The 72,089-nt window shown below is 36.2% G+C and overlaps 1 long non-coding RNA gene and 1 other non-coding gene across 2 annotated transcripts; one reads left to right on the forward strand and one right to left on the reverse strand.

The window, feature by feature from the left end:
- Positions 1-12,035: 12,035 nt before the first annotated feature.
- On the forward strand, positions 12,036-38,791 carry LOC129143211 (uncharacterized). The gene is made up of 2 exons (XR_008546363.1): positions 12,036-12,263; positions 38,554-38,791. It is a non-coding gene; the product is annotated as an uncharacterized LOC129143211 (long non-coding RNA).
- Positions 38,560-38,774, reverse strand: LOC112206923 (small nucleolar RNA U3). Its single transcript, XR_002941407.2, has one exon. It is a non-coding gene; the product is annotated as a small nucleolar RNA U3 (small nucleolar RNA).
- Positions 38,792-72,089: the final 33,298 nt, after the last annotated feature.

The raw sequence follows: 72,089 nt of genomic DNA on the forward strand, positions 1-72,089 counted from the left end.
ATATGGGGATTTCAAATTTCCTAGATACTTTAGGTATCTGAGGAAAAACATTGTAGGAACAAAGCAGGAACCTTAGAGATGTGATGACTATCCCCCGAGTATTACAATGATTCATAATTCACAGGAGAGCAAGGCTCAAGTGGATCATACTTTTTATGGTACAAATGGGATTAATATTGTGCTTCACAGATACTACATGTTTATCACAAAGAAGACTACGTTTCAACTTTCTTTTACTGTGTTAAGGCTTAGGAGAAACAACATTAAAATATATTTTAAACTTGTAGATTAAAAAAAGAGCACTGTTTATTATTGTCCAGAGGTGGAGATAATTTTAGAATTATTTTGGATCTTTTCTCAGAGATCTGAAATCTATTCACACTGTATAGCAATGCTATGATTCATATTTATTGTTTGTGAAACTTTGAAATGTGCTCTCATCTTTTCAACTTAGAAATCGTGTTGCTGGCATATAAACTTTAAGACTATCTGTCTCTTTTCTAAGTTATCATAACTCCAGCAATGAAGCAGATCCTGAAACATTTATTTACATGGACATCCTGGAGAGGTATTTATTTCTTAAAACCTTGTGAAATTGTTGATTGTGGATAGCGAGAGTGTGGCTAGATAGATTACTGCATAAATACACCAAGTGACACTTGAGCCAGGTTTTTGGGCCATTCTATCACTTTTCATCCTGTTTGTCAGTGACTTTTCTTTTTTTTTCTTTAATTTTCTCCCTCTCTCTTCCTCCTACTTCTTCTCTCTTCTTTTATCTGTTATACGTCTGTTTAGTACTGTTGCCATTCTTCTGTGTGTGATGTTTGATTACCTATTTTTCTCCTTAGACTATATGCTTTTTGAGGACATATACTACACGTTAAAAAATTCCTATAATTCCTATCAGAGATGCTCGATAAACATTTATGGAGCTCCCACAAGCCAATATTCTTATTTTGCAGATTACACACTGTCAGAATCATTAAACTCTGGGATACGGATTTTTTTCATTATTAGTACTGTATGTGCTTATATATAAATTTAAATGTGTAATTAATTTAGTTTAGAAATAGTGTTTAAGGATGATTGGTTTGGATTATCAATACAGTGTTTATGCATAACATTAAATGTGTGGCAGGCTGGGGTCTCCTGTATAGCTTCTTATTTACCAAAGGAGCCTGTGGTTCGTGATGATTTTCTCCAAAACATATGGTTAGTGATTAATCCTTGATATAATTTCTAAAACAGTCAAGAACAGTGAATATACAGCCTTAGAGAGGGAAATTGGAGCTGTGAAATTTTATGAGCCAGATCTTTTCCAAAAGAGAGAGAGAAGGATGTTCTCCTGCTCCTAGGCTTTGGGAAAGTTTAATTAAACTCATTGGTGAAATGTCAAAGAAATGTAATTCACCAACTATTTTGACTATTTTTTCTATTATGAAGTCATTTTAGTATTTATTAGAATGTTCTCTTGGTTCCGAGTTTACTGTTGGCTCATCTAATTTGAAAGGATAATTGAAGAGCTTTGATAAATGAATATTAAAATGTGTCTTGTTTCCTTATAGCTTCTTCTAGGGTTCTGTCCAGCGTATCTCTGCAGTGCCAAATGACCCAGGAGTCCTGGCAAAGACAGTCTTCAGGCTTTGGCAATGGAGGGTTGGCCTACGTTTTCTCAACTGCCCAAATATTTTGACTTTCAATCTCAGCAGGCATCTCCTTCTCTTCCATAGCAACAGTACATTTGGGGGATTATTGTGTTTTTTTTTCCCTTCTACCTCCTGTGGGAGAATAACACTAATTCTAAGCTGGGATAAATGGCTAGAATTCAGTATGGCTCTGTTAGACTCTATTTCTAGAGTAGAGTTAGACACAATACTCAAAGACAGGCCTTCTTTTGGAGTCCTAGGGAAAAACATAACCAAATTAAATAAAATGTCAATTTCTGGCTTGTATTTTCTTTTCCAGTTGTGATGTATGTTAAAATGATATTTTCCCTTTAAGAAATGAACAGATATAAATAATATGTCAAGAACTCATCCTCAATCTTAAGGCCATTTCCATAGAGGACTCTTTTATTAAACCAAAAATTTACTATGGATAATGATTAGATACGTAAATGATACATAACTACTTTTTTAGAGGACTTCACTAAAAGCATTTTATACTACATGGATTGTTTTACTGTGAACATTCCCAGTGATTGGTACAAACCTTTGCCAATGAATGACAAATTTACATACACATCATGTCAGCCAGCAATATTTTGCAGCTTTAATTGCTTTAGCTTCAGGCATTCTATGTCAAAATAGAGTGTTTAATGTCCTGCAAGTTACTCTGTTTCTTTGCAATGTTAAATTATTCTGTAATTTGCCTGTTTTCTTTCTAGCACATTGTCCATTAAGTCCTTTAATAATTTATAATATAAAATGCATAATGCAACTTTAAATAGCATGGACAGCTTCATTTTTAGAAGGTTCTGGGTGGGGTGTATCAAGAAGAACAGAAAATCTGAAGTGCATTTGCATAAAATGTTTACTGTTACCTTATACATGTTGAAAATCTTCCATTTATGTTGCTAAACTTTTGTCTTAATGTTAACTGTATTGGGGTGTGTATTGTGTGTATATTTTTAAAATTTTAGATAAAACAGCATTAAAAAACTGTGTAGACAATACAGAATCTATTAAAAGGAAAATGATGGTATTTTGTGCAGCCAGCTACATTTTCATAGTAAAAAGATGATTTTATTCAGTAAAATCTAAGAGAATGAATGTGATAAAAAATTTACTTGTAGGTGTTTAGTCAAGCCAATTTCAACAAAGATGTATGAATACAGAAACACAGTCTTTCATATGTCTTTGCTTGTTGTAGGTTTAAAGTACATTGAAAAAAACCCTTTACCTAGCTGTTATTAGTATTTTATTATTTTTAATTGTTAGGATTTTACCTTGTGTTCATTTATAAAGAGTGATCCTTGTTCAGTAACTGTTTCTGATGTGGTGCTGTTATGCACATGTATATTGTGTCTTGGGTGTTAAGATAAAATAAATTAGCAAAATTCACATAAATGTGTAAAAGCCAAAGAATGTCAAACAGCTGCTCTTCTCTATTGAAAATGCCATGTTCAAAAATAACCTATTCCTTAACTATATAATATAAAATTACTTAAAATAAAATTCTAGTGAATAATGATAATAACATATTCCTCAGTATACAGTAAATATCTCTCTTTTGAAAGTGGCAGGAGAACAAAATAGGTTTATCTTTTATGTCTTTGAATACTCATACTTGCAAAAGATAGAAAGTCTTATTTAAAACATTAAATATATAATTCATAATTCATTATAAATTTACCTTTACTATTTACCCCCTCTTCTGCCTTTCTCTGGTCTTGAGGATGCTTCTTTACTTATTATGTTTTTCTATTGAGTTCCCAGAGTGCCTTTGGAGAAGTTTGGCTATAATTCGGTCTTTGAGTCTTTGTGATCCTTAAAATAGGATCAGACAATTGTATAATTGGTTTCCTAAGGGTTTTGGAGCATTGGAGCTCTTTCTTTCTTTCTTTCTTTCTTTCTTTCTTTCTTTCTTTCTTTCTTTCTTTCTTTCTTCTTTCTTTCTTTCTTTCTTTCTTTCTTTCTTTCTTTCTTTCTTTCTTTCTTTCTTTCTTTCTTTCTTCTTTCTCTCTCTCTTTCTTTCTTTCTTTTCTTTCTTTCTTTCTTTCTTTCTTTCTTTTTTTTTTGAGACGGAGTCTCGCTCTGTCGCCCAGGCTGGAGTGCAGTGGCGCGATCTCGGCTCACTGCAAGCTCCGCCTCCCGGGTTCACGTCATTCTGCACTGGAGCACTTTCTAGTTCAAGCTGTTACCTAACATATATCCAAGACTCATAGAGAAAATTGCATTGTCTGATCAAGTAATCTCTAGAGACATTTAATCCAAGGTTGATATCATCTTTTGATATAGAGATATCAAAAGTATAGGGATATACTTAGGGACTGTATAGGGATACCATATGGAAGAACACTTCACACTTCAACAGTATTTGTGAATCAACCCTAATACTTACTTTGACGTTTTAAAAACCATGTGCATTGACACTGTAGTTAAAGTATTTGAGCACCACGAAAAAGCTTGCCTTGATTGGTTTTAACTTTAATATTTCACTTTTTGGAGGAGGTATCTAATGGGAAGCGTTGATGAGGGTGGATATTTTAAGACGGTAGATTTTTTTCTCCCACCATAAGCTTAGTTGACCACTTATAAATGAAGCACATATATTTTTTAAAATGACAAGGATTAGAAGGGAATCACATGTGTAGAAAACTAAAGCTCTATTATATTTGGCTTTGGCAGCTTCCAATTCTATTCTGACTTAGAATGTGAAGTGAGGAACCTGTACTTACTTTGAAAGCCTGAAATAAGTGGCAGTTGCTAGCATTTCCAGCTTCGTGTTTTCCTAAATGCCTGGAATAAACTCAGTAGAGATAAAAGAATATACATTAGTGAGCAAGTAAGAACTCTTTCAGTGCATTAAAAAAGGGCCTATTTGGATTATCAAGTTTATTGATAATAACATATATATTCTTTCATTTCTCTGTTTATACTATTTCTGATGGGAACTATGGCCAGAAGATGTTATGGTACAATGTTAAGATAAGCTTGGCTTAACAATTATTAGAGAAAACGCCTTATAGTTTGCTAATTTCCAGAACTTTTATGGTAATTAGAATAGTCCTCCACCAAGAAAGGAGAAAGGTATACAAGTAAAAATCTATTCTGCTTCTCCCCCAGGTGTGGGCCTTTTTTTTCTCTGCTATCTCTTTGGAATCCTAAGGAATGACTTGATACTTCATCACATGCCTGGGGGTGGTGAGGGCTCAGAAAGGGTGAGGTGAGTGGTGCTTGTGGCTACATTTCTGTATTGAATTTAATTTTTCATTGATAATTAGACTCTTGAAGCCACCTGATATTTTTGACCAGCAGGAAACAAAAGCCCACTGATTGACTCAGGGGATACACAGGAGTGGCCCCCACTGTGCTCACACAGCAGCTCCACAAAGACTAAAAACAAGAGCTGTGGCAAATTGGATCACCATACAAGTTTCAACTGGCCCATTGTGTACAAGTAGTAAATTGGGAGCTGATATTTCTGAGAACTATTTATTAGCAAAGCTTGGTGGTTACTCCCTCCCTACCTTGTCTCTCCCCACCACCCCAGCTTAGTTTACTTGAGTAAACAGCTTTTCCCAAGTTAGATGAGCAACCTAAAGTGCTTATAAAAATTCAGTTAATTATCCAAAGAATTGTCTAGACTAGAAATGTACTGATGATATGTGACAAATAGAATACATTTTTTTTTTACTAAACAGGGATTTATGTGTGTATAATTGTACAAAAGGCAAATAGGTGACATTTGCAAGAGTTTACTGAAATGCAAAAAATGGAATAATATTTTAAAAATTCAACCCCATTGCTGCATGTCTTATTTAGATTTTTAAATGAAGATTTCTCCATGACAGCTTCGGGTGGAGTGATCATTTCTAACCATTTAGTATAAAAAAAGTGTGAAAATACTAGGCTGTGGCCAGTTAGCAGAAATCATAGTTATACAAGCCTAGACCTGTATGTCTTACAGAAGATTTAATAACTCTGGATGTTTTTTCAATTTGAGTAATGCAGAGGGAGAAAAATAGAGTTTGTTTCATTAGTTTCTTATATATGTACCATCTCTGAGAGTTTTAGCTTTTGGTGAGTTGGGAATATGATATTATCGCTACTACAATATCATAGGGGAAAATGTATACAGAAACTTGTATAACTGCAAAAAGTAAAGTTTATATGAATCTTTCACAGTAAGGCTTTGAGATGATGCCAATTCATTTTATGGATATTTATTCATTTAATCTTTTATGGGTACTACTACATACGGTATATTTTTATTTCTGTGCTCTTCCATTTTCATCTGGTGTCTAAATTAATCCCATGGGCAATGAAATGATTTGGTGGGAGAAGCCCAAGAGTAAGAGGAATAATATTGGTGCTGCAGCTAGGGAACACCATGGAGACCATGCTAGAGAGGGTGCAAGCATGCTTTGGTCATTAGTTTGATTCTGAGTATGAAGACTAAGCCATCAAATATTCATTAATGCTTATGATGTTCAATAATCTGTTAGATGTTGTAGAGGATGAGAAAAGTATGATGCTTGGCTTCTGACATCTAGAGGTTTATCATCTAATAGGTAAACAAAAATTATTATCATAAAACAATTAGCAAACTATTGAAATACAAAGGTTGCAAGAATAATACTGCAGAACTATGAATACTTGCATGCCTGTTTAGGCATTCTTTTAGAAAAATTGAAGTGTAGACTTTCTTAACTTGGTAGCTAGCACGAGATAGGTGGGATTATTGTACCTCAGAAAATTATAAAAGAATTCAAAAGTATCTTATAAATTAGGAAAAAATTTCATTTAATTCTTGGGAATCAAAGCAGACACTAAAGACTCAGGATCCAGAGATACTGAACAGTTTCCAAGACTAAGGAGATATTATTGGAGGAATATGGCATGTTTAAGAAAACTTTAGTTTTTGTCATTACAGATTTTTTTAAAATGTAGGGAAATTGAAGGGAAACAAAATGAGGAATATTTATAAAAGTTCCTCATTGTGTTGCTATGAGGATTAAATGAGATAAAGCATACAAGGTGCCTGGCACAGACTAGGTGTTCAACATATGCCAGTTTTAAAAAAAATAAAGCTACTAGCTTTATTTTTTATATTTCATGTATATGAAATATATATGTGAAATATATATTTCATATATTTATATATGGTTTCACCAGACATGGTGAAACCCCATCTCTACTAAAAATACAAAAATTAGCCAGGTGTAGTGGCAGGCACCTGTAATCCCAGCTACTTGGGAGGCTGAGACAGGAGAATCACTTGAACCCAGGAGGCGGAGGTTGCAGTGAGCTGAGATTGCGCCATTGCACTCCAGCCTGGGTGACAAGAGTAAAACTCCATCAAAACAAAAACAAAAAGAGAGGAAAAGAAAAGAAAAAGAAAAGAAAAGAAGTCAGGAAAGGTTGAATAATGTCTCAGTGCCTGAGACTAGAGAGTAAGTTGGAAGTGATGATTCATTTTCTTTCTCCCTCGGCTCTCAGAGGGTCAGGTAAGCATGTATCTGCTAGATGGGATCCTCTTTAAGTTAGCTGGGGCTGGGCCCCATGCTCTCCTTACTCTTGTAGCGCTTAGTCCTAATACCACCCCTTTTCCATCACTACAGGAAATAAGCCTAATTCCAGGTCCAGCGGCTTTTGACACTTTTGTCCTCACCACCCGCCTTCTGAAAATTCCCCCTCTCTTTGGCTTCTGGGATAATCACTGTTTCTAATTTCTCCCACTTCTGAACCTCTTCTCTGTCTCCCTTGATGGGTTTCTTTTTCCATGAGAAAGTACCCTCCCCCTGCTTTTTTTTTTTTAAACTGAATTCTATTCTCAGCCCCCCTTTTCTTCCCACTCTGTGAATCATTCCTAGGAGAGTCTCATCTTGCATGGCATTGTTTCTCATATAATGACTGACAATTCTCCATATCCAGCCCCAGCCTCTCCACTGGGCTCTGAAAATGCATTTCCAACTTGTTACTTACATCTTCTGTAGTTTTCTTAAATTCAACTTGCCCATAACAGAATTTGTTTTCCACAGCAAAAACGTTCCTTCTCCTGTATTTCCTATATAAATTAATGTTATTTCTATCATAGGGTGTCCAAATGTGCAACTTGCCTGGGATTGAGGGGTTTCCCATAACACAAGACTTTCAGTGCTGAACCTGAGAAAGTCCTGGGCAACCTGGGACCAGCTGGGCCCCCTATGTATCTATCAAATCTCCCAAACCAGCACCTCCGAGTTTCTTTCCACACTTCCCCCTCTCTCATCTCCCACCTCTAATTAGTCACCAAATTCTCGGTATCATACCTCAGAAATCTCTCTAGAAACTTTCCCTACTTTTCTCTTCTCCATACTACTGCCTGTATTCAGGCCTTTATTATTTCTTGCCTGAGATACTGTAATAGAATCCCACCTTGTGACTTTGAGCTCAGTCCACTTTATATTCTGCCTAAGAAATCTGCATGAATACAGATATAATCATCATGACACTATTAAACAATAAACCTAGAAGGAATGAATTCATACAGAAAATTGAATCCTGCCGTAGATTAGAGGTTTTTGGCTTTTCACCTTGACCACAAACCCAGGAACTGATTGTAACCTCAGTATAATAGATATCTGTTAGGGATCAACACAATTTTCTTCTCAGCATCTGGATCAATTTTTCCCTCTGTCTGGACAGGAGTGCTTGCTTTTCAAAAAATTGCTATGGGAACATCATCTTGCATTATAGTCTAATCAAAATAAAGCCATAAAATTTCTGCAATTATGTACAAAGAACTAGATAATGGTGATAGGATAAGGATCAAGAAAGGGCAAAAATATAAATTTTAACAGGAAACCAAATACTAGTACACTTCATTTTATTGTCCTTCCCTTTATTGTGCTTCACAGATACTACATTTTTTTTTTTTTTAAAGAAATTGAAGTTTTGTGGCAATTCTGCACCAGGAAGTCTTGCACCAGAAAGTGTATCAGCACCATTTTTCCAACAGCATGTGCTCACTTTGTGTCTCTGTGTCCCATTTTAGTAATTCTCATAATATTTCAGACTTTTTCATTATTATTATATCTTTTATTGTGATCTGTGGTTAGTGATCTTTGATGTTACTGTTGTAATTGTTTTATGTCGCCATAAACAGCACCTGTATATGATGGTGAACTTAACCAATAAATGTGTGTGTTCTGACTGCTATACTGACTGGCTGCTCCCCCATCTCTATTTCTTTTCTTGGGCCGCCCTATTCCCTGAGACACAATAATATTGACATTAGGCCAGTTAACAATCCTACAAAGACCTCTAAGTGTTCCAGTGAAAGGAAGCATTGCAAGTCTCTCACTTTAAATGAAAGGCTAGCAATGATTAATCTCAATGCGGAAGTCATATTGAAAGCTGAGATAGGCTGAAAGCTAGGCCTCTTGCACCAAACAGTTAGCCAAGTTGTGAATGCAAAGGAAGAGTTCTTGAAGAAAATGAAAAGTGCTAGTCCAGTGAACACAGAATGATAAGAAAGCAAAAGCAGCCTTATCACTAATATGAGGAAAGCTTTAGTGGTCTGAATAGGTTTTACTGGTCTGAATAGAAGATCAGACCAACCACAACATTCCCCTAAGCCAGAGCCTAATCTGGAGCAAGACCCTAATTCTCTGTGAAAGTTCTATGAAGGCTGAGAGAGGTAAGAAAGCTGTAGAACAAAAGTTAGAAGCTAGCAGACGTTTGTTCATGAGGTTTAAGGAAAGAAGTTGCCTTTATAATGTAAAACTGCAAGGTGAAGCACCGAGTGCTGCTGTAGAAGCTGCAGCAAGTTATCCAGAAGATGATGGATGAAGGTGGATACACTAAACATCAGATTTTCAATGTAGAGAAAACAACATTGTATTAGAAGATGCCATCTAGAACTTTCATAACTAGAGAGGAGAAGTCAATGCCTGGCTTCAAAACTTCAAAGGACAGGCTGACTTTCTTGTTAGGGGCTAAGGTAGCTGGTGACTTTAAGTTGAAGCCAATGCTCACTTACCATTTCAAAAATCCCAGGGCCTTTAAGAATTATGCTAAATCTACTCTGCCTGTGCTGTATAAGTGGAACAACAAAGCCTGTATAACAGCACATCTATTTACATCATGGTTTACTGAATACTTTAAGTCCACTGTTGAGACTTACTTCTCAAAAAAAGATTCCTTTCAAAATATTCCTGCTCATGGACAATGCACCTAGTCACCCAAGAGCTCTGATGGAGATGTCTAAGGAAATGAATGTTGTTTTCATGCCTGCCAACACAATACCCATTCTGCAGCCCATGAATCAAACAGTAATTTTGACCTTTAAGTCTTTTATTTTTGTTTTTTTTTGAGACAGAGTCTCGCTCTGTCACCCAGGCTGGAGTACAATGGCACGATCTCGGCTCACTGCAACCTCCACCTCCCGGGTTCAACCTTCTGAGTAGCTGAGATTACAGGCACACGCAACCACGCCCGGGTAATTTTTGTATTTTTAGTAGAGATGGGGTTTCACTATGTTGGCCAGACTGGTCTCAAACTCCTGACCTTGTGATCCACCTGCGTCGACTTCCCAAAGTGCTGGGATTACAGGGGTGAGCCACCGCGCCCAGCCCTACTTTTAAGTCTTTTTATTTAAGAAATATATCTGATAAGGCTTTAGCTGTCATAAGTCAGGATTCCCCTGACGGATCTGGGCAAAATAAATTGAAAATCTTCTGGGAAGAATTCACCATTCTCTCTCTCTCTAATATATATATTATATATAGAAAGGATACATAATATACAATATATATTATATATAGAAAGTATATATAATATACAAAATATATATTATATTTCTATAATATAAAATATTTTTTATATATTATAGAAAATATATAAATATATAAAAATATATTTTCTATAATATATATTATAGAAAATATATAAATATTATATATAAAATATATTTTCTATAATATATATTATAGAAAATATATAAATATTATATATAAAAATATATTTTCTATTATATAAACAGAAAAATATATTTTACTCCTGACTTATGACAGCTAAAGCCTTATAAAATATATTTCTTAAATAAAAGACTTAAAAGTTATATATACATATATGTATTTGTTGTTGTTGTTGTTTTTAGAGTTTTGCCATGTTGCCCAGGCTGGTCTTGAACTCCTGGACTCAAGCAATCCACCCACCTTGGCTTCCCAAAGTGCTGCTGTGATTACAGGCATGAGCCATCATGCCCAGCCGGATTCCAGTTTTAAAAGAAGTTCTGCGATAAATAGAGTGCTGTCAAACAGCATCACATGCTACGGGGAGATTTTTCATAACAGGAAAAGTCAATTGATGCAACAAACTTCACTGTTGTCTTATTTTAAAATATTCTTACAGCCAGCTGGTGTAGTGGCTCATGCCTGTAATCCCAGCACTTTGGGAGGCTGAGATGGGTGGATTGCTTGAACTCAGGAGCTGGAGACCAGCCTGGATAACAAGGTGAAATCCCATCTCTACAAAAAAAGTATAAAAATTAGCCAGGCATGGTGGTGTGTGCCTGCATTCCCAGCTACTTGGGAGACTGAGGTAGGAAGATGGCTTAAGCCTGGGAGGTGAAGGCTTCAATAAGCCCAGATCATAACACTACACTCAAGCCTGGGTGACAAAGTGAGACCCTATCTCAACATATATATATTTTCAACAGCTACCCACCTGATCAGTCAGTAGCCATCAACATTGAGTCAAGATCCTGAGCAAGAAGATTATGACTCGCTGACAGCTTAGATGATCATTAGCATTTTTAGCAATAAAATATTTTAAAATTAATGTATATACATTGTTTTTTAGACACAATGCTATTACACACTGAATAGACTACAGTATATAAATGTAACTTTCATATGCACCAGGAAACCAAAATATTTGTGTGACTTGCTTTATTGTGATATTCTCTTTATTGCAGTGGTCTGGAACCAAACCCCTAGGTTTGAGGTATGCCTATACAGAAATTTTGCAACTTGGGTATATTATGTCATCTCTTCTCACTCTACTCTTGCACCTGTCTCTTGTTTTAACTACAGTCTCACTAATAGTGATAGCACTTTTTGCTCATCAATAATATTCTCCATCATCATGCCAGATGCTTCAACTTGGACTGTGTAGTGGTTTTAAAATATATCCACAAAGTCTTTGATATTCCATCCTTCAATATGTGAAGGTTAATTTCCCTTCTTTTGAGTGTGAGCTCGACTTAGTGACTTGCTTCTAATGAATAAAATATGGCAGGAGTGAGAGGAAGTTTTCTGAGACTAGATCATAAAAGGCATTGTGACTTCTTCTTTGATCTCTCTTGTTGGATCGTTTGCTCTGTGGGAAGCCAGCTTGCATGTCGTGCGGACTCTCACACAGCCCTATTCAGAGGTCTACGTGGTCAACAACTGAAGCTTCCTGACAACACCCAGCACCACCTTGCCAGGCCTGTGAATGAATGATCAGCTTAAAAGTGAATCTGCTAGTCCCAGTCAAGCCTTCAGGTAACTGTAATCCCAGCCAACATCTAGACTGTAACCTCATGAGAGAACCTGAACCAGAACTACCCAGGTAAGCTGCTCTCAGATTCCTGACCCGTGAAACTATGTGAGAAAATAAATTTTTATTGTTTTAAACCACTAAGCTTTGGGGGTAATTTTATTATGCAGCAACAAATAACTAATTCAGAGTAGTTTTGCTTGATGTTTTCTCACCTATTTACGCTATACTATTTTCCCCTCATTTACTTCATTTACTGCCCTGTGATATTCCTTCATCTCTTAATTATTGTTTTCACATGCACTCATTCTGTAGGCCTTTCTATCCTCCACTTGTTTGGAGAAAATTCTCCATAGGTCTCTTGCATTTTTTTCTGTCTGGTGAGCAGAAACAACTGTCTTTTTGTTCTGGATCATCTTTTCAAGGATGCAGGTTTGCTTACTGTCCAGTATAATAAAATAATGTCTTCTCTGGAGCAAGGTCAGACAGGTTTGCTTACTGCCCATTATAAAAGATTCAGGTTTTGTAAGTTCAGCATTTCTCAGCTGTGATGCAAACCTACTGCATGTGCAGTATACACGGGGCCCCTTCTGCATCACCCCCATGGCACTTGGGTGGGAAGTGTAGCTAAAGCAAAAATGATGTTCATGTGGCCTGCTGGGTCCTGAGTAATTAAACCCTTTATCTCTGCTATAGGATCTCATGACTTTTGCAGGCTAACTCGTCAGCTTGCAAGTAAGGTAAAATCTCAGACTCTTCATGGTTCTTGATAGTTTTAACTCATTCACCTGAATTCCACCTAACGCTGCCCCTTTTCAATTAATTCTTTAATTCATTTATCAAATGAAAACTGCTAAACTTCTCACTGACTCCCATTTTAACTGCACTTTTTTTTGCTTTGATACATCTTAGGAAATGTGTTAGCAATGCAAATTTCAAGCACACTCTCCTTATTTCTACCTTGGAACTCTAGAAGGTAGCAATATATATACATATTTTTGAGACAGGGTCTTGCTCTGTCATCCAGGCTGCAGTACAGTGGCACTATCTCGGCTCACTACAACCTCTGCCTCCTGGGCTCAAGTGAGCCTCCCACTTCCGTCTCTGAGTAGCTGAGACTACAGATGTGCAACACCATGCCAGGCTAAGTGACAATTTTTTTGTGTGTGTTATATCTTCCTCCTATTCTTTTCCATAGAACCACAGTATCCTTCCACCTGTCTCTGAATAGCTGAGACTACAGGTGTTTGCCATCATGTCTGGCTAAGTGACAATTTTTTGTGTTATATCTTCCTCTTATTCTTTTCCATACAACCATGACACCTACCACTTTCAAGACAAATGTGTACAACTTATGTCTCCTGGGAAATATTTACCCATTGTTCTTAAACCTGATTCTGTTCATAGTCTGATTGGAATAACTCTGTTCCATCCTTGCTTTCTCTTATCTCCCTCAAGTACTTAGCTTTTACATCTTATACAACAACAGTTAATTGTAGACATACATTTATGCCTTTTGAAAATCATATGTTAACACATATAGATGTTTTTTTTTCCTCCTCTATAGGGTAGCAAACTCCTTGAAAGCAAGAGATGTGGCTTTTGTTTCCTTAGCAAGACAAGCAGATCTGGACAGAGTATGCTTTATTTACATGGTAGTAATTTACCAGTGCTGGCAGACCCAAATGTTCTGGTTTCCTGGGATAATCCAAATCTCATTGGTGACATTGCCTTGGTTTTTGAACATAGGCTTAGAAACAATTGCTGAAGTAGCTCCAATCCTAGGAAGCAGATGGCAGTCCTTGAAACTGCCTCTGGCTGCCACTGCAGAGCAATTCCTCTTTTCTGGCCCAAGATTTCTTAGCAGTCTTAGACTTTATCCAAGACTTTTTACTCTTTCCCTCAGGCTGCTGTAGTTTAAGTCATCCTCTAGAAAACAAAACAAAACAAAACAAAACACAAAACCCACCAAAGCTCTTCAATCTTTTGTCCATTGAATAAATCTTCAATTCTCTTTCTTATGCCCTTTAATGTTCTCTCTCTCAGTTAAGATTGGGCTTCTTGGTTTCATATTCTATTCTCTGTGGGAAAGCATTAAAAATAAGAACTAAACAAAAAGTCTTACTGTAAAGAGAATTTTTTTGGGGTCTCTGCTTTTCTTTTTGATGTTTAATCTATTCTGCAAACACAGAATTTTAGCTAATCTGTCCCTCACTGTATCTGCACTCCTGGAAGTTTAGTCCTTGTGGGCAGTTTCTTTCTTTCTTTCTTTCTTTTTTTTTTTTTTTTGACAACTTTTATATATAGCCTTTTAGAGATCATCTCTTTTCTCCAGGCCCATTCTGCTGCAGGCTTGTGAACTTGAAGCAAAGTGAGTGTGTCTGTATGTGTGCACGTGCACACATAAGAAGGAGAAAAAGAACTTTCTCACCAAGCAGACTTTTTCAAGTGTCCTCAGCTAGTTTAGAATCTGTGAGTCAGGCACAGAGGCAGGGGGTGAATTTGTCCCTTGATGATTCCCATGGCTAACAGCTTCTTCAAATTCTGTAAGGTTGTGATATAGCAGTTTTTTTCCACCAGTTTCTTGGCTTGCCGTCCTAATTTGGATGGTCTGAAGTTGTGATATTTAAAGTAGCCAAAAGAGTAAAATTAAGGCTCATTTTTATGTTGTGGCCATGCAACATGGGGATTCATAACCAAAAACATTTAATTAATAACATGAGATAATATATGGGAAATACAATGTACACTTCTTTTTGATACTATTATTCTTTCAAATTGCTGTAAAAGCCCCAATGAAAAGAAAGTCTTATGTTAGAAAAATCTTTATCCTTTTGGTCTTGTGAAAATATTCTTTTTTTACTATTTGTTTTTGTTCCAGAACTAAAGTTTTTTTCCTAAACCATATATATATCTATAGTGTATGTATGTATGTATGTATGTATGTATGTATGTATGTATGTATGTTTTGAGACAAGGTCTTGCTCTGTTGCCCAGGCTGGAGTGCAGTGGTGTGATCACAACTCACTGCAGCCTCAACCACCTGGGCTCAAGAGGTGCGCCCCCCTCAGCCTCCTGAGTGGCTGGGACTACAGGCATGCACCACCATGTCTGGCTTATTTATTTTATTTTATTTTTTGTAAAGGTAGGAGTCTCACTATGTTGGCCAGGCTGATCTTGAACTCCTGGGCTCAAGTGATCCTCCTGCCACGACCTCCCAAAGTGTTGGGATTACAGGTGTGAACCACTAAGTCTGGCCTAAACTTTAAATATATATATATATATACATATATATATATATATAATTTTTTTTTTTTTACAAGTGACTTTCAGAGAAAAAAATAGCTGAGTACAATCGACTGTTTCACCTGGTGTTTCAATATTTAGTTTCCCGCCTTTCCTCTAGGCCAGATTATTACCTACATATTTTATGAATTTTTTGGAATTACTACATAACTGTCAGAGATGTATGGCTTGAATTACTATAACATATATCAGAGTGTCTGCTGAAGACATGCATACATTTAAAACAGTTATAAAAATAACACCAATATTAGCTTAACTTTTTCTTATTCTTGTCCCAAATCGTATTCTCATCTTTCCCTTACTTGAGGTAAACTTAATTTTACCATGTCACAAATTGGGTTCCTCATGAAACAGTCTCTGAGACTCTGAGATTTGTGTGTGGAAGTTTTTTTGGTGGGTGTTTTGGGAGACATACCTGTGAATGGTGAGGGAAGAATAATAGGGTTAAAGGAAAAGTTGAACTATGATTCAGTCACGATAGACATTTCAACTGATCTTACAGAGAGTCCTGAAACTGGGATGCCTGTGAAAAATTGTCTGTCTTAAAGCAAGGAGGCCAAGGCTATACCCCCACATTGGTTAGTCACTGGATGCAGACCTTCCCCATGGAGGAGAGAGAGCCCTAGGCAGGACAGCTTTCTTTGGCAGGTTTCTACTTGTGGCAAACATACTGCTCTAAACATCCATGTACAGGTTTTTGTGTGAACATAAGTTTTCATTTCTCTAGGATGAATACCCTAAAAATAGCTGAGTACAACAGATGGATGTGGGATTGTTGGATCATATGGTAAGTGTAGGTTTAATTTGATAAGAAACTGCCAGGCTGTTTTCCAAAGTGGCTGTACCATATTGCATTCCTATCAGGAATGTATGAGAGTGCCAGTTGCTCTGTGTCCTTGTCAGCACTTGGTATTGTTTTTTGTTTTTTTTTAGCCATTCTAATAAGTGCATAATGGTATATCATTGTGGTTTTTAATTGTGTTTCCATAATGCCTAATGATGTCATATTTCTTTTCATGTGTTTATTAGACATTCATTTTTTTCTTCATATCTTTTTCCCATTTTAAAAATGAAGTTGATTGTTTTCTTATTGCTGAGTTTTGTGAGTTTTTAAAGTATATTCTGGAAACAAATCCTTTATCAGGTATGTGATTTACAAATATTTTTTCTTCAATCTATGATTTGTCTTCTCATTCTCTTTATGATTTTCTTCATAGAACAATATATTTTCATTTTGATGAAGTCCAATTTATTAATTCTTCTTTTATAATGGATTGATCACTTGGTGTCTTATCAAAAGACTCTTTGATTAACCCAAGGTCATGAAGATGTTTATCTACATTTCTTTTCTGAGTTTCATATTTTTCTATTTTACACTTAAGTCTCTGACACATTTTGAGCTAACATTTGTGTGTGGTATTAGGTTAAGGCTGAAGTTCAGTTTTTTGCATATGATATGCAGTTGTTCTAAGTATCATTTGTCGAAAAGATCACCCTTTCTCCATTGAATTTCCTTTGCACCTTTATTAAAAATCAACCAACCATAATTATGTGGATGTATTTGTGAACTTTTTGTAATGTTGCATTGATCTATGTGTCTGTCCTTTCATCTTTTACCAGTCTTGATTGATGTAGTTTTATCATACATTTTATGTTGGGTAATGTTGAGTTATCCAACTTGGTTCATTCTTTTTCAAAATTGTTTTAACTGTTGTAGTTCCTTTACTTTTCCATACAAATTTTAGAACAGGCTTATCTATATCTGCAAAATATCTCTCTGGGATTTTAATTGCTATTGTGTTAAATCTAGATTACTTTGGGGAAAATTGACATCTTATTTATATTAAATATTCTAATCTATGAAAATGGAGTGCCTTTCTATTTACTTAGGCCTTCTTTCTGAGTATTTCATAGTTTTCAGCATATAGATCTGTGTATGTTTTATTTTTTAGGGGGCGATTGTAAATGGTACTTTTTAAAAATTTCAGTTTTCAGTTGTTCATTGCTAGTATATAGGAAAATGATTGATTTTTGTATGTTGACCTTGTATTCTGTGACTTTGTGAAATGTACTTGTTGCTTTAAGAGCATTTGGTAGATTCCTTAGTAGCAGTCCCCAACTGTTTTGGTACCAGGGAGTGGTTTCGTGGAAGACAATTTTTTCATGGATGGGGGTCAGGGGATGGTTTCTGGATGAAACTGTTCTATCTCAGATCATTAGGCATTAGTTAGATTTTCATAAGGAGCTTGCAACCCAGATCCCTGGTGTGCGCAGTTCACAATAGGGTTCCTGCTCCTATGAGAATCTAATGCCACCGTTGATCTGACAGGAGGCAGAGCTCAGGCAGTAATTTTCCCTTGCAGATGCTCACCTCCTGCTATAGAGCCCAGTTCTTAACAGGCCATGGATGGTACCAGTTAGTGGCCCTGGGGGTTGGGGTCCCTTGTTCCTTGTGATTTTCCATGTAGATACACGTTATCTTGAATAGGGATAGTTTTATTTCTTGTTTTCTAATTTAAAAGTCTTTTATTTCTTTATCTTATCTTATTGTGCCTGTTAAGACTTCCAGAACAATATTGAATAGAAGTGGTGAGACTGGATATTCTTGCTTATTTCTCAGTCATAGGAGGAAAGCTTTTGGTCATTCACCATTAGGCATAGTGTTAGGTTTTTTGTATATGCTCCCTATCAGATTGAAGAATATCCATTCTCTTCTTAGTTTGCTGAGGGTTTTTTTATTTAATAATTAAAATATCATGAATGAATGTTGAATTTTCTCACATGCTTTTTCTGTATCTGCTGATATGATCATGTGCCTTTTTTTTTGTTTTGTCTGTAATATGGTGATTTACACTGAATATTTCTTAAATATAAATTAGCCTTTCATTTCTGGGATAAACCCCACTAAGTTGTGATGTGTTTTTAAAAATATATTGATAAAATTTGATTTGTTAAAATTTTGTTGAATAATTTTTACATCTATATTAATGAGGGATATTGATCTGTAGCTTTCTTTTCTTGTATTGTCTTTGGTTTAGGGGTCAGGGTAGTGATGTCTTCATAAAATGAGCTGGAAAACATTCTTTTTTCTGGAAAAGATTGTGTGGAACTAGTATTAATTTTTTCTTAAATATTTGGTAGACTTCACATGTGAAACCCTCTGGTTCTAGAGTTTGTTTTATTAGAAATATTTTAGCTATGGATTTAATTTATTTAATAAATATAGGACCCCTCAGTTATCTATTTATATTTTGAGTGAGTTTTGATAGTTGATGTCTTTGAAAGAATTGGTCCATTTCATCTAGGCTGTCAAATTTATTATATGAATAGAGTTTTTTTTTGTAGCATTCCTTCATTATTATTTAATGTCTGTGGGTTTTGAAGCGTTTTCCCCTGCTTCATTCCTGGTGTTTGTAATTTGCACCTTCTGTCTTTCTTAATCAACCTGGCCAGTTTTATGTATGTTTTAATGTTTCTGAAGAAACAGCTTTTGGTTTCATTGATTTTTCTCTTTTGTTATTCTCTTCTCAATGTAATTGATCTTTCTCTCTTTGTTATTTCTTTCCTTTTTTTGAGTTCATTTACTCTTCATTTCTAGTTTCTTATGATGGAAGCTTAAAGCATTAATTTGAGACCTTTCTTATTTTCTGATCTACACATTTAATACCATAAATTTCCCTTTAAGCACTGTTTTAACTATATCCCACAAATTTTGATATGTCGTATTTTTATTTTTCATTCAGTTCAAAGTATTTTTGAATTTCCCTTGAGTCTTTTTCTTGGATTATTTAATTGTGCATTATTTCATTTCCAAGTATCTGGAGGAAATGATTTATTTCTCTAATTGTCTTCTAGTTTAATTCTATTATGGCCACGGCAGATAGTTTGGATAAGTTTAATTCTTTAAAATTTAAGAATGTGGTCCAACTTACTGAATATTCCAAAGGCATTTGAAATGAATGTGTATTCTATTTTGTTGGATGGAGTAGTCTATAGATGTCAATTAGGTCAAGTTAGTTGATAATATTCAAACTTCCTATATTTTTGCTGCATTTCTGCCTGCTTATTCTATTAATTACTGATAGAGGTATGTTGAAGTCACCAACTATAATTGTGGGTTTTTCTGTATGTCTTTTTCATTTTATTAAGCTTTTACTTCATGTGCTTTACAGCTGTATTGTTAGGTGCATGGATATTTAAAATTGTTACACCTTCTTAGTGAATTGAGTCTTTTATAATTATGTAAATTCCCTCCTTGTCAGTGGTGATTTTCCTTATTCTGAATTTGTCCAATATTAATACATCTACTCCAGCATTTCTTTTATTAGCATTTTCCTAGTATATGCTATTTCATTCTGTTGTTTTTAGCCTTTTTTTATTTTTGTTTTTTTTTTTTTACCATTATGTGAAATGGATTTCTTTTAGACAGCTCATAGTTGAATTTTTCTTTTTCAAATCTTATCTGATAATCACTCTTTTATTTAATTGGTATGTTCAGACCACAGACATTTAATGTACTTATTTGTGTGGTTGGATTTAAGGCTACTATTTTATTTGTTTTCTGTCCATTCATTTTGTTTTTCATACCTTTGTTTTTCATTTCTTGCCTTCTTTTGATTGGTTTGAACATTTAGAATTCCATTCTCATTTATCTGCAGTGTTTGTTTTAGTATATCTCTTAGTGTAGTTTTTCTTCTAGTGGTTATCCTAGGGCTTACAATATACATATCAAACTTTACACAAGCTACTTAGAATTAATATTTTACCACTTTAGGTAAAGTGAAGAGACCTTAGGACAGTTTATACTTCCCCATTTTTGATGTAGTTGTTATATGTATCACATCAACCTATTTTGAAATAGCATTATAATTTTTGATTTCAGCAGTCATACATATTATAACAAACTTAAGAGGCAAATAATACTCTAATTTTATTTACCTGGATATTTACAATTTCTATTGCTCTTTCCTTGTTAGTGACCTTCCAAGTTTCCTTCTATTATTGCTTTCCTTCTCCTTGTAAACCTTTATTTAGCATTTCTTTGAAAGCACATCTCCTGGTGACATATTTCCCTTATCTGAGAATGTCCTTATTTTGCCTTCATTCTGATGGATATTTTTGATACAGGATTAGGCTGACAATTCTTTCTTTCAGTACTTGAAAATAATGTTATGCCGCTGTCTTCTGGACTCCATAGTTTCCAATAAGAAAGCTGCAGTAATTGAAATTCTTCCTCCCCCATATGTAATGTAATTTTTCCCTGTTAATTTCAAGATTTTAAAACTTTATCTTTGATTTCTAGAAGTTTCACTATGATATATCTAGGTGTGGTTTTCTTTACATTTATCCGGTTTGTGGTTGCTGAGATTCTTCGGATCTGTAAATTTATGTCTTTCACCAAATTTGGGGAATTTTCAGCCATTATTTATTCAAATACTTTTCTGCACTGTTCCTTTTTTTTCCTCCCCTTCAATAACTCCAGTGTGATAAATGTTAGACCTTTGATATTATCTCACTAGTCTCTGAGGCTCTGTTTATTTTTTGACCATTTTTTCCCTTTCATTGTTCAGACTGAATAATTTCTACTAATCTGTCTTCATGTTCATTGACTTTCTTCTTTCATTGGCCATTGAGTCAAGTCCCTCTGGTGAATTAAAAATTTTTTTTATTGTATATTTCTAAGTTTTTATTCTGTAGCTTCTATTTCTTTGCTGAGACTGTAATTCCATTTGTTTCTAGATTATTTGCCCTTACTTCTTGTGGCATGGTTATACTAGCTGTCATAACTTTTTTTGTTTGATAATTCCACATTTGGATCATCTTAATGTTGATGTCTATTGATTGCCCTTTCCTTTCAGTTGTTTAGATTTCTTAGTGATTCTTTATGTCAAGTAATTTTGAATTGTGTGTTAGATATTTTGAATATTGTGTTATGAGTTTTGGGCTCTATTAAATCCTTTTGGAGATGGGCTTTATTTTTTTAAAAGCAAGAAATCAACCTTGGATTTACATTGTAAATTCTGACCTGGTCTAGTTGGGCTTGGTTCCAATGTCAGTTCAGTTTTCACAGACTTTGCTGTGTTATTCTGGTTTTCATAGCTTATGTGCTCATGTGCTTCCATATGTGGTGTATACTATAGTTCGGGTCTCAGAGCTTTTGCTGTCTGAGTCTAATAGACTTTACACATATTCAGGTTGAGGATAGCTCAGGGCTTCATACAGAGATTTAAAGAATCTCTTTCAGCTTCCTCCTTTCCAGATCTTTCCTCACTCATTGGTTGCCAGTTAATTTATTCACATTTCTATATGGCTATAGTGTGAATGTGTGTGGGGGAGTCCATGTTAACTCAGACTGCCATGTTACTAAAACCAGAAGTTTGCATATTTATTAAATAATTAATTACATTTATATATATATATATTTTACAACAAAATGATGTAACTTTCATTGTGATATTTACACACTTTTACAAAAAGTTCATGTAGCGGATAATGTCAATGCCCCACTATGATTTTCTTAAATCCCTTAATCATTTTTGTTTATTTTGCTCCCAGAAGTTTTCATTCCTGACAGCTAGCATCTGCATTGCTCTGTGAGAAAGTTGAGTGTAGGCTATGGCTGTGAGTTTGTTTCTGGATGCCTGAAGTTGGAATTTATATGCTCTGGAGATAGCCCTGATACCAATACCTGATAGGGACAGGAGTGTAATATTCAAGCTTCCTTACCCCTCATCTTTGCAACCCTTAGACATAACCCAAACTGTTGAATTTCACTGTAGAATTGAGCTAAATTTAGCTCCCTTGAGAACTTGCCAGATATTGGCATCCTTGCTTCTTTTTTTTTTTTCTTACTGCCCACTTCTCCATTCCTTTACTGGTTTTTCCTTGGAAAACTTCTTAATAAATAACTTTCACATCGATTCTTGTCCCAGGATCTGCTTCTGGAAACCCCACAGTGATGGGTAGAATTCTAAGATGGCCTTCAACATTCCCTGGCATATGCACCTATAGAATTCCCTCCTCTCGAGCATTGGTGAGGACCTGTTAATATGATGAGCCAGTCACTCCCTTCATTAGGTTATATTAGACAGCAAACGTGATGGGATAATCACTCCCTTGATTATATAGGACTCAGTTTTAGCAGATTATTCTACTGGCCTTAAAGAAGTAAACTGTCATGTGTGAGGGGGCCACAGGGCAAGGAACTGCAGGGCCTCTAGGAGCTAAGATTGGCTTTCAGTTGATAGCCAGAAAGAAACTGGGGACCTCAGCCCTATGACAGCAAGGAACTAAATTCTGCCAATAACGATCTGAACTCCAGAAAGGCACACAGCCTGGGTGACACCTAGATTGTACCAGCCTTGTGAGATTTGAGCAGAGGACCTAGTTAAGCCACGCCTGGGCTCCTGCCCATAGAAACTGGAGATTAATAAATGTAGATGGTTTTAAGAAGCTAATTGTGTGGTATTTTGTTATGCAGTAATACAAATTAATATAACAATCTAAGGCAGTTACTTATTCCAATATTTTCTATTTTCTCACTAATTTTATCAGTTATAATATTGAGTGTATTTATGATGATGATTCTGAAACAGCTCCCGAATTATCCAAGACCATTATGGGTTTATTTATTCAGTCATAATTTGTTGAATGGTTGGCATATATAAGGCACTTTTTTAGGTTCTGAGGGGATATCAAGATGAATATTCTTTCCTGCCTTAAAGGAACCGATATTGTAGAGAGTAGGGGAAAATGCACTGTACATGGATAACAACTATATTATAAATTATATCGTAAATGTGCTATAAGGAAGGCATAAAGAAGATGCTATGAGACCATATAAAGCCCTGCTGGAATTAAATTTAATACATGGAATATGTCCACCTGAGTGTTGAATTTACAGCTGAAGTTCAAAAAACAATAGCAGTGTGGTCTTGTGGATATAGTAGTGATTCGGCAGTCAGATAGACCTAAGTTTAAATCTATCCTCTTTATATCATTTCCATTCAATTTCCACATTGGTAAAGTTTTTTCCAAACTTTGAACAAAGCAAATTATATGATTTTCACTCAATTCCCACACTGGTAAAGTCTTTTTACAAGCTTTGTAGCTTTATGATCAGGAGCAAATTATGTATGGCATGCCCCACAAACGATTATGGTATAACAGAGGAATGCCTTCCTCTGTTAATTTCTCACTAGTGACAGAGTGCTGTTCTTATTCATAATAGAAGCTCTCAATATAAAGATACCAACCCAGGCATGGTGGCATGTGCTTGTAGTCCCAGTTACTCAGGAGATAGAGGCAGGAGAATCACTTGAGCCCAGGAGTTCGAGGCCAGCATGGGCAACATAGTGAGACCCTGTCTCTAAAAGTTAAAATAAAATACACAAAGCAGCATACATTTTTCAGTTGTCTTTATTGGAAATATGTGTTCACGGGGAAACTCTGAATGTCTTTTCTTGGGAACAATGCTCCCTGGAGAGCAGCCAAGGGGAATTAGAGTGGTCTGAAAGCATGGGAATGCTAAGTGGGTGAAAGACTCCTGCAGATTCTATAGATGGGAATGTTGTCTGAATATTTAAAAATTATTTTCAGGCTCTTTAAAAATTTAATTTAAACATATAGTCTACTTCAGGTATCCCTTTGGATTGGAAGTAGAAGTTTGCTTTGAGCCTTTCATTTTGGTGCTCAGTAAATGCTAATTTCCTGGTTGGACACTGGAGTGTCAGATGGTTCATCTCAAAATGTTTATGAGAAGACCACATTTTCCCTTGACAACAAGAGCATAGGAATGGATAATGTGTTAAATAGCTCCTAGAGTATATGAATGGTGTGTTTTTGTTACCCCAGAGCACATGCTTTATCTCTTGCACACTGTAAGACAGATATAGGTGTAATTATCATTTTAAGTAGCCAGTTAGCTATTCTGTAAGACTATGATTATGCAGAGTGTAGAGAAAACTTTATTTATGAACTTATTCTCAAGAAAAAAACAAAAGCAAAAAGCTAAGCCAGCACATCGTCTAATTCTCAATGTAAAATAATGCAGAAGTGCGGAAGATGAACATCTGATTTGTCACATCTGATACACTAATGTTTTATCCAAAAGGAAGAACACATTGTAACTTGCTCAGTCATCTGCATAAACACCACCTGGCCCTTTACAGGCACCTACTCAAGTAACAAGAGTCAACGAATGGCAGCTCTGCTCATAGCCTTTTCACTGGTAGAAACAGAAAAATCTCTTTTCTTTTCACTGGTATATATAGAAAAATACCTTTGTTTTTTTAAAAACAAAACATTTATGTATCAAAGTAGCAGCATCTCATACATTTTTTTTCAACAGCGTAAGATCTGGGTGATAAAATGAAGCCAATGGAATCTTCTACATTAGGGAATATATGGTCACAAATTGCTTATATTTTGAACAGCTAAAAAATTCCTTATCCTTTAAAAAGTGGGTATATCCAACTAGACCCCATGCAATAAGGTATTTATTGGAACATGAAGTCACTTGCCCCCCAGGTATATCACTTAGTAAATCTTGCATTGGAAATAGCTATAGTTTTTAGCGTAAAATATTTTTCCAGGGATGAGAGGACTTTTCCTCCTCTGAACTGACACATTCTGGTTGTATGCCTCAGTGAGCATACCTTTGTGCTACATTACACACATAGAGGTAGCATCACACTTTCCAGTTGTACTAATATAAAAAGGAGGAACCTGGATCACTAAAGTATATGTATATTGTACTAGTCTTGCATGTTTTCAAGGAAAGTTAGTGGGAGGGTGAATGAGACTGATATGCTGTCTTAAAGAAAGATTTAGGAAAAACAAATCTCACTTGCCTTTACATTTTAGATCCAAGTTGGCTAACTAGAAGGTGTCAACTACCTTGTTTCCTCCACTGTGAAAACCCTGCCAAAGTCTTAGTGTATTTCTGCAGACAGGAGACAATTGAACAAATTAGTCTTCTGGGGTGTACCAGTTTTTAATTTTTTTTTTAAGAGGGGAAAGTGTCAGAGAGCCATTGAGCTCTGCCCTTAGCTCACTATTTTATTGACAACCTGTGGGACAGGCTTAGTTTCTAAAACTTTCTACCTTTAAGTAAAACTTCCAGCCATCTATCATGCTAAAATTCTTCCTGGAGCCACTTGAAAAGCGGCTCTTTTATATTTGGTTTCTGGATCTCATGTCTTGAATTAATGCTTTCATTTAAAACATTTAAAAAATACTGCATAATAGATGGACATATTTTGGGGTTACATGTGGTAATTTGATACATTCATATACTGTGTGAAGATCAAATGTCAGCAACTGAGATTTCCACATTAATAGACTTTAATGCATGTATTTGGTGGTGAAAATGACTGGACTTTCCTTGTTTTTGGATTTAATGCATTATGATATTATGATGTTTAATTGTCCGGGACATGTATGTCAACCCAACGCAAATGTTTAATCTTGTTTACACTGTTCAAATGCATCTAACATTAGTCTCTGTTATAGACTCCTATTTTAATTGTATTATCTGATTCATGTTGGAAAAGTATGCCTGGATTAGAAAGGGAGAAGGATCTTGCTCATTTCCCAGTTCCCAGCGCAGCCTGGAAAGTAATTTTATTCATTTATTCTACTAATAAATTTAAAGTTCCTACTGTATGCCAGTGTTGGGGAGAGACTAACGAAAGGTAGACATGGTACCTGCCTTCAAGCAGCTTATAGTCTAATACGTTTGAATGAATATTTATGATTCTAGAAATCATTGACAAGGTTTCTACTTCAGGATTAGAAAGATGATGTCATTTCAGCAATTAACATGAAATTACATGTTTTGAGTACTTAGTATACACTAAATATTTTGTTACATGTCATTTCATTTAATCTGCACTACAAACCCAGCAGGTAATGTTAGTCTAATTTTACAGGTAAGGAAATTGACACACAGACAGGTCTCATAAGTTTCCCCCTGTTAGATAGTTACCCAGGTCTATCTGATTGAAAAGCCAGCTTGCTGAGGGTTTGCATTTGCATCATCAACCTACCTTTGCAAAGTGAATTTAAACTTACGTAATTTAGATGAATAAATTAGAGGTATTATTTTTTTATCCTAACCAAAGTTGGAAACTCAAATATCTACAGAGATAACAGGCATAATATAGTGAAGCAGGAGAGTAATAATAGGGAGTGGTCAGGAGTGCAGTAAATTCAAGCTTACATGCTTTGTTTAAATATTCCAGGTGATTTCTACTATGTGTGAATGATGAATGAAGGCCCCGGGATGCGATGTTTTTAGACCATATAGCACATTTGTGCAAATTAGAAAAAGTCACTCTTTCCCCTTAGTGATTATAGTCCAGGCTTGGCAAATGAGTGCGCAGGCCTTGTGAACATGGCTCAGCAGAGGAGCGTGGGTGGGGAACCAGCCCCACTTACCCCTTCAGCTGATGCTTTGTGCAAGGCACAGCAAGAGACACTGAACATCTGTTTTTTTTGTTTTGTTTTGTTTTGTTTTGAGACAGGGTCTGGCTCTGCTACCCCGGCTGGAGTGCAGCGGCACGATCATGGCTCACTGCAGACTCAACCTCCTGGGTTCAAGTGATCCTTTCCACCTCAGCTTCCCAACGAACTGGAACCACAGGAGCATGCCACCACACCTGGCTAATTCTTGTATTTTTTAGAGATGGGGTTTTGCCATGTTGCCTAGGCTGGTCTTGAACTCTTGGGCTCCAGGGATCCTCCCACCTTGGCCTCCCAAAGTGCTGGGATTACAGGCGTATGCCACTGAGCTTGGCCTGACATCTGGATTTTTAAAGTGAAATTTCTTGATTTTTAAAATTAAAAATTTAAAAATCACTGCGTGGGTCAAATAAAACTCATTTATGTTTTGGATTTGCCCTGCTGGCCACCATTTGAAACTTCTGAATTACAAGCTAAGCCTGTGAGGTGAGAAGTAGCAGTTTTTATTTGTTTAGTCGTCAGGCTCCTCAAGTATCTGGAGACAAAAATGTTTTCAATTTCAATCTCAAAATTAAGAAGCATTTTTAGTATCTACATTTTAAAGGCTAATTTGAAGCAAAATTATTCCATCTCTAAGAGTCTAGCTGTACTAGTTATGAAAAATTCTCAAGTGGTTTGTTATTCAGTAACTACCTATGTTTAACATGGATACTTGGGAGTTAAAAATGCATCAAGGTTAATTGCAAAAAGGAAGTAGAACTTGTGTAAATCTCAAATTATTTGAATTTTTCTTTTGATTGTAGATTGAGCATCAGTTGTGTCCTATGATTGGTGTTAACATAATATCTGATGGTGCTAATATAGTGAGCTAAGAATAACACCAAAGAACATCCATATTATCTCACCCACAGGAGAATTTGCCTTTTGGTCGTGAATTTAGGTTGTCTCAAAATAATTTTGCCAGAGTCTAAGGTAATAATTGCACGTTTTAAGTTTTCGGTCCATTAAGTTTTGTCTTTGTAATGACTAATTCTTTGTATGCTATCTTACTTAAGCAAACCAAACCAAACCAAACCAAACCAAACCATCACTACTTGTGTCAAGGGAATCATGAAAGATATGTATTGCAATGAAAAGGGATAGGTACCAAAGGTATATACCTCACAACCCTGTGCCTCCTACGCTGGTACTTCAGGGAAATCTTGTCTTGAGAAATGATAGGAAGCTGCCCAGAGACAGAGAACAAATTGATACTTTTTTGCAGAGGTGGGAAGAAAATACCAGGTCTGTATGAGTGATTACTAATGACCTCTTTTGATGAAATGCAGTTCTTTCCAAGGACTAGAGTTGTTTGGACCTTAAGTAGTCATTACTTTTGTGAAGTTCCATGAGCATGAAGTTCTTTTTCATCTTCAGGGAAGGGAGAGCATAGGTCATTGAGAACACCATATTTTATTTTTTCCTTCTCACCTACAAATGAAACTTGTATAACTCTGTGTGCCTAAGATCTTAAACCCAAACTGCAAAACTGCAAGAATTTAAGCTACACACTTATGAAATTGCCACAAGCATAGTTTGTTGTCTAGAGTCTAAAGCATTCTGAAAAAGAGTATCTTTTTTTTTTTGTTCTGAGGGAAGCCTAGAACAAATTTTGATTAGGTTCCCAAAGCCGGGCACTGAAATGAGAAAGTTACACTAGGAAATAAGTTGGAGAATCAAAGTAAGTGCATAGTTATTGCTATTTTTGCCTTTAATATTCAGCTTTTTAATTATTAAGACATATATTTTTCCTGCCTATATATATTCATACACACATATTTATTTTTGGTATACATATACACACATATTTATCTCTGTGTGTGTATATACATATTTATACCACTTTATATATATATGTGTGTGTATATATACATATATATATACACTCACAGACACACCTATTCCACTGGTACATACATATTATATTTATTTTTGTGTGTGTGTATATATACACACACAGAGATACATATATATACACACACAGGCATACACACACACACACACACATACACACAAATAAATATATATGTATGTACCAGTGGAATAGGTATATATATACACATATATATAAAATAGTGGTATAAATATATATATATATACACAAACAGAGATAAATATATGTGTGTGTATGTATGTATACCAAAAATAAATATATATGTATGAATATATAGGCAAAAAAATATATGTCCTAATAATTAAAAAGTTGAATATTAAAGGCAAAAATAGCATAGTGTGTATATATATACACATAATAGCATGTTGTGTATAAATATATATATATATTTATCTGTGTGTGTGTGTATATATATATATACACACACACATACACACAAACATTTCCTAAAGGCTAATTTGAAGAGAAATTACTGTGTCTCTAAGAGTCTAGCTGTACTAGTCATGAAAAATCATGTGCATGTGTGTCATATTTGTGTGTCAAATATGTATACACCACAAATAAATATATATGTATGTGCTAGTGGAATAGGCCTGTTGGCATATTCAGCTTTAGCTTTTCCTTTAATATGGTGTTTTGACTAAAATGTTAGAACAGGAAGGATTCTTGGTGACACATTTTGTTTTTAAACTGTGATCCTTGGAACCCCAAGTGGCTTTGGACACGTTTCAAAGTTCCTATAAGAATTTTATTTAAAAATTATGTAATCAGTTCTCAATTATCTAGGCTATCATAGTCTGCAAAGGGAGAGGTTGTTAATCAGGGCTTCACAACTCCAGTTATATTTTAGCCAGACAGCTTCCATTTTATTCAATTATATTCATTTATTTATTAAGTAAATACTTATCTAGCACCTACAATATGGCCAGGCACTATTTTAGGTGCTGAGAATAAAGTGGTTGAAAAAGGTAGACAGAGTCCATTGTCTCATAGAGCTTGTATTCTGGGATGGGATGGAATAAGGGAGAAGAACAGATTTCTGATTAGCATGCTTGAGGAATACTAGGAAGGCCAATGATTCTGGACTACGTGAACAAGGAGGGAGTTAGGAGAATGGGCCAGAGAGATATCAAGTCAAGAACATATAAGGCCTTAAAGGCAAAATAAGAAGTCTGGACTTTAGTATAAGTGTAATAAGAGATGTAAGGCAAAATAAGGAGTTTGGATTTTAGTATAAGTGTAATAATAAGAGATGTAACCTGATTTGTGATTTAAATGGATCGTCCTGCTTTTGTGTGGCAAACAGCCTATGGTATGGCCAGAATGGAAGCAGCAAAGCCTGTTGGGAGATTTAAGTAGATTTACACTTCTAAGCACGATGTAGTAGGTTGCATTAGGGCAATGCTTCTGCTGAAAACAATTAGAAAAAGCTAGATAAATTCCAAAACGTATAATTTTAAAGGTACAAAGAGCTATGGGAGCTATGAGGACAAGACAAGCTACAATTTCAGAGAGGGACATGGATGATTAGGAGCTATTTTCTCCCTTGAGAGCGTTTGATATTCTGGGCATGGGCTAAGGATTAAAACTTGGCCCAGGCTGAGGACTACTTATTGGGAAAATAAAAACTTCAGTGGTTATGTGAAGCTGGAGTGACAAAATTTGAGACTAGAGGGATCTCAAATACATGGCCAGGTTTTCCCACAAGACATCTGCTGAACTCTGAACCAAGATAGGAGATTAAAGAGCTAGGTTGAAAGCTTCTGAAAGGTAGAGTGAAATATCACATAGTCTTGTGATGCTTAGGAAACAAAGGCTGCTCTGGGGAGCAGACCCCAAAATAAAACATGCGAGGATAATAAAATCCCTAGAAAGAGTGGTGGATTGATCTGGAGATACTTTTCATCTGGGATACTTAGTAAATCTGGGTACCTCTTGAGGTTGAAAATCTAGGCTAGGCTTGACCTGTAGCAGAGTAGCAGAAGGCCTTTCTTGAGAAGCAGAGAAACCAACAGGATTTGACTTCTTTTTTTTTTTTTTTTTTTTTTTTGGACTGAAGTAACAAAATTGCAGACTTGAGGAGTGTCAGACACATAGATGGTTCCTTGATGACATTTGTCACATTTGAAGCTGTGTGGGTCAGGAAGCTAAAGAACTAAGTGATAAACTTCTGAAGGGCAGAACTGAATCTCCTTTAGTCATTCAGATGTGGGAAATCAAAATCCTACCAAGCTTACAATGAAAAACCCTGGGGAGCCATGACCTATGAACGGGGCCAAGCAGAACTACATTGAGTTTTACCAAAACTTCTTCACAGCTGCAACTCAGCACAATTCCTGATTGGCTTGAGATGATTAGTCCCCCTAATAGCTGTCCTTGCTATTAGCAGAAGGAGGAAAGCTTTTCTGATGGAAGATAGTATCATCTGGAGGCTCTACGTTTTCTTTAGAATTGGAAAATAGGCCAATAGAAAACACCCAAGCAGAAGCACAGAGAGAACAAATAATGGAAAAACAGATAAGAGTAATGTGGACTGTGATGAAAATGATGTGTAACTGAAGTTCTGGAAGGAGAAGAGGAGAGAGTAGAATAGAAATAATATTCAGAGTTAAAAGCTAACCATTTTCCAAAACTGATTGAAAACGTGAATCCATAGGTTCAAGTAGGATAAACACAATGAAAACAATACCCAGCATCTTATATGTAAGACTGCTGAAAACAAATAAGTAGAGAAAGTCTTAACTGGAGCCAGGGAAAGACTTTATTCCAAAACAGCATCAATAAAACTTATATCTGACTTCTCAACTAAACAATAGAAGTCAGAAGGCAATGAAATGGCATCTTTCACATGCTGAAAGAAAATAATTGCCAAGCTGGGATTTTATACCTGGTGAAAATATACTTGAAAAATTAAGGCGAAATAAAGACAATTTCAGACATATAAAAATGGAGAAAATTTGTTGCCACGTCCTGTACTAAAAATAATAATAATAAGCAATAGCAAAAGGAGCTCTTCAGAGAGAAGCCTGTAAATTCAAGAGGAAATGAAAAATATCAGAAAGGGAAAATATCTGGGTAAATACAAACGGATATTGATTGTATAGAACAATAATCATAATGTCTTTTGGAGTCTTAAATTGATATATAATCAAAATGCATGACAAAAATAATGCAAAAAGTAAAAACAGGATTAAATAGGAGTAAGGTGCTATAAGGTTCTAGCAGTATTGGAAAGTGATATAAGTAATAATTCATACTAGAATGTGATAATTCAAGTATATATGATGTAATCTAAGTAATCTATATTCCTATACCATGAAATACAATGAAAATGATAGTATAACAAATTAACATAGGAAAATATTTTAAAATGTACTAGATTAATCCAAAACAAGAAAGGAAATAGAATATGAAATGGAATGTAAAATGTAAAAGAAATTATAAAGTCATAGTTATAAGCCCACTATATCTGCAATTGTATTACAAGTAAATGAACTAAATATTCCATATAAAAGACTGACATTTAAGACTGGCTAAGAATAGAAACCCCAACTATATACTGCTTACAAAGAACAAAGGATCCAAATATATAAGGATACAGAAAGGTTAAATGTAAGAGAGGGTAGGAAAAGGTAACTTAAAAAACACTAACCAAAAGAAAGGTATTACAGCTTTATTCATATCGATGTAGATTTTTAAGGGGAGAAGCATTATTAGAGATAAAAGGGCTATTCCGTAATTGTAAAGGCTACAATCCAATAGGAAGGAGGTTATTGCAATAATCCATGCCAGAGATGACAGTGACTTGGACTAGAAAGGTAGGTATGGATGTGAAGGTGACGTGGTGAAATTCTGGGTATATATTGTAGGTGGGTGCCAACGGTACTTGCTTTTGGATTTGGTATGGAATATGAAATAAAAGATAGGTATTAATAGTAATTCCAAGGTTTTTGTCCTGAGGGACTAGATGAATAACAGTACCATTTACTGAAATGGGGAGGTAAAAATGCACCAAGATTAATTGCAAAAAGGAAGTGGAACTTGCGTAAATCTCAAATTATTTTCAATTTTTCTTTTAATTGTAGATTGAACATCAGTTGTGGTCTATGACTTGTGTTAAGATAATATTCGATGATGCTAATACAGTGAGCTAGGAATAACACCAGAGAAAATCCATATTATCTCACCCATAGGAGAATTTGCCTTTTGGTCATGAATTAAGTTGAGATGTGGGTTTAGGAGAGAAAAAGAAAAATTCTCCTTTGGCTATGTGGAACGGGATGGAATAAATAGCAGTAATTCAGTTTTGAACATGTAGACTGGTGCTGTGGAGAAGAGATTTGGATATACAAATTCCCAATTTAGTTTGACTCCTTAATTTTACAGATGAAGATGTTGAAGCTCTGAAACTTGCTTACAGTCACACAGCAAGTAAATGCCTCAGGTGGAACTAAAATCCAGGTCTTTTGGGGGCTTAGCATAGGGTCTCAAATAATAGCATCTACTGCTTCTAAACTTGCTTTGTTGAACTCTAGAAAATATCTCATATTTGACAGATATTGTGCTAAATGCTTAAGATATCTTTTCTCTAAAGTCTTTTTGTTGTTGTTGAGATGGAGTCTTGCTCTGTTGTCCAGGCTGGAGTGCAGTGGCACAATATTGGCTCACTGCAACAACCTCTGCCTTCTGGGTTCAAGCGATTCTCCTGCCTCAGCCTCCTGAGTAACTGGGATTACGGGTGCACCAATCCACCTGGCTAATTTTGTATTTTTAGTAGAGACAGGGTTTCACCATGTTGGCCAGGCTGGTCTCAAACTCCTGACCTCAAGTGATCCACCCACCTCGCCCTCCCAAAGTGCTGGGATTACAGGCATGAGCCACCATGACTGGCCCCTTTTCTCTAAAATCTTTATAGCCCAACAAGGCAGATACTATTATCCTCATTTTTACCGATAAGAAATGAGCTTTTGAGGTTAAGCAACTTTCCCAAGGTCAAATCATTGGTCAACCTAGTCAGATAACCAGGATGTTTAACTCCTGCAACCACTATGCTATACATTTACCTGTGTTGTAGAAAATGGACACTCATTTGCGCCATGTCTCATTCAGTTTCTTTGATTCTTTTGTGGGTTTATAATCAGTTCACACCTTAGACTATTTGATTTTTTGGCCTTTCAATTTTTCCTTTAGATTTTGAATTTGACTGAGGAACCATTTCCATTGAGTTAAATTTAGGGAAATGACTGATACTTATGTAAGACTCTTCTTCCAGGGCGCATGATAAATGCTTCCTCAGGACACAGTGTTGGCTTCTTCAGTTTCAGCAGCTGTAATTACTGTCTTTGGGAACAAAGGAATAATTGGAGATCACTTGTAATAAAAGCCTTCTCTCTTTTTCTAAGAGCCTTCATATTTTTTTGACCTCTTTGAAAATTAGAGAGAAAATAAAATAAATCCAGCAACCCCCCCACCGCCCCGCAACAAAACAAAACATACAGAACTCAACACCTCATCCAAATTCTCCAACCCAAACTAAAACATCCTCAGAAGAAGAAGCCTTTTTTTTTTTTTTTTTTTTTTGTCTTTAATCTAAGGGCAGTGTAAAAGCCTGGGTAGTCTCTAGGACTACTTTAATCAACTTAATGGAGTTTGTTGACTTCAGGCTTTGGGCTAGTACAAAGAGGCACTCAGATGTAAGCCAGTGAGAGAATGCTTTCACAGGGCATTGGACTGAAAACAGCACTATGCAGTAAGAGGAGCGGTCTAAGAGGAGTCAATGATATGGTTGATTCCGGGTGGATTGATACAGTCTGAGAATGTGTTATGTTACTAAAGGTGTAGTGGCAAAAGCCAGCTGGTCCTTCAATCTAGCATAATTTCCTTTACAATGCACTTGTGAGAAAAAAAGTGCACGGTGATGGACCTTTGTTAGTTCAAAGGTTTTTACCTCTTTATTGTAAAACCCCATTGTGAATTCACAAGGCTTAAAATATGTATTAATATCCCTTTCATTTTATCATTCTAAAAGAAATCAAAGACAGAGAACTTTTTTCTTCCCAATGAGCTTGTCTTTTTGAAATCATAGAGTGTTTGTGCATATGGTCTCCTAATGTCTCAGTTGAATCTGTGATTTCAGTGGCAGGTAGTGAGACATTGTTATTTCTTAAAGACTTTCAAGAAACTTTTGCAAAAAGACAGACTTGCTTTCTCTTCCTTTTCAATACTTACATTTTAGTTTATTGCACAATGAAACAGAGCAAACTACATTTTTTTTTAAAGATCTGAGAGTGTGAACCTTCCGCCTCCTTTTCAACCACAGTTGAGGAATTTGTCCTGCTATAATCTCAACCCTTGAGTATTTCTATCCACAACTTTTGCTTCAACAAAACTTCTGACTAAATCAAACAGGTTTTCAGCCTAGACATTGTAGGCTGTATAGTGTGATGCTAGTGAAAAAATAAAGATTTTGGCTGTATGACTAAAATAATACTCTCATGAGCATTACTAATTGCCATTTACTGTTACTGGCCTGAGGAATTTTTCCTGAAGGCATATATTTTATATTGTGAATTGCTTGCTCACTGGAGTCTCTATGTACTATATTCTTCACCTGACATACAATCCATACTTTAAAATCTCTTTTATCCATTCAGTACAGTTTAAAGTTTAATTTCAGTGTTTGACAGTTTATAAAAAGAAGAAATGCTCATTTTTTTAAACTGGAAAAGCAGAATAACCTCTAGTAGTACAAAAACATTGGTGACACTACCCTACTTCCCAAAGAAATATTTTGTTCATGATTTTCTGAAATGTGAATCAAAACCCTCATGACAGGTGAATGAAGAGAGAATAATTAAGATATAAGTACAAACAAAAGCAGCATTAACAATTCAGGTAAATAAAATTTGCATACAAAAGAATATCATCAAGGTGATGGAGAATACTTCTGAAAGTACAGGACATTTAGGCAATAGGAAAATGAGTTAAAAGTTGAATGTTTTATATTTCACACAAAAGCTTTATATAATTAACATTTTTTTTCCTGACTCCATTGTTCAAGCAAACATTATTTACCATTATCGCTAATCTTTCCTTGGTTAAATAAATTGGAGTTTTTCCTATATGTTGCAATGTTTTATTATTATAATTTTTTTTCAAGATGGAGTCTCACTCTGTCACCCAGGCTGGAGTGCAGTGGCGCGATCTAGGCTCACTGCAACCTCTGCCTCCTGGGTTCAAGCAGTTCTGCCTCAGCCTCCTGAGTAGCTGGTACTAAAGGTGCACACCACCACGCCCGGCTAATTTTTGTATTTTTAGTAGAGATGGGATTTCACCATATTGGCCAGGCTGGTCTCGAACTCCTGACCTCATGATCCACCTGCCTCAGCCTCCCAAAGTGCTGGGATTACAGGTGTGAATTACAGCTCCCAGCCTCCTGTAAGCTGCAATTTTAAGGGACAAACCACGCGTAAACTATAAACTGTTCTTCAGCGTTTTTGCGATTTATATGTATTAATCTGAATTGTTTGAAAGCTGTTACTTTCTTACTTGAGCCATTTTTTCCATGTCACATCTCATTAGTAGTGTCCCTCGTGGGCCTTTCCATGTAGAATGAATGCTTCAGTTTTTAAGGCACAATGTAAAACCGTTATTCACTCAAGTTATCTTTAAGATGTGTTAAGAGAGCAGCTTGCATTGGTAAGAATCAAAAGATGCATTGACAAGATTCATTTTCTTTTCAATGTGAAGCCATAAGGATTTGTTGTGTTTAAGGAGGAACTTACGATAAGCTAGAGGAGTTATTACCTGCATTGGAATGATAGCTGGCTTGTCTAACTTGCTTCATTTATTCAACAAATATTTAATGAGAGCATGTCATGTACCTGGCACTGTAGCAGGATCTGAGGATAGGAAAATAAAAGAAGTAATATAAAAATATTCATAATCAGTGGAGAGGTACCAAGTGAAATAATGAGGCTTTGGTAGAGAAGGGGGCAAAAGTGTTTCAGAAAGAACAATCACTTAAAGCCAGGAGTCTCAGACCAGCCTGGGCAACAAAGCAAGACCCTGTCTCTACAACAAAACAAAAATATTACCCTGGCACAGTGGTGTGCACCTGTAGTCCCAGCTACTTTGGGAGGTTGTGGTGGGAGGATTGCTTGAGCCCAGAAGTTTGAGGCTGCAATGAGCTATGATTGAGCCACTGAACTCCAGTCTGGGAGACAGAGCAAGATCCTGTCTCAAAAATAAAAATAAAGAAAAGAAAAATAGATAGAGGAAACAACATGAGTTTGGCATGATAAAATTGGGAGCTGCAAGTAATTGGAGTGGTAGGTTTGTGTATTGAAGGGGTGGGGAAAGAAAAAGTGGAGACAGTGGTAGATAAGGCAGGCAGAGGCCACAACTGTGTGATATGCCAAGTAATTTAGACTTTATTCCGAAGAAGACAAATAACTATTGAAGGGTTTTAAGTAGGAGAAAGGTCTGATTAAATTGGGGAATATTGACAGACCGCTCTGGAAATGGTGTGGAATTTAGATTCAAGAGATACTAGATGCAGAGAGTTAGTAAGAAGGATTAGAGTGAGCTGGGAGAGGTGTAAATACTGTGTTAGTTAAGGCAGACTAGATGGTAGGTAGGATACAGATTTGTGAGGAACTTAGGAGATAGAATTGACAGCATTTGGTCTGGTGATTAGAGGTAGGAAGTGAGGGAAAAGGTGGAGTCTTCTATGACTTCCAGGTTTCTGACTCAAGAGACCTGATGAAGGGTGGACAGACTAGGAAACAGAAGAACTGAAACATGTTTAATGGTGGTGGCAGTCATGGTTGAGATAACGAGATTGGAAGCTTAGTTTTGGACTTGTTGAGTTTTAATTTTATGTGTCTCACTATCAGGAGATAATTTTAGGTAAGGGATACAGATTTGGGAATATTTTATTTCTAATGGTAGCTAGTGCTTCAGATAAAAATACACTACTTAAAAAACTGTCCTTTTAGTATTTTGTTTTTAAGTGGGAAAATACATGCATATGGTAAAAAAATTAGATGTATGCAATAAAACACAGGTCTTTCTCCCATTCCAAGTCCACAATTCCTTTCTCCAGATTTAGGTATTGTTAACAGCTTTCAGAAATGTACTTGATATTTTCTTTCCAAGTACAAGCATATATATTTGTGTACATATGTAGGTGGAAATGTGTTACATACATACATATTTTAAATAGAAATGTTAGTCTATCATATTTATCCTTCTGTACCTTATTTTTTTCACTTTTCAGCATACCCTGGAGATTATGCCATATGAACACATATAGATCTACTTCATTCTTTTTAATGGTTTTGTAGTATTCCATTTCACAGAGACCTAGTTTTCTTAAACCAGATTTTTTTTAACGGATGGTTTTTAAAATATATATAGTTTTGATAACAAACAATGCTTCAGTGAACATCTTTGCACATGTAGCTTGGGTTGGAGTATTTCTCTTTTTTATTACTGGTGCTGAGCTAGAAACTAATCTGAGAGAATGTACATTGTATTAAAAAAACCGAAAAACTACCCCTCACTCTGATTGGAATCAGACTTGTGTGCCTTACTCTCTATTTACTACAGGGACGCTAAGGTGATGAGGCGACTCTCTCTCTCTTTTTTTTTTTTCAGATGGGAACCACTCAGACTGTGTCCTCTCTCTCTTACTCTCCCAGAGAAGAGAAGAACGATCATCAATGGCCAATGGCAGTTGCAGTGAAGCCACACCAAGAGCCGGCTTCATGCTCAGGAGAGAACGCTGCACTTCCTGCTCATGGTTTCCGGTGCTCTACAAGTTCACAGAAACTTCTCTAGTAGTGCACTGTAGAAATGATTCCTGAAAATATAGTCTTGACGAGGTGACTCTTAATCTGGATTCTCCCCATGTCAGTCTTCTGTATGTGTACAAGTATGTGTAGGTCTTCTCTTTTGGGCTAGTAGGTTTCCCCCATAGAAAAATTTCTAATGTTCTACCTGGGAATGGGAGGCTGCTGCTAGATTTTGGATTGCTGAACAGGATAAGGGCACAGTGGGCCTTGTTCTTCATTATGTAGACGAGCAGAATACCTGTACTTTGTTGCTTCACTCCTGTCTTCAGCGATGCCAGCGTGCCTGAATCTGGGACCTCTTTGGTTCAACATCATCCAGGAGAAAACTTCTTATCTAGGGTTGAGGGAGCAGTTGCATGGCTCTGTGGAATATGGGAGAAATTCTGGGATTTGAACTGCTCTTTATATCACTGCTTTTCAAATTTTAAGGGGTTTACAGAGCACTTGGGAGTTAAAGTGTAGGCCTGATTCGGTAGGTCTGGATGGGACCTGAAATTCTGCATTTCTAACACACTTTTAAGAGTGCCTATGCTGCTGGCCCACAGGCTTTGGCTAACAAAGTTTTAGCTGAACTATCAATCCAACTTTCCTTGAATGCTGATGCTTTCCTAGGGTTCTGGGGACATGAATAAAGTGACATTTCCTTGATTTTTCCCTCTGCAGTCTCAGGCTGTAGGATTTTCTGTTTTGTGAAATGAGTTATAACTTGTTCATATTAAAGTGAGATAGAAGGATATCCCTCTCCTGTTTTTGTCTTGTTTCCTGTTCTCTTTTCCTTGTGGGTTCATAGTTTCTGATTCCTCTTTTGTTATTTTAGTAGAGTAAAAGAGGAAACAGATAAATACATGAGTTCAAGTTGCCATATTTTCTTATTTTAGATAATTGCAGGCATCCCAAAAGCATTTTTTATGACTGTAAAATTCTATGGAAGTATTCATTAAGAGATTATTTGTTGAGCAAACTAGGAGGTAATGGTGAAAAGTCCCTTTCCATTCTTGTATCAGGCATGTAACTTATATTCATCCGGTGAATAGTTGGGTTACTACAAAACCTTGAAGAATAGGAAAGGGGTGAAAATGCATGCAAAGTATTAATATGGTGAATTTGGGTAATTGTGGATTCAGTCATAGCCAGTTTACTGTTGCAGATCTATAGGAATTTCTTCACGTTGAATGTTGGAATAATACAACTCTAGTTCTGACTGAATTTGGAACTAGAAGTTTGGCCATGACTAGATGGTAGCAGAGAAACAACCATAAGATATGAGCTGTAAAATAGTCTATATCTATCAATCCTTTATCTACATACCTACCTACCTACCTACTGATCTTCTATTATTCACATATATGTATATGCCTACATATCACCTCCAGATGTAGATCCATATATTCTAAAATTTATTTATGCACTTGCAAGCAAATACAAATTATATTCTTATTTTTCTCCTTTTTTTTTGTTAACAAAAAACGTAGCTATTATATACACTGCTCTACATTAATTTTTCCATAGTAGTATTTGGAATGTTTCCTCATTTTTTTAAAATTATACAGTATTCCACTATATAAATGGACCTTAGTTAACTCACCTTTTGTTGGATAGCTATGTCTGCATAGTCTCCAATATTTTGCTCTTAGAAATATTGCTGAAATCAATATAATTTCACATACATGCTGATAGATCTTTAGGGTAGATTTTCTGGTTTGGAATTTCAAGGTCGGGGGATATGTGTTTATAGATATTGCCAATTACAAATTGTTCTTTATAAGGGCTAGACAGATTTACACCTCTGCCTGCAATGTTTGAAAGTACCTGTTACCCCACAGAGAATACATGAACAGTTCTAGATTTTTGCCAATATGATAGGTATTATTTAAAAAGGCATTTTTTTCTTTGTATAAATGAGATAGAGGCCGGGCGTGGTGGCTCACGTTTGTAATCCCAGCACTTTGGGAGGCCGAGGCTGGCGGATCACGAGGTCAGGAGATAGAGACCACGGTGAAACCCCGTCTCTACTAAAAATACAAAAAATTAGCCGGGCTTGGTGGCGGGCGCCTGTAGTCCCAGCTACTCGGAGAGGCTGAGGCAGGAGAATGGCGTGAACCCGGGAGGCGGAGCCTGCAGTGAGCCGAGATCGCGCCACTGCACTCCATCCTGGGTGTCAGAGAGAGACTCCGTCTCAAAAAAAAAACAAACAAAAAACAAACAACAACAACAAAAAGAGATAGAACATCTTGTCATATATTTAAGAGCTACTCGTATATTTTTTCTGGAATTGACTATTCGTTTTTTTTTTTTTTTCCAGTTTTTCCACTGGATTTTCTTTTAATAGATTTCTTGGAACTTAAAAAAATCTAACCTGCACGTTGTGCACATGTACCCTAAAACTTAAAGTATAATAAAAAAAAAATAAATAATAAAATTAAATGTTTTTAAAAATTACATTTGTAATTTCTCTTTTTTTAAAAAAAGTTTAATTTTAGGTTCAAGAGTACATGTGCAGGTTTGTTATATAAGTAAACGGCATGTCATGGAGGTTCAGTGTATATGTTATTTAATCGCCAGGTAATAAGCATAATACCCAGTAGGTAGCTTTTTGATCCCCTCCCTTTCCCCACCCTCCACCTTCCAGTAGGCCCCAGTGTCTGTTGTTCCGTTCTTTGTGTCCATGTGTTGTTGTTGTTTAGTTCCCACTTACAAGTGAGAAATGTGGGATTTGAGTTTCTGTTCCTACATTAGTTTGCTTAGGATGATGACCTCCAGCTCCATCCATGTTGGTGCAAAAGACATGATTTCATTCTTTTTTATGGCTGTGTAGTATTCCATGGTGTACATGTAGCATATTTTCTTTATCCAGTCTACCGTTAATGGGCATTTAGCTTGATTCCATGTCTCTGCTATTGTGAATAGTGCCCCAAGAAACATATACATGCATGTGTCTTTATGGTAGAATGATTTATACTTCTTTGGGTTTATACCCAATAATGGGATTGCTGGATTAAATGGTAATTCTGTTTTTAAGCTCTTTGAGGAATCACCACGCTGCTTTCCACAATGGCTGAACTAATTCACATTCCCACTAGCAGTGTATAAGCATCCCCTTGTCTCCGTAACCTCACCAGCATATGTTATTTTTTGACTTTTTAATAGTAGCCATTCGGACTGGTGTGAGATGGTATCTTATTGTGGTTTTGATTTGCATTTATCTAATGATTAGTGTTCAGTGGAAATCTCTATATATTAGGGAGATATGGCAGACACACCCTGATCCCCATTGAGTAATGCTCTTGTGTAAACCCCTCTCCTCCAATGAGGGCAGAATCTGTGACTTCTAATTAGGAGAATATGGCAGAGCTGAGGGGATTTTTGTAGTTGTAATAAAAGTTCCTAACCAGCTGACTTCAAGTTAATCAAAAGGGAAATTATCCTGGGTGGGTCTGACCTAACCAGGTGGGCTCTATGAAAGAGAGTCTAGAGGTCAGAGACTGGAAGTAGCAGAGGCTTGTTCTCTCAGTTGCTGGTGTTGAAGAGGCGAGCTGCCAGGAATTCTGCCAGCCACAGAAGGGAATTTGGAAGCGGATCCTTCCCTAGTCAAATCTCCAGGTGAGAACATTGCTTTTACATTTTGAGTCATAAGTAAAAAGACTTTGCTCATTTTAACAGTCTAAAATATTTCCCCTGTTTTCTTCTAGAAATTGTGGGGTTTTACTTTTGTATATTTTCCAACCTTTGATCCATTTGGAATTTAATCTGACTGAAAGTGTATGGTGTGATTAAATGTTTGCTTTTTTTGAGATGGATGTCCAGATACCTCAACACCCCTTATTTTGTGGTCCAACTTATCCCTCTCGGGTTTGAGAAGTTACTGTTGTCATATGCTACATTCTCTTATGTATTTGGATCCTGAGCTTTTAATATTTCGGTAGCATTATTTGATGAAGTGAATTTTTTTAGGAGGAATTCTTTCTTAGAAGTCAGGAATTTTATTTAAATTGTTCATCTTTATATCTGCATTGCTTAACCTACCGTTTGGAATATTGCAGACTCTCAATAAAGGCTTGTTGAATGAATGGATACTGGTGTTTACACAAAGCAGAATATAATTTGGGTAATGCTTTTTCTCAGTGTTAACCTTCCATAGTCAGAAGCTAGATCTTGATTTAGGAAATTATGATTCCAGGCTAAAGCCCTGTTCCTACCAATAGTCTGTATATATGTCTTCAATGCATATCTTTAGACATAATCATAATGTTGGCAGAAAGGACCAAAGAGAAATGAAGTATATAGCAACATGTTTATACCCACCCTGCAGTTGATAAAAAGTAAAGTTTACTGTAATCAATTAATAATCATGTGTATTTATTAGGGGAATGGGAAATGGGAGTCATTTCCTGCTCAATCCCCTAGTTTTCATGGAGGGAATTTTTCTCTTGCTCCACCCATTTCTCCAACCCACAGAGGTACAGTTAATTATCTCACTAGTGCGTTTGGAAGAGGAATTGGGCATGAAAAGCCTAGCCACTTTCTCCCACTGTGTGTGTGTATGTGTTCAACTACTTACAGGAAGCACACATTCTAATCTGCTTTCCCATGTATGTTTTCTATTAGTAGAAATTAAATGAACTAGGCCAGGCATGGTCACTCATGCCTGTAATCCCACCACTTTGGGAGGTCGAGGAGGATGAATCACTTGAGGTGAGGAGTTTGAGACCAGCATGGCCAACATGGTGAAACCTCATCTCTACTAAAAAAAAAAAATACAAAAATTAGCTGGGCATGGTGGTGGGCACCTGTAATCCCAGCTATCTGGGAGACTGAGGCGGAGAATCACTTGAACTCAGGAGGTGGAGGTTGCAGTAAGCCGAGATGGCACCACTGCCCTCCAGCCTGGGTGATAGAGAGAGACTCCGTCTCAAAAAAAAAAAAAAAAAAAAAAAAGAAAGAAATTAAATGAACAAATGGTAGCATTTACACGATGTGAAATGTGGTCTTTGGAGAATATTTTTCTCCAAAGCTTGATCACCTTGATGACCAGAAAGGACTGCATTTCAGCACTTGATGGGGCTGAGTGAATGGGCTTACTTCCAGTCATTGTTGGTGCATACTTAAACCATGTCCTTCAACCTAGAGTGGCCTTTGTTGGTAACATTGCTGATATTTTGATCTCCATCTCTTGTTTAGCTCTCAGTTGGCTCAGAGCTCAGGCTGAGAAAAGGGTGCTATTTAATGGATTCCCTAAAACCTTATCAGTCTTTAATCTGAATTACTTTAATATATGCTTCCCTTGATCCCCTCCCTGGGTACCATCTGTTGAAATTACTTAATTCAACCAGCTTTGTTTTAACATATTGTGTTTTAGCTGAACTCTGAGTATTTACAGTGAAGGTAACTGACTACTGGTACTGATGATGGTGTGTTTAATATCTCATCTCTGCATACTCATTGAAGGCAGCACCTATTATGTATACAAGTTCGTTCAGTGTTTTCAGAGAATGAGCAGAGCCTGTGAAATTCATTAAACATTACCACAATAAGAAAAAAGGACAAACCACAAGAGAAAAATAATCTGTACATAAGACTTCACTGCAAACTAGACGATTTCCGTGTTTATAAATATTCGTCTATGGAGAGAAGTACGTGTATTATAATAATTATGCATTAGTGCCTCATTAGTAGAGGGTTGCATCCATGCTGTTTCTTTTTCCTCTAGTGTATTTCTGATAAGTTAGCATTTTAAAGTCTTATTTAAAATGTAATAAAAACAGGAGAGTGTGTGTGTGTATATTCAAGAGTAGATTATTTATAATTCCTTCAGCTGTGTGAGGAAACACGTTCCATGGGTTCTGAGCCTACAGAAAGGATGTAAAGAATTGCCTTCCTCATCCAGAATCACAACCTAATTACTGAAATGTGGACAATCAGAACAGACCTTCTATTGTATTGACTTTTTTCTCGATGCCATTATATTGCTACTTACATTTAAGTTCTAGGTCCTTAAATATGTTTTGTAAATGAGACACTTTCCAGACCAGCACCCCTAGAAATGCCTTCATTATGAACTTTGTGGGTACATTCTAATTACAAAATCCACAGACATTTCTCAGTCCTTTTCTTATGAGATCTTTCTGTTGAATTTGATATAGTCGATTAGTTTCTTTTTTTTGAGGTCCTGTACACCTTTGGATTCTGAATATTCCACATTAATTGATCTCCGTCACCATCTCTGACTGCTGTTTCTTTGTTTCTTATATGAGACCTTTTAAATGTTTCTTTGCCTATCCTTAATGTATTTCCCTGAAATCCATTTATTTCCTTATCTCTGCTCTTCTCACACTTCATACTTCCTAGATGATCTTCATTTTCATGATTTCAGTTATCATCACCTAATGCTGATATGCTATGTCTATAAAGATGAGATATAGTCTATATTTCTAGGTCTATAGACCCTCTGGAATCCATGCATGTCAACTGCTTGTTGGCTATCTCTATTTGGGTATCTCATAGGTTCTCAGAACTCAACAAGACCAACTGGAATTCATTATCTTCTTTTATAAGCTTTCTCCCACTTCTTTATTCTACTTTAGATGATGGCACCACCATTGTTCAGCCACCAAAATAAGAAACTTGGAATTCACCCTTGACAGCTTTCTTTACATCCTCTCCCATGTCGATTTAGGCACGAAGTTCTGCCAAATGCTCTCTCAAAATGCTCTCAAATCTGTTCCTTTCTTTCCATTTATCTTACCACAACCCTATTTAAAGCCTAGAAAGTGAACCTCAGTTGCGACCTATTGCAACTGACTTTTCACAGGTCCTCTTGTATGTAGTCTTGCCCTCTTCAAAGTCACTCTCCATACTGCTCTAGAACCCATCTCTGTCCAGATATTGTCATTCTATATAGGAATGTAAAAAGTAACAAAAAATTTTACCATTCCCCAAATCCACTTCTCTGGGGTAATCACTGTTAGCAAGACATTTATAAGTCAAGGTTCCTAATTACAACTAATAGAAAATACTGGCTGATTTAAACAGGAAAAGAATATATTAAGAAGATATTTGGTAGCTTTCAAAAGCAAGTTGAGGACTGTGCAGCCAGGAGGCAAGTGAGAGGCAATACCCAGCATAATGCTGAGGATATCACTGTCACGGGCACTGCGTGATAAGTGCTGAGGCTTGCTTCACTGATACTGCTGAGCTGTAGAAATTGGACGTTGACCTGGCACTGCAATCATTGCTTCCCAGGAACGTGATCCTTCTGCAGCTGCCACCACTGTCAAATATACAGATCTTCCTGGTCCCTGCAACTCTGGGATGGGTACTTGGATTGGTGTAGCCTGGATGCAGCAAGGACTTGGAAAGAATGATCTGGGATTTTCAGAGACAAAATAAAGAGGAGTTTTAGAGTAGGGCCTCTGGAACCATTTGGGCTACAGCTTTGTTTTTCTATTTACTGGTTGTAACTCTGTGCAGGTTGCTTGACCCCTCTGTGTCTCAGTTTCCTTATTTGTAAAATAGAAATATAGTTGCAATTACTTCATGGGGTTGGAGGGAAAATTGAATAGGTTAATCTAGGTAAATTGCTTAGAATGCTTCCTGATGCATATATAAAATGTTAGCTATTATTATTATTTCAGCTTATATAATGCAATTTGATTCTACTTCCCACTAAGACTTATAAGGGGGAGGAAGATTGTCCAGATTTAGGAAAGAGGTTCATATAGTGAGTAGCCAGAAATAATAACAAGTATCCACTATCATATATATTCCTCCAGACTTTGACTCATGCATTTGCAATTAAAATATTTATGCTTGTGTGTGTTTATCAGGATACTCAATCCAAACCTTATTCAAACTACCACAGACAAGAAATGTGGGAATTTCTTGGCTTCTGTAATTAAAACACAGAGAGGGTGTGATGCAGCTAGGTCTCAAGGACAACTGGAAGCATTGATTTCAGTGCCACTAAGACTGTCTTCCCATCTACCTCTGTTTTCTTTGTCTATCAGTATATTTCTCTTATATGTGTTTCTTTTGCAAGAATGAAAAGTACCACCCCTGGCAAACTTCAGGCCTCACATGTCTCTATTTCAGCTTCAAAGAGGAAGTGAAATGTCTTCTTTCTGATGCCTAGGAAAAGAATCCTGAGATGGGGCTACGGTTATATTGGCTTGAGTCAATTTTTGCGTCTGGGAAGGTGGTATCATCAGGAAATATGAAAGCTTTACTGAAATCACATGTTTGAAATTTGGGGAAAGATTTTTCTACAAGTGGGAAGAGAAAACTTGGCAAACAGTTTTATGTACTTTATATGTAACACTCACAGCAAGCTAAAAATTCTTTTAAACTTAAAAAATATGTTTTTAAAATGGTAATACGAAGCACAAATAACAAAAGTGCTAGGTACTGAATTTTAAAACCTTGGAGATTAGCAATGTGTTAACTTGGGCTGCCGGGTTAAGTTGTGCAGTTTCTTGGAATAAAACTTCTATTATCTTTTAATTGTAGAGTATCCTGAGTTTGCAAGGGAGCTTTAAAAAACTGTTACTATTTGCAGCCACTTATCTGTGTGAATCAATTCTCTGCAACCAAAACAAAATACAAAAAAAAAAAAAATCCAGAAAACAAAAACAAAATAACCTCGAATAGAAAACAAAGTTACTGTTATGACTGCAACCTCCTGTTTCTATGTTCAACAAAACTGATTGACTTCATATTAGGTAATTGTTATACAATTTACTTTATAAAAGTAATGTATACTAATAAAATATTGCTTTCAAATGCCTTATTTGCTAGGCTTTCTTGTAGGATTTTGTTTGAAAGACTTCTACTGTGAAAAATTTGAAAAACAATATATTAGAGCAGGGGCTAGCAGAGTTTCTGAAAAGGGCCAGATAGTAAATATTTCGGGTTTTGTGGGCCATGTAGTTTCTGTTGCAAGAATTCAACTCGACTGCCATTGTAGTGTGCAAACAGCTATCAACAATACATAAAGGAACTATTGTGACTACTTCCAATAAAACTTTATTTATAAAGATACTTGGCAGACTAGATTTGGCCTATGGGCTGGGCTGTTGTTTGCCAATCTCTGTATTTAGAGCATTTGCTATAAATTGATAGATTGGGCTATCCAGATTTGTTACCTACTTACCTTAAATGAAGGGGGGAAAATGAGCCACCTTTTCATTCTATATTAACAGTTATTTTCAAGAGGAGTGTTCTAAAAACAGTTCTGATTTTACTAATGTCACTTTATGGGTGGCTGAGTTGAAATTAAGTATTTGGTCATTTTGGTTTTGAAAACTATAAACTTTAAGTTAGCCCAAATCTGTAGCTTTTTATATGTTCTTTAACATAAAATATCTGTAAGAGTTTGCATGCTCTGTTTGATAATGACTTTTTTTTTATGGTGGAGATTCCTTGGGAGATTTACTCATTAATTAATGCTTGCTTCTGATCTCATTTGCTAGAGTAAGTGTAGAGTTTAAACTAGGCATACTAATCTAATCTTCCAAATTGCTGTTTCTTTTTCTTTTGCTCACAATAGCTTGGATCATCTGAAAAAGGGCCTGAATAAATGTATCATTTGTTACTAGCTAAAAACTGTCATCATTAACTTGATTAATCAAAATGCTGCTCTTAAAGATGGATTGAAGCACAAAATAGCCAGCCTGGTTCCCCGTAATGAAGAGATTAATTTGACACACAAGACAACCAATTTAGTATTACTCAATGATCATGCTTTATTTAGAAAGCCATCAATTAGTATATTTTTTCCTTGATGTACTATTTTGTCTCTATAACAAGAAATGATGATTTCCTCAAAAGTTAATCTGCTTTCTTAAACATAAAAGGATATTTAGCTCAGCACTCTTAAACTCCAAAATGTGAAATTCTGTTTTATGAGTAAAGAGGAAATTAATGATGGATTATAAAGCTTGCAGTGGAATTCTTTATTTTAGGGTATTGCTAATTTTCTTTTTGTAACATGATTGTGAATATGGTAGTAGAAGTTACAGCAAGAGAGACCCCTAGGCCTTGTGTTCTTCCTTCTCTTGGATGGAGATTAACATGGCCTGTATACACACACTGAGATGTAAACACTACACTGATTTGCAAAGAAGTTAATTAGATTTTACCACCTTTTAAAATGTGCGTGGTGGTTGGGAGAAGTTTTTGGCAAAGTGAAAAGAATATTAAGTCACAGTATTAGCTTTCTTTATAGGACTGATACTTAAAGCAATGGAAAAGGTATATTCATGAGATTCATGTGGCATATGGACTTTTTAATCGTCCCTTATTGAGCAGCATTTCTTATTATGATGGGAAGAAACAGCAGCAAACATTTCTTTACTAACTTGGGCTAATGATGCTTTCTGGACGTTGTGTTTACTGTGTATGAGAAGTCGGGTTTGATGTTTAAAGAGTTCTAAGTTGGATTGGATTTCAAATGCAAGAGTTAAGAAAATTTTGAAAAGAGAGCGATGCTGTTTCATTAATAGTTCATGGAAATTTACCATTTGAAAGGCTGATCTGATGTGCTTTAGAACTTATTGCGGGTTATTAGATGACATACCATTTATGGATCTGACAGATTGTTACAATCTGTTTTGTTTTGTTTTTGTTTTTGTTTTTGTGAGGAGGGACCTTGGCAGAATGCTATGTGTGTGAAGTGTATATACATCTTGTGTAAGTGTGAACGGTTGGTGTTTCTGCTTAAGTGTATCAGCCTCATGGTGCTAGGAAGCTTTCCAGGATTCTAGGGGATGTCAAATATGGATAGGGAGGGACACTGTGAATGACAGCCAAAGCTAGATTTTCCTGGTTTTGAATTCATCTGCAGGCTTTTCCTCCATCAATGAAGCAGGATAACAATTCAGTAAAAAGTAGTTATTAAACATTCCTTAGGTACTCACTATTGTGGGCCACACTCATGTTTACTTTATGATCATATTCCTCTCTTCATAGGGCAGGAGCCCTTGGAGGCTGTTTGGAATTGGGCCCATAACAGAAGTGGTCAAAACTTGCCTCGTTGCTGACTTGAAGGATGTAAAGAACAAACATTTAAAAATTGCTTAATAGATTTTGGAAACTTGTTTCCGAAGAGGATAATCCCGGCCTGGGAGTAAGGACTATTGTGTTGCAGTCCTGACTCCACCAACAAGCAGTGTGTCACCTTGGGCAAGTTTCCCTGCTCTTTTAGAGGTTGGAAAAGTATAGATTTATTGCTCAGATAGAGAGTGGGCAACATGAGAGAACAACATGAGAAGAATACATTAATATTTTAATAGTGTTCAGAGGCATAAGCATGAACAGTTGTAGAAAATATGTACTTGAGGGAAAAATAAGTTTATCATTGAGAATGAATTCCCACAAAGCTGAGAAAAATCTGTTAAGGATTGATGGCTTGACCTTCAACCCATTGATATATTTTCCATTTCTTAAAAATAAAAATGTCTCTTCCTCTTCCTTCCTGTGGCCCTTTCTTTTGATTGCGAAAGAGAGATTTTTTTTTGGTAGAAAATTTGGAAAATACAGAAAATTGCTAAGAAGGAAATGAAAACGATGTTAATATCCAGAAAAAAAATTTAAAGGTTTTAATATAACCTTGTAGTTTTCTTGCCTTTGTATATGTATGTCCACGTGTAATCAGAACCATATTGAATGTAATATTCCAAACGATTGTTTTTATTTAATAATGTACTGTGGCCATTTTCTCACATTAATGATATTCTTCTAAAATATAGTTTAAAATAAATGCATAGTATTCCAAAATACACAACTTGTTTAAAATATTTTTTTCCCATTACAAATAGTTCATTGCCAAAACATTGGAAAATACAAAAAGATAGAAAGAGGAAAAATAAAATCAATGATAATTCTATTACCCAAAGAAATTAAACTTTTCTTCCAATCTGTTTTTCTAGGCATATTCACCACATTTATAATTTGTATTTTGTCTTTTTATTTAACAAAATAGCATACTTATCTTCCTATATGAGTAAAATTTATCCTTACATATAACATTAAAATTTATAGTGAAGTTTTTAGTTATATAATTAACATTTGTAATTATTTCTGTGTGATTACGTATATAATATATGCAATTATTTTTTACAGTTTGCATACTTAACAGTTATTGTGAGCTATTATGTACTAGACATTTGGCATACACATGAGAACAGAACAGGTATAAATGATGAATGAGAGTATAAATTCTTACATAATCTTTTTGTTTTCTTTACCAGTACATATGTTTATATGTGAACTAATACATTTCAGTGCTGTCATTGTGAGTAGCCGCATTGTAATCCATTTGCATCATCATCTATTTCACTAATTTATCTTTGGTGCACATTTAGATTGTGAATTTTTTCCTAACAGCGTTGTAATAAATATCTTATAGTCAATTTTTTTCACATTGTTAATTATTTTCCTATAACCATTTCCTAGGGTATAATATCTTGATTAAAAGACTTATGTATTTTTAAAACTTTCGATATCTACTGCCAAAACACTATTTATACCAATTTTAACTCCTAACAGCAATGTCTGAGTGCCATTTTCCCAAACGAAAAATGCATATCACTGGTATTTTTTTAACTATATGTGTTTTAAATTCCTAATAAGTTTATATTTTTTCTAAATGTTTATTGAGGAAAAATTTCTTCATTGGTGAATTATTTTTTAGGTCTTTTGATCAGTTTTTGAAAGAATATTGGTTATTTTTGTCCTGAAGTATATAAACTTTTAGAATACTAGAGTTAACTGTTTTTCTGCTGCATATAGTTTTCCAGTGTGTAGTTTGATTTTAATTCTATTTATTATATTTTTGACACTCTACAGTCAAATCTATCAATATTTTCCTTTCTATTACTGTCTTTGATTTTATGCCAGAAAGACTCTCCTAGTCACCCCTAGATTACTATATTTAAAACTTACATGATTTTCTTTTAAAATTTAAAGTTTTAATCTAAGTGAAAATTACTTATTTCGGCAAATAATATAATGTAAGGGTCTACTCTTTATTTCTCCTAAATAGTTAACCAATGATCCCAGCACTATTTGGTGAATAATTAATCCTTTCCACACTGAAGTGCCACCTTTATATAGGCTTGGATGTATTGCTAGAGTTTCTAGTGAGTACCACTCTCTTTTATTCATTGTACAGTTACTGTTCAATTTGAATATTTGGCAGCACAAATTTCTCCTTTTTCTTTCTTTTCAGTGTTTTCTTGGATTTACCTTTTTATTCTTTCAGATGCATTCTTTCTCTTTTCTTTATTGAGATATAATGTCTCTTTTTGCTTATTGTTAACCAAAAGTTATTTAAAAGAGAGCTTAACATTACCAATCTGATAGCCCTTTTCTCTCTCCACTTATTAATTTTCTAATTTTGGATTGCATGTTAGAGATTCTGGCTTTTATGTTTTAAACTTTATAAAAATTTCATTGAGACCTTAATAAATGATCAATTTTTGTAAATGTTTCATTAGTTTTTGAAAAGAATGTATTCTTTATAGGTACAAACTTCTCTGAGGCAAAACTATTAAATTACGCTTTAAAAAATGAAAACATAGGCCGGGCACGGTAGCTCATGCCTATAATCCCAGCACTTTGGGAGGCCGAGGCGGGCGGATCACCTGAGGTCAGGAGTTCGGGACCAGCCTGACCAACGTGGAGAAACCCCATCCTACTAAAAAAAAGAAAAAAAAAAACCCACAAAATTAACCGGGCATGGTGGCGCATGCCTGTAATCCCAGCTATTCGGGAAGGCTGAGGCAGGCAAATCAGTTGAACCTGGGAAGCAGAGGTTGCGGTGAGCTAAGATTGCGCCATTGTACTCCAGCCTGGGCAACAAGAGCGAAACTCCGTCTCAAAAAAAAATAAATAAATAAAAAAGAAAGAAAAGAAAACATCTTATTCAAACTTCTTATTTTTGATATCTATTTTTGTTCCATTTTATCTGTCAGTTTTTGAGAGTGGTCTGATACGGTTTGGCTGCATTCCCACCCAAATCTCATCTTGAATTATAGTTCCCACAATCTTCACGTGTTGTCAAAGGGACCAGTGGGAGATAATTTAATCACGGGGGCAGTTACCCTCATGCTGTTCTCGTGATAATGAGTGAGTGCTCATGAGACCTGATGGTTTTATAAGGGGCTTTTCCCCCTTTTTGCTTGGTACTTCTTCGTCCTGCTGCCCTGTGAAGAAGGACTGTTTGCTTCCTCTTTCACCACGATTGTAAGTTTCTTGAGGCCTCCTGAGCCATGCGAACTGTGAGTCAATAAAACCTCTTTCCTTTATAAATTACTCAGTCTCTGGTATGTCTTCATTAGTAGTGTAAGAATGAACTAATATGTGGTCTGTTAAAACTTTGCTCTGTAATTGAGAATTTGTCAAATTACCTTTTCACTTTTAATAGTTTGATTACATTGTTATGTACATAATGGTTCATGATAGTTTCATATTCATAGTAATTGGTTATCCTTTCTGATCCATTTTGAATTTCAATTCAATATTGTCAGATATGGCCACACATACTTTCGTTTTAGTGTTTTCCTGGTTTGGCTCTGTTATTTTAGAATTATTTTTATTTTTAATTAAAAAACTGCAAGTAGTTTTAGAAAGTCAAATATTCTTAAAAGGATTATTTAAAAAAACTTCAGTACCTAGTTTTCCCCTGATGCTACTTCCAGTGACATCTACTTTCAATTATTTTAGCTGTTTTATATAGTATTTACCCCTTGGTTTCTAAAAAATATGCTTATATGGTTATTGACTTCTTATTATCTAAGAAAAAAGAACTCTCTATTCTTACTATAGTTGTATCATAACTTTTGGTTAAATAAATTTTCAGTATTTTCTTCACACATAGCTAACAATACAGCTAATATTTATTGAGTATTTACTATATGCCAGGAATATCTTTAAGTGCTTATATTCATTAATTCCATTATCACAACAATCAGAGTGAGTGTTATTATTATTCATTTACCCATTTTATAAATGGGAGAAGTAAGCCTCCAAGTAACTTACGTTATGATTATGTAAGAATTTTCACTATTGAGCCAAAGGAAGAACATGATTGCATTTCCTTTCTTATTGAAATTTTTTATTTTCTTGCAGTTTATAATGGTGTCACTTTAAAGTTTGCATTTCATCACTGATTCTTCCTCCAAAGCAAATATAGAACTCCTCTGAATATTATTTTCCTCATGATCAAAACGTAACACACATCCATCACCCCTCCCCCCAGAGTCTCTTATCCTGCTCTAATCTAGAATGATTGTTCTGCAGGCCTGCACTCCTGTTGGATTCTTTATACTCTAAATCTTGTATTTTCACCTTTTTTGCTCCTGCATTTTGATGGAGCTCATTCTCCAATAGTTTCCTGATAAATGATACAGAAGAGATACATTTTTTGAGATTTTCCATGGATGTATAGTTACTTTGCCTTATCCCCCTTCTGTTTGGACATAGAATTCTAAATTGGAAATAATTTTCTTGCAGTGCTTTAGAAGCATTGATTAATTTCTTTTTAGTTCTTAATATCGTTTTTGAAAAGCCTGGCTACCATTTGATGTCCTTTTTATTAAACTTTTTTTTCCCCTTTGGAAGCTTTATGAACCATTTTTATTCCAAATACAGTGACAAGTTCATGATGATGTATCTTTGTGTTCATTTTTTCTCATTTATTATGGTAGTCCTTTTAAATATAGAGTGTTATATTCTTAAGGTCTGAGAAGCTTTCTTGTATTATTTCTTTGACAATTTTTTCTCCACCCTCTTCTTCTTCTTTTTTTTTCTGGAACTCTTAGTCAAACATTCATCAGAGTGTTGTACATTCTTTTGTTTGATTCTACTTTCAGAGAGATTTCACCAACTTTATTTTCCCATCCTTTCACTAATTTAGAAAACATTTCTGCTATCAAATTTTGATTTTATGAGCTCTTTTGTGATAGTTAAATGCTCTTTATAAAATATAGTCATGTGTCAATTAATGATGGGGATATGTTCTTAGCAATGCGTTGGTAGGCTATTTTTAAAAACCAAATATATTTTATAAATATAAATATATTGAATTTCTAAATGCAGTTTAAAATATCTACCTTTTTAAAAACCAGTTTGGCTGGGTACAGTGGCTCATGCCTGTAATCCCAGCACTTTGAGAGCCTAAGGCCGGAGGATTGCTTGAGGCCAGGAGTTTGAGACCAGTCTGGGCAACATAGTGAGACCTCTGTCTTTACAAAAAAATAAGAATAAAAAAAAGTTAGCTGGGCGTGGTGGTGCACGCTTTTAGTCCTAGTTATGCAAGAGTCTGGGGTGGAGGATCACTTCAGCCTGGGAGTTCAAGATTACAATGAGTTATGATCAGGACACTGCACTCCAACCTGGGCGACAGAGCAAGACCCTGTCTCAACCTGGGTGACAGAGCAAGACGCCTGTCTCAAAACAAACAAACAAAAAAATAAAACCAAAACAACAGGTTTGCAATTAAGACAGTGTAAGGCAAATTTAATTAGTGTTTACAAGTGGAGTTGATCACTCACTGAAAGATAATGCTTTTATATACTATTTCCTATATTTATAAATGGATTAATAAAGTTGTAAAAGTTTGAATTTAAAGGCTTCAGGAAATCTAGGTTCTAAAATTTGTATTTTATTTTTGTTTATTTATTTTTGAGACAGAGCCTCATTCTGTTGCCCAGGGTGAAATGCAGTAGCATAATCACAGTTCATTGCAGACTTGATCTCTTGGGCTCGTGATCCTTCTACATCAGCCTCCCCGGTAGCTGGGACTGCAGGTATATGTGCCACAACACCTGGCTGATTTTTTTTGTTTGTTTTTTTGTAGAGATGAGATCTCATCATGTTGCCCAGGCTGGTCTCAAACTCCTGGCTCGAGTGATCCTCTCACCTCAGCCTTCCAAAGTGCTGGGACTATAGGCATGAGACATTGCCAGAAATGTGTGACTTTAAAGCTTAACATTTTAAATTAAAATATTAAAAATTTTAATATAAAAGAAGTTATTAAAAATATTTTTCAGTACCAAGAAGCCATCCTAGGATATAAAACACCACTCACATTAACACTCGGTATTTCTCATTTAAACTTGCAACAAATGCCCTGTTTTCAGGCCCACTCCTAAGCCTGCTTTCTCAATAAGGGTTTTGCAGTATGGCTTCTAGAGTTCTGAAGCGTGGTTTGGTTTTGCAGGCATGACCCCGTATAAGCACTTGGTATTTATCTTTTTCAGCTTTGATAATTCCCCCACTTCCTATCTTCTAAAAATTTGTTTTGATTGTTGTTATCTCTTCTTCTGCAATCTTTGTCTCTGTGAGTTTGAACTTTTTAATGTATGCCATTTGAGTGAGGTTTCAGGATAGAGCAGAGATAAATGCCTGTGCGCTATCTTCCAGGTTTACCTGAAATTCAGTATATCTTTTCTATTACTTTATTTTCAGTCTTTGTGTGTAATTTTGGTTTAGCTGTTCATTACAAATAGCTAATGCTGAGTTCAGGTGGATTAAAAACAACAACGAAACTACACGGCATAGATTTGAGAACCTTTGCTTTAATAGACGGAGGCAGGCAGATCACAAGGTCAGGAGATCAAGGCCATCCTGGCCAACATGGTGAACCCCATCTCTAGTAAAATACAAAAAATAAGCTGGGCGTGGTGGCGTGTGCCTGTAGTCTCAGCTACTTGGGAGGCTGAGACAGGGGAATCACTTGAACCCAGGAGGTGGAGGTTACAGTGAGTCGAGATCGCTGCCACTGCACTCTAGCCTGGCGACAGAGTGAGACTCCGTCTCAAAAAAAAAAAAGGAAAGTTGAACACATCCCATTGTTTGTGATAACTGATGTTTGCTTATTTCCCTGATACCTTATAGTGAGTTCTATTTGTTATGTTTTTTTAAAAAAATCTAGTTTTGGAGTCATATATATTTTTCTTTTGCTAGTAGTTACTCATATTTTAAGCAATAACACTTAAACTTATATTTTTAAAAATTAATGTTGAGAAAATTTCAATATCTAGAACCTATCACCATGCCCCTATGACTTTTCTCCCCTTAAGATTCCCCCCACTTGCCATCATCCATGTTTTGTTTAGAATAATCTGAATTTTACCTCTGGAGTGTTATGTAAACAAAATTATGGTTATTCTTTATTAGGAATTAGTATTATCAATATTACTTATACTTAACCATAACTTTTACTGCTTTCTTTATCACTGTTATTATGTTCTTTGTTGAATTCATTTTTATTTTAATGGTTATTCTCACATAATTTTTTTCAGAAAGGGTTTATTGTGGTAAATGTTCTGAGCCTTGCACCTGAATATGTCTTTATATTGCTCCTAAATGTGCATGATAGTTTTGACTGGGTATTAGATTAAAAGCAACTTTCTTTCAAAACTTTAAAGCTATTGTTCCATTATCATGTTGTCCAGAGTTGTGGGTAAGAAGTCTGATGCTAATGTAAATTTTGCTTTTGTGTTTTGTCTTTTATAACCTTAAAGATTTTCTTTTGAGTTCAGAAAATTTTACTAAGCTGTATCAAAAAAATGGCTTTTTGTTTGTTTAATTCTTTCTACATGGCACTCGGTAGACCCATTCAGTCTGAAGATTAGAATCTCGCTTTAGCTCAGCATAGATACTTTTCTCTCCTTCCTTCCTTCTTTCCTTCCTTCCTTCCTTCCTTCCTTCCTTCCTTCCTTCCTTCCTTCCTCCCTCCCTCCCTCCCTTCCACCCTCCCTCCTTCCCTCCCTCCCTTCCTTCTTTTTTTTTTTGAGATAGGGTCTCTCTCTCTTTCTCTCTGTCTCTCTCTGTTGACCAGGCTGGAATGCAGTGGCATCATTATGGCTCACTGCAGCCTCAACCTCCTGGGCTCAAGTGATCCTCCCACCTCAGCCTTCTGAGCAGCTGGGACTACAGACATGTGCCATTATGCCTGGCTAATTTTTGTATTTTTTGTAGAGACAGGGTCTTGCCATGTTGCCCAGGCTGGTTTTCAACTCCTGGGCTCAAGCACTCAAGCAATCTGCCTGTCTTGGCCTCCTAAAGTGTTAGGATCACAGGAGTGGGCCACCATGCCTGACCTCTCTCTATTATTTCTTTATTTATCTCCCTCTGTTTTCTCCTTTTTTTTTTCTTTTTCTAACCCCTACTATGAAGATGTGTGAGCTTCTGGTTCTATCCTTCATGCCTTCTAAATTCAGATTATTCTAAACGTGCATTAAATGCTTGCTTGAGGCTTAATTATTTTCTTTTTTAAAAAATATATCGGTGCCTTTCATGCTGAGCCTTTTCTTAAATATTTGGTGATTCTTTTAAATGTGCTTATATATGCAGAAGACAGTTGTAATTAAACAGCCAGGTGAAAATCCTTTTTTGCCTGTCAGTGAATACCTCGTCTGATTATACAAACTTTGTCTATTAATTTTCTATTGCTTCTGTTAACAAATCACCACAAACTTAAAACAACAAAGATTTGCTATCTTGTGGTTCTGAGGGTAGAAGTCCAAGAGGGATCTAAAATGGGGCTAACATCAAAGTGTCAGCACCATCCTCTGGAGGCTCCAGGGGAGACTTTGTTCCGTGCCTTTTCCAGCTTCTGAGACTTCCCACATTCCTTGGCTCATGACTTCCTCCATCTTCAAACAGCAGTCACATTGCTCAGACCGCCTGCCTCATACCTTCTTGGATTCTGATTCTCCTGCCTTCTTCTTCCACTAAGGACCTCCATGATTATATTGGACCCCCAAGATCTTTCACTTAATCACATCTGCAAACTCCCTTTTTCCATGTAAAGTAAGAGTCACAGGTTCTGGGAATTAGGGCTGAATATCTTTGGGAAGCCATTGTTCTGTCTAGTGCCCCCTGGCTAGGATGGCTATCCAGTGTTCCTTGTCCCCTACTGCAGCCTTTAAATGACCTGGGGACCCTTCTGTTTCTCCACCTGGCACTTAATCCAGGAGTCTCTGCTGTCAGAATTCTCAGTTTTAGAAAATCTGTTCTCATGGCTCTATTCTGGGGGCAAATTTTGGAGTCAGAACACCCAAGAACAGGGTTGTCTGTCTGTTTGTTTGGGCCGTGGATTAGTTGTGTTACTTACTGCTCAAGCTCTTCTTTTGCAGTTGGCTTTCTATGCTTCTAATCTTTGCAGGTCTTCTGTTTGTTGGGTCAGAGAGATTGCATGTGAGGGTCAGCTCTTCATGCTTGATGACATACTTTAAAGCCAACCCCTAGATGCCTACTTCTCCTTGACCCTTGCTCTCCCAATATTTTCCTACTGATAAGACATAGAGAATGATGCAAAAGCAGACTTGTAATAAACATTTAGGTTACCTATAATATAGGAAGACGAAGAAATGAAGTCTGTTTTATGACAATCCTTTAGTACTCAGGTGATACTCTCTGTCAGGACATCTGCCTGGAGTGAGGGAACCAGGGAGTCCAATCACAGACTGCATTAAAAGGGAATCTTAACATGACACTCTGAAAATATGTGTTTTGGGAGCTGCAAAGTCTTGGTACCTGTTAGCATTCTGCCAAGAACAGCTATTGTAGCAGGAATAAACCCATTTTCAAACTTGCTACAGCTACAAGGCTTCTGTGTCTCATTCCTTGGGATTCAAATGTTGCCTATACTATTGCAGTATTCACCTCACAGGTTGACCATATTTGGAACTGTTCCTGTGGCAGTGTAAACAAGGTCAAATAGTAGAGAAGCCTAAATCTGTTGTCTCTGTCAGCCTTTTCTCATTGGCTCTATATCCCCTGGAAACTTCTCCTTGTTTTAATCTGCAGGTGGTGCCGCTTCCCTGCTTTCAGCAACGCAATAGATTTTTAAAAAATTGATGCTGTAATTTGTAGATTTTGGGGAGGGAGAAGAGGAAGACACGTCATTTATTAGCCAGTGTAAATAGGAATATTCAGCCCATTTTTCTAGAAAAGCGAGCATAGTTTGAAGTCAGGTAGCGTGATTCCTCCAGCTTTGTTCTTTTTGCTTAGGATTGTCTTGGCTGTATGGGCTCTTTTTTGGTTCCGTATGAAATTTAATGTAGTTTTTTTCCAATTCTGTGAAGAAAGTCAACGGTAGCTTGATAGGGATAGCATTGAATTTATAAATTACTTTGGGCAGTATGGCCATTTTCACGATATTGATTCTTCCTATCCATGAGCATGTAATGTTTTTCCATTTGTTTGTGTCCTCTCCTATTTCCTTGAGCAGTGGTTTGTAGTTCTCCTTGAAGAGGTCCTTCACATCCCTTGTAAGTTGTATTCCTAGGTATTTCATTCTCTTTGTAGCAATTGTGAATGGGAGTTCACTCATGATTTGGCTTTCTGTTTCTCTATTATTGGTGTATAGGAATGCTTGTGATTTTTGCACATTAATTTTGTATCCTGAGGCTACAGTAACCAAAACAGCATGGTACTGGTACCAAAACAGATATATAGACCAGTGGAACAGAACAGAGGCTTCAGAAATAACGCCACACATCAACAACCATCTGGTCTTTGACAAACCTGACAAAAACAAGCAACGGGGAAAGGATTCCCTATTTTTTTTTTTTTTTTTTTTTTGAAACACAGTCTCTCTGTCGCCCAGGCTGGAGGGCAGGGGTGTGAACTCGGCTCACTGCAAGCTCCACCTCCTAGGTTCACGCCATTCTCCTGCCTCAGCCTTCTGAGTAGCTGGGACTACAGGCGCCCACCACCACGCCTGGCTAATTTTTTGTATTTTTAGTAGAGACGGGATTTCACTGTGTTAGCCAGGTTGGTCTCAATCTCCTGACCTCGTGATCCACCCACCTCAGCCTCCCAAAGTGCTGGGATTACAGGCGTGAGCCACTGCACCTGGCAGGATTTCCTATTTAATAAATGGTGTTGGGAAAGCTGGCTAGCCTTATGCAGAAAACTGAATCTGGTCCCCTTCCTTACACCTTATACAAAAATTAACTCAAGATGGATTAAAGACTTAAACACAAGACCTAAAACCATAAAAACCCTAGAAGAAAACCTAGGCAATACCATTCAGGACATAGGCATGGGCAAAGACTTTATGACTAAAACACCAAAAGCAACTGCAACAAAAGCCAAAATTGACAAATGGGATCTAATTAAACTAAAGAGCTTCTGCACAGCAAAAGAAACTATTATCAGAGTGAACAGGCAACCTACAGAATGGGAGAAAATTTTTGCAATCTACCCATCTGACAAAGGGCTAATATCCAGAATCTACAAAGAACTTAAACAAATTTACAAGAAAAAAAAAACAACTGCATCAAAAAGTTGGCAAAGGATATGAACAGACACTTCTCAAAAGAAGACATTTATGTGGCCAACAAACATGTGAAAAAAAAGCTCATCATCACTGGTCTTTAGAGAAATGCAAATCAAAACCACAATGAGATACCATCTCATCCCAGTTAGAATGGCGATCATTAAAAAGTCAGGAAACAACAGATGCTGGAGAGGATGTGGAGAAATAAGAACGCTTTTACCCTGTTGGTGCGAGTGTAGGAGTGTAAATTAGTTCAACCATTATGGAAGACAGTGTGGCGATTCCTCAAGGATCTAGAACCAGAAATGCCTTTTGACCCAGCAATCCCATGACTGGGTATATACCCAAAGGATTATAAATCATTCTACTATAAAAACACATGCACACGTATGTTTATTGCAGCAATATTCACGATAGCTAAGACTTGGAACTGACACAAATGCCCATCAATGATAGACTGGATAAAGAAAATGTGGCACATATATACCATGGAATACTATTCATTCATAGAAAATGATGAGTTCATGTCCTTTGCAGGGACATGGATGAAGCTGGAATCCATCATTCTCAGCAAACTAACAAAAGAACAGAAAACCAAACACTGCATGTTCTCACTCATAAGTGAGAGCTGAACAATGAGAACACATAGACACAGGGAGGGGAACATCACACACTGGGGCCTGTCGGGGGTGGTGGGGCTAGGGGAGGGATAGCATTAGGAGAAATACCTAATGTAGATGACAGGTTGATGGGTGCAGCAAACCACCATGGCACGCGTATGCCTGTATAACAAAACTGCATGTTCTGCACATGTATCCCAGAACTTAAAGTATAATTTTAAAAAACTTAAAAAAATGAGCATAGGTGTAAGAGTTGTTGAGAGTCGTAAACATACAGCAGTCAATATCATGCCAGCTCAGCTCCCTGGGCTTGTCAAAGAAATACGCAAGAGTTCTTTTGCAGCATTTGGATCATTGAAGTAATGCCATAAGCTTTAAACATGTAATTGTTACTGCCATCTTTGAGAAGGAAAACAGGAAAGAAAGTTATGACAATTGTGTCATGTTTGTTCTTTTAGCAGCAGTAACTTGACCAAAATTTTCTTGAGTGATGTATGTAGCAAACGCCTCTGGCACCCGTGTCATATCTCCTCAGCCCACCTCTGTTTTTAGCTGTAGCTGCAGTGGACAGTTCCACACAAGTTCACACTCACCTTGTGCTGACAATGCCACACTTCACATGTATGCTGTACGTCTTCCTGCTTTCTTCCCCAGGGCTTTCTTTGATGCCACAAAAGCCTGCACAATCCCCATGCAAGTGCAGCCCAATGGGGTGGGAGTCTTAATGCCTTCAAGGTCAACCCTCAACCAATGTGGGACAGAACCCAGTGGATAAATGCTCCAGCCCCCTGTCCTTTGGGTGGCCACTTCTTTGTGGGGGCATTATGCATGCTTTTCAAGAGCTCCAGACCAAATCAAATCCCTGTTTGCTCATAGTGGTGAACTTGATAATGCACCTTTGTTTTTGTTTTTCCTTCTCTCTTCTCTCACTCTCCTGGCTCCCTCACCCCTCTTTCTGGAACCACCTCCCCAGCAGATCATCTGTACCCAAGACTTTGTCTCAGGCTTTGCTTTTGACAAAACCCAAACTAAGACAATGTCATTAAATGTCTACTGAAGAATTTTTATGAAGCTTTAAATAAGATTGAAGTGCTTTACAGCTCGCCTTAGCTATAAGGGAGATGTAGAAAAAAATGGAAAATATCATTGGGAATCTCAATGTTTTATTGACCTTCAGCAACATAATCACATATGAAAGCATAGCTGCTGAGTAATTCTTCCAGTTCATCAGCATCCTGGGGCTGCAATAGTATAGATGAGAGGAGGAATTAGGAAAATAACTATTTATTATTGCATGCCTTTATAGGGGCTCCTTTATGTGCTACATTTAACCCACTGACTAACCCTTAAAGATGAACATTAGAATCCCCATTTCAAACAAGTAAGAGGTAAAACAATAATATAATTTGCCCAAGGCTGAAATAACCAGTTAATGGCTGATACCAATTACGGTCATTACCGTTCACTGGTAGTAATTTTAAATGAATAATGTATATAATCCATTTATTTCATGTTTACACTTTTCTTTTAAACTTTATTTAAAAATTTTTATTCAAGGTAATATGTACACATTGTACAAAATTCTAAGATGCAAGAAGGTATGCAGTGAAAAGCATATCTCTCTCTTCCCTTTGCTCTAGGCCTTTTAAGGAAATATCTACTTTTATCAGTTTCTTGTATGTTCTTCCAGAGATATGCTGTATGTATACGAGTTATTTTATTTTATTTTAGTTTTTTTGAGACAGAGTCTTGCTCTGTTGCCCAGGCTGGAGTGCAGTGGTGTGATCTCAGCTCACTGCAACCTCTGCCTCCCGGGTTCAAATAGTTCTTCTTCCTCAGCCTCCCAAGTAGCTGGGACTACAGGCATGCGCCACTATGCCCCACTAATTTTTGTATTTTTAGTAGGGACAGAGTTTTCCTATGTTGGCCAGGCTGGTCTCAAACTTCTGACCTCAGGTGATCTGCCCTCCTCGGCCTCTCAAAGCCCTGGGATTGCAGGCGTGAGCCACTGTGCCAGGTTGGTTATTTTATTTTTATTTCTACATATAACATGAACATTGCTCTTTGCTTTACTTTGCTATTTTCACATAAAATATGTTAGAGACCTTTACAATTAATTCATGGTGAACTGACTTATTATTTTTAGCTGTTGTATAATATTCCATTGTATGGATGCATTCTGTATAATCTATAATATCTGTTAAATTTTATCCTATAAAACCTTAACACTTTTATTTTGAGACAGAATCTCACTCTCCTGGAGGCTGGAGGGCAGTGGCACAATCTTGGCTCACCACTGTCTTTGTCTTCTGGGTTCAAGCAATTCTGCCTCAGCCTCCTGAGTAACTGGGGCCACAGGTGTGCACCACCATGCCTGGCTAATTTTTGTATCTTTATTAGAGATGGGGTTTTGCCATGTTGGCCAGGCTGGTCTGGAACTCCTGACCTCAGGTGATCTGCCCGCCTTGGTCTCCCAAAGTGCTGAGATTACAGGCATGAGCCACTGTGCCTGGCCTCTTAATACCTTTTGATACTGGTTGAACCAATTATTTAAAAATTCTTAGTGGCATAAATTATAAAAAATAAGAAAATGTTTTAAGAAGCCAATAATAAGTGGTTATTTTATCTCTTTGTGCGTAGGACGCTTTGAATTGTACAGAATTTTTTTTGCACTTAAAAATTTTTATTATGAACATTGAACATTGTCAACTATACACTAGGATAGAGATACTAGAAAAATAAATCCAATGTACAGATTAAGTACATTCAGTAAATATGAAGCTTTAGTCATTTTCTCTTTACATATCTTTTTAGAAGTTTTATTTTCTTTTGTTGGTGCATTTTAAATAAAAACTTAATGTCTTTTTCACTCCTATGTGCTTTTGGTATGCATTTCTTTGTGTGTGTGTGCGCATATGTTTGTTATAGGAGCACTCAGCATAAGATCTACCCTCTTAGCAAATTTTTAACTATACAATTTTGTATTGTTAACTATAGGCACTATGCTGTACAGTGTAACTCTAGAACTTATTCATCTTGCATACCTGAAATTTTGTACCCTTTGACCAATACCTCCTCATATCACCTTTTCCCCAGCCCCTGACATACACCCTCCTATGCTCTGCTCCTATGAGTCTAACTGTTTTAGATTTCTCATGTAATTGGAAACATGCAGCATTTGCCATTGTGTCTACCTTATTTCACTTAGCATAGTGTCCTCCTGATTTATCCATATTGTTGCAAATGGCAGGATTTTTTTCTTTGTTAATGTTTCCATTTTGTGTGTCTTTGTGTGTATATACGCCACAATTTCTTTATCCATTCATTTGTAGATGGACTTTTAGATTGCTTCCATGTCTTCACTGTTGTTGTGACTAATGCTGTAATGAACATGGGAGTGCAGATATCTCTTCAAAATTCTGATTTTTAATTCCTTTGGACATATATCCTCAAATGGGATTGCTGAATCCTATAGGGTAGTTCTGTTTTTAATTTTTTGAGGAATCTCCATACTGTTTTCCATAGTGGGTGCACTAATTTACATTCCCACCAACAGTGTACCCTTTTCTCTACATGTTCGTCAACTCTTGTTATCTCTTGCCTTTTTGATCATAGCCATTCTAATAGGTGTGAGGTGATATCTCATTGTGGCTTTGATTTGCATTTCCATGATGATTTGTGATATTGAACTTTTTTTTATATATCCATTGGCCATTTATATGTCTTCTTTGGAGAAATATCTATTGAGGTCCTTTATTCATTTTTAATTGGGTTATTATTATTTTCCTATTGAGTTGTAGAAGTTCCTTATATATTCTAGATATTAGTCATTTATCATTTAAATGGTTTTCAAACTTTTTTTTTGCCATATTGTAGGTTACCTTTTCATTTCATTGATTGTTTCCTTTGCTGTGCAGAAGCTTTTTAGTTTGATGCAATACCACTTGTTTATTATTGCTTTTGGTGTCATATCCAAGAAGCCATTGCCCAGATCATTGTCAAGAAGCTTGTTTCCTATGTTTTCTTCTAGGAGTTTTATGATTTCAGATATTAGATTTGTCTTTAATCCGTTTTTGTGCATGGTATAAGCCAAGTGCCCAATTTTATTCTTTTGCATGTGGATATCCAGTTCTTCCAGTAGCATTATTGAAGAGACTATTTTTTCCTGTATATTCTTGGAACCCGTGTCAAATACCATTTGATCATATATGTGTAGGTGTATCTCTGGGCTCTCTATTCTGTTCCATTGATCTATATGTCGTTTTTATGTCAGTACCACACTGTTTTGATTACTGTAGATTTGTAATATGTTTTGAAATCAGAAAATATACCTCCGATTTGGTTCTTCTTGCTGAAAATTGCTTTGGCTGTTTAGAGTCTTTTGTGTACTTTTAAAAATTTCTGTAAAAAATGCCATTGGTTTTTTGATAGGATTTGCATTGGATCTGTCGATCACTTTGGACAGCAGGGACCTTTTAACCATATTAATCCCTCTGACCCAATAAATATTAAGGCTGAATAATATTTCATTATTTCAGTATTTATATTGAAAATGATTATAGACACACACACACACACACACACCACAATTTCTTTATTCATTCATCCATTGATGGACTTTTAGATTGCTTTTAGAATGCAGGAGGTCATTCCATTTATTTCTTGGTTCTTCAATTTCCTTCATCAATGTTTCACAGATTCTGATGTACAAGTCTTTCAACTTGGTTAAGCTTATTCCTAAATAGTTTATTCTTTTTGATGCTGTTGTAAATGGGATTGGTTTCCTAAATATTTTTTTTTGGATAGCTTTTTGTTAGTGTATAGACATGCAACTGATTTTTGTATGTTGATTTTTGTATCCTGTAACTTTACTGAATTACTTTCTTAGTTCTAACAGATTTTATTGTGGAGGCTTTAGAGTTTTATACATATGAGATCATGTCATCTACAAACAGATAATTTAACTCTTTCTTCTCTGATTTGGATGCTTTTTATTTCTTTTTCTTGCCTAATGGCTCTGACTAGGACTTCAGGGACTATGTTGAATAGAAATGATGAGATTGGGCATCCTTATCTTGCTGTGGATCTTGAGAAAAAGCTTTCATGAACTGTGCAGAATCGGATTCTCTTCAATTAGATATCTGTCTGTCTCTGTCTTTTTGTTCTGTCTCTCTATCTCTGTCTATCCATCTCTCCCCTTCCTCTAATATCAATCTTTAAAAATTATGCCATGCTCAGTCTCAAAATTCTACTGACTGAATTTAAAAGTTGTTGTCAGTGTCAATTTAATTCAATTTCTATTGGCTTAGAGGTTTTTTCAGAAGCAGGCATAAATTTCAGAAACTTCTTTTCTTCATTAAGATGTGTAAGACAAACGTATTGGCTATAGATTTTTTTCAGATAGTATAAGAAAATTCAAAAAGTGTACATTAGATAAATCCAAATGTTTATACCTATTCATAAAGCCCCTCGAAAACTTTTTAGAGCATGCCTACTTCTATGATTGAAGGAAGATTCCTAATGGAACTAGTAAACTGTCATTTGCAAAAGTCTAATCTTTCATATTATTTTTTACTTTATTCTGTGTTTTGGACCTATTAACCAATAACCTAGAATAACCTCATTCATTCAAGCTCAATTTATAAAAAGCTGTTCATTAATGTTTTCCATAGACACATACATACATTTATATTTTTAAATTAAACTTTTAATGTTGAGATAATTGTAGGTTCACATGCAGTTTTAAGAAATAATATGAAGAGTCCAGGCACGGTGGCTCACACCTGTAATCTCAGCAGTTCGGGAGGCTGAGGCGGGTGGATCATTTGAGGTCAGGAGTTCAAGATCAGCCTGGCTGACATGGTGAAACCCCATCTCTACTAAAAATACAAAAATTAGCCTGGCGTGGTGGCACACATCTGTAGTTTCAGCTACTTGGGAGGCTGAGGCGGAAGAATCGCTTGAACCCGGGAGATGGAGGTTTGGAGACTGCAGTGAGCCAAGATCACAGCACTGCACTCTAGCCTGGGCAACAGAGGGAGACTCTACCTCAAAAAAAAAAAAAAAGAAAAAAAAAGAAATAATACAAAGAGATCCCATATACTCTTTACCTACTTTCTCCTAATGGTAACCATTTGTGAAACTACAGTACAATGTCACAACTAGAACATCGACAATGATAGTCAATACCCACATTTCTATCACACAAGTTTCCCTTATGTTGCCATTTTATAGCCACCTCAACTTCCTTCCCTCCCCCACACTCTTTTAACTCTGTAACCACTAATCTGTGCTCTATTCCTATAGCTGCAATTTCAAGAATGTTGTGTAAATGCAGTCATATGGTATGTATATACATTAAATGTTTTTTCCTGTTTTTAAAAACAGGCTTCTTCAGGAATTAGACATAAACTCATAGATAACATTTTTAAGTCAACATGGTGACACATTGGTCTGATTTTTTAAACTGTCAGCTCACCCCACAAAAATTCAATATTTTCATTTATAAAGACTGATTTAAACTTACTGAATTAGATTGGATTCCCTGAAACTGATTCTGAACTGGAGACTTGTATAAAGAAATTATCTTGGGGTTTGGTCTGAGTAGTCACCCTGTAAGGAAGTGAGGAGGGCAGGATTGGGCAGGACGAACTGCCCCACAGAGCAGTTGCAGCTGAGGCCTCAGCACATCCAATTAGGTATTTGGGGACCAGGAAATGATCACTAGGTGGGTTGAAGTACCCAGTGGATTGAGTGGACCCAACCTGAGCCAGAACCATGCCACAACCTCATTTATTACCTTGCCCCCTATGTTCCCCCTCTAAAACAAGCCATGATGGTGCTTTGATTCCCCAGATATCAATGACATTTCAGACCCTGCATTAATAATCCTGGAAAGGTCTGAGTAGTCCGCTTTCTCCAAAACATGGTTACCCAAGTAAATGGGCCATCAATTCCTTTAGGAAAGGACTGGGAGAATTGCTACTGAATACGTTTGATGCAATGTTGTAGTGTTCATCCTCATAGGGACCTGGTGTTTCCTTTAGTCAATAGGTTCTGAATTTGAGAACTGGCTTGGGTCTGGACAATAAATTGTGACTTTACCAGAGTGGTTGCCTTTAGCTTTCTGATCATCTAAACATTCATCCTTGATTTTTTTTTTTTAAAAAAAGCATAAATTAAGCAATATCCTTATTGTCTGCCCACTTCTTTTGCCTCTATGAACACTGTGTTCCAGGAACCATCTCCATGTTTCTCTAAGGGTTGAGGAGTCCTAGTTGCCATTCCAATCTTGCAATTCATCAAAATAATTGTGCTCACCTTGGTTTTGATGGTTAAGTGTCATCACTTGGCCTCTTTTATCAGGATTCTGGAATAATCCCTGCTCTAGCAATACCTCTTGCTATCAGCCCTGGCCTGTATACCACTGAGCTTCTCAATGATGCAGGTGTTTCTTTATTTACTACATTTCATATCAATAACTTTGGTAAATGGAGTATACTCTGGGCCTTTTCATAAACAGTTGTCTGGGAGGTTTTCTGGCTTCACATAGCATATCCACTCTAACATACCCCTTTCTCTGATATTTTATTTATTATTTTATTATTTATTTATTTATTTATTTGAGTCTGGCTCTGTCGCCCAGGCTGGAGTGCAGTGGCGGGATCTCGGCTCACTGCAAGCTCCACCTCCCGGGTTCACGCCATTCTCCTGCCTCAGCCTCCTGAGTAGCTGGGACTACAGGCGCCCGCCACATCGCCTGGCTAATTTTTTGTATTTTTAGTAGAGACGGGATTTCACCGTGTTAGCCAGGATGGTCTTGATCTCCTGACCTCGTGATCCACCCGCCTTGGCCTCCCAAAGTGCTGGGATTACAGGCGTGAGCCACTGCGCCCGGCCTACTCTGATATTTTATATTCTTTCCCCGCACCCCCCCCAATAATATAGCAATTCTGTAATTTCTACTTAGTGTGAACCATTGATTTTCCAAACTTCTAGGGAACAGTCTAGCAGTGTGTTACCATTGTTTGCTGGTGTTAAATCCCCCAGTAGCTGAAGGATGAGTAAATCAACCCTGAAGAGGGGATTTGGGTGGAACACAACAGTATCTACTCACTGCCTTACTCCAAATCACACTATACCTGCCGTTATCTCCTGTATTGGCTTTGCAGTGGCTTTTGTCAAAAGTGATACAAGCTTATCTGATGGCATGATCTCCAACTAAGTAACTCAAGCAACATAATAAACAGAATTTAGAAGACTACAAGCTAGGAATACAAAGATAAACAAAGTATATATACAGGAGAAAGATTTAAATGATGTGACAGAATTTGGGGGAAGGGCAACGACCATCAGCAGAGTAATGAGTGAACAGGTAAGGGGGATGCCTCTAGCCAAAGAGAAAAGTTAGCTCCCTTATTTAAATAACCATAATAAAAAAAACCCCAACAACACAGAAACCATATTCTTATAAGCATAGTGTGCTGAAGACTGTCCATTATTATCTCGTCTTTTTGATTCAATAGAGAGATTATAGTCACCACTGCTAAAACTATCTCTTATTATATAATACAATGATAATAGTAACCATTTATTGAATGTTTGTGGTGCTAAGTGCTTTATAAAACACTACCTCCTTATATACCCTTGTATGCACGTGAAGGAGTGATGACAAGAAAATGTGACCCTGGTCAAAGTTGCCACCTTCGTGGTTCTGTACTTAATACAATGATGTTGACTACTGTAATTTAAACAATGTCGTCGCTCTTATTTGTGGATTGCTGTTGGAGACCGTGGAACATAACTGTGAAGTCCTAAAATATGGTACACCTTCATTCTTCACAAGAGGATTTCGTATTTTGAAAACAGTCAAAGTCATCCAGGGCCCAATTTGATGAATAATTTGGAAAGATATTCAAAATAGGTAATGTAATTTTAGTTCTTTAAAATAAAAGAGAGTTGGGTTTTTGACTATTAAGCAGTAGTAGTCCTAATTTTGTTGGAAGTTTGGAAACCAACTCTAAAGCAGTTCTCAAAAAGTGCTTCCAAAATACAGCTGAAGCAATGACAGCATTGTTAGAATGACAGTGACCTCTTAAGATAAGTATGTAAAGATTGACACTTATTTGGATTACAAACCATTAATTAAATTTTTTCTGCTTCGTACACAGAAAAGTGGAGAGGAAATATTATGTTGTTTTTTTAAATGGGAAGGTATGTTTCCTTAAAGAGCAACTTTACTCATTTCCTACTCTTAAGTCAAATTTGCTTTGCTCAGTCTATTTTGTCATATAAGGTTCTGATAGGCTTATTTCCATATACTTTATCTTTGGAATCTTGAATTATGTTACCATTCCTTAGCAAATGGAAGCTATATTCTGAGTTTCCATAATATATTTCTTCATTTTAAGTGCATGTAATATTATCCAGATACTGGTAACAAATAAAAAAACAAATTTCATATTAAGTTATTTTAAATTTACAACTTAATTGTTAAATTACACATTGAAAAAATTTATACATTGAGCATGACGTTTTGGTGATTTTAAAATTTCCTATAAATTTGTCTTTTCACCTTTATTTTTATGTATTTTGTCACTTTTAGTAGTAGGTGAATAAGTTTTATTCTAACATTTGATGATAAGGTCTCTGTAAAAGACCTTGGTGAAAAGGATACAGGAAATTTAAAATATACCTACATACTAACAAAGAAAAATTTAGAGCATTTTATGAACAGGTGAAAAAATGACAATTAGGAAAATAAATCATATCCATATTCTTTAAGAACAAATTCTCTCTTGAATGTGTCTATCACAGGTAGACTGCTGTGCATGTAAGATGCTGTATGTTAAGTTGCACTGAGAACTTACAACAATTTTCACAGGTGTGAAGGTGCATAGGCAGGTAACTTCAAACCTGATTGTGTCAAATGTCATGCTTAATTAAAACGTGTTCCTTGCAAATTCAGATCTAAATTTAGACATAAGAATTTATCCTCCCTCCCCTGTCATTCTTGGAAAATCATGCATTACAGTTTTGGGGCTTGATGAAACAACTCAGCAGAAAAATTCATTCACCTCTTATTGAAAAAATATGTTTTTTCTCCCGCTCAATTTCCCTTCTTAACATTTGCTGGATTGCACTGCTGAAACAGATCCTATAGCCACAGTCCCTGATGGCTAAGAAATTGACATGTTATTATTCTAGAAACTGGTTATTGCTTTTAAACATAGATGCAATTAGTTGCATAAAATACTAGAGTAAATTTGTGTAGAAATAGTTGATTATTATTTTGCCTATGGTCACATTAGCATGGTTTATTAAGCATTTTGATTATAGTACTTTAGTAGTAATAAATTTGATTATCATTTAACAAGCTGAAAAATATATTTTAAGTATATATATTTGTCTTAAAAGAAATGTCAAAAAGGA

This window comes from Pan troglodytes, chromosome 1, assembly GCF_028858775.2.
Source record: "Pan troglodytes isolate AG18354 chromosome 1, NHGRI_mPanTro3-v2.0_pri, whole genome shotgun sequence".
NCBI classification, from domain to species: Eukaryota; Metazoa; Chordata; class Mammalia; order Primates; family Hominidae; genus Pan; species Pan troglodytes.